The sequence below is a fragment of the Danio aesculapii genome, chromosome 22, assembly GCF_903798145.1.
Source record: "Danio aesculapii chromosome 22, fDanAes4.1, whole genome shotgun sequence".
Lineage (NCBI taxonomy): Eukaryota > Metazoa > Chordata > Actinopteri > Cypriniformes > Danionidae > Danio > Danio aesculapii.
The window spans coordinates 7049043-7109461 of record NC_079456.1 but is presented as its reverse complement, the minus strand read 5'-3'; the positions used below and the strand labels follow the sequence as shown (position 1 = coordinate 7109461).

Sequence of the window (60419 nt, the reverse complement as noted above, 5' to 3'; positions counted from 1 at the left end):
GTTGTCAAAATACTTTATTTTACGCTTCAATGTAGCTCCGTGCTAATCTCACGTCAACGCGCCTCGCTGTGGTGAGGATTTTTGATCTGGCCGAGTTCAGAAATCTGATTTCTGAGTTAAATTGGCTTGAAAATTGTAATTTCGAGCTTTCTGGAACGCGGCATAAGAGTTACGACTCATTTAATCCGCTTTACTTGCTTAAACTGTAAAGTTTCCGCTGAATGCAAACAAGGTACCGCCATGTTCTCGTGACGTCATACACAACAAAGGAATTGTAGACTTCCGTTTGCTTAAAAAAAACGGTTTTAGTTTTGAGAGGCCCAATGTGACAAGAGTGTTGAGGGTGAAATTTGTGACAGAAAAAATTACCCAAAGCATAAAAGAAACCCCACAGCAGGTACTCAAACCCACCAGAAAACACATTTTTAGTAGTAGTCATCACAGATAGACATTTTCTGCAGAGGTAGTTTCCTGAAGAGCAGGTGGAGATCTTCACTCAAGTTTGCATCTGGATTTATGAATGAGGTGAGATTTTCTGATTCATTTTGAACATTTTAGAGTTGAAATGTGTCTTTCTGCCTAAAGCTGTTTAGTTGCAGAACAAAACGAACCATGTGGATGATACAATGAACATAATTAGTTTAAATTTACTTTACTGAATGAAACTTGTAAGTTTAGAGATGATTTTGTATTGTAGATTTAGGGATTGTAAAGTTTTGTGTGAAAATATTGAGACACTCTGTAAAAAAATATTTTATGAATGAAAAAACGTATTTCTTTGCCTGTTTCATGTAATATCATGATGTCTTAACCGGTTGCTGTAAAGCACATTCATATCCTGTCAGCAGTTTAGTCAGGGATGTAGCAACTGGGAGGACAGAGGGGCTAATACATCCTCCTCACTTTTAGAGACAGACCGTTTAGAAACAGGTGATTAACCTTCCTGTCGTGTTCGGGTCAAATCTGACCAATTTACAACTTAAAACACCCATAAATATTGCGTTTTACATCTGATTGCCTCAATGCCTTATGCTTTCCTCCACATTATGAACTTGCACATTCATTCAATTTTGAGTGTTTTAGTCAACCTTGTTACACCTGTGGTGTTTCTGGTCAAAAGTGACCGGCATAGGAAATGAATGGGTATCCAGACTATAGTCACCCATCAGACAAAAAACATCCCAATACAAAAATGGAGATAGCGTTGGGTCCTCTAACTTGAACAAACTTCCTGATGAAACAATAACAAATTGTTTTGATTTCTGTCATCTATTGTTCTTTTTGTTTTAGATTTTCAGTCCCCATTCATATTTTCACTGCAGTTTTTATGTCTAATCCTGTAAATTCATGTGAAACATTACTTTTAAGACATTGTTCACAGCTAAAGAATGTTGAACAAAAATTTGGTGGAGAAAAATGTCTCTTTTTTTTTTTTTGTGCCAATTTAAGAGTAGTTTAAACAGACCGGTCAAATTTGACCAGGAACACTAAACGAAGGGGCAGGAAGTTAACATGACAGGAGGGTTATTAATTATATGAACGTAAACTTTTGGATCTCATTTAGCCCCCCCCCCCCCCCCCCCCCCCCCCCCCCATTTTAAAATGATTGGCTAGTTATAGTTATTAATTTAATAGTGACCCCCTTTAATTGTGTTTAGTTGAATATTTACAATCATGACCTGCAATGCACACTTCATGAATGAATCACTAGTTAGTCAAGATGACATTCAAATGTAGATCTACCAACCCTTCAAAGTTGAAAGGAATTATTTACTCACTCCCTCTCAGTATTTTAGTGTATACATTTCTCTTTTCTGCTCAACACAAAAGAAGATATTTGGCAGAATGTCCGCAAGCAAACAGATCTCACCACCATTCACTGTCAAATCCATTTGTAGGTCAAAGTTAGAATTGTTTTTGTCATTGAGAGAAGGTTCTGTTTTTGGACACTAGATGGCGTAGTAGTATGCATACTTTGATAGAGAAATCATTTGTAAATGATCAGGGGTTTAATTCTGCAGGTAGCTGTTGAATACACCATTATGTGGCCTGAAACCCTGTTTATACATTTACAGTCATTATGTTTTAGTAATGTTGAGGATGTTTTATAGACTTAAGTATTTTACAATAGACTTGGATTAGCTTGAGTCTGAATGAGTAAAATAAAGCTTTTGCTTTAGTTTTTCGCTACAACAGTAATAAATAAACAGTTAATTTTGAAATGGACTAAAAAGGTAAAAAAAAGAGGATATGATAGTTTTAAAAATACAAAGATATTGAAATATTTGTAAAAAATGTAATGTAATGTGTATTCAATACAAATACCTTCACCATTTCTTAAATAACCACTCAAGTCAGCGCTGTTATAACTACACGGGCAAATAATTAAATACAAACCCAACTGCTAAATAAACAAACCAGAATCTAGTTTTGCAGAGCTCATATTTAATTTATAGAAAAACATGGAAACTTGTTTAAACATAGGAAAAACTATTTAGGCTTTGGTTTTATTAAAAAAAAAACATTTTGCAACTGGTAGGTGAATTGGCAACAGGTAATGGGTATAAAAAGATTCATCTTAGTGGCGTTGACAAAACCGCAGAGACAAAAACAATATAGGCTACATCGTCCTGACATCCAGAAAATAAGTCAGTAATATAAAGACTTTTATTGCTTGTGTTGTAGCACTTGAATATGGTGTTCAAAAACATAACCGCTTCATAATCATGACATGAATGTGATAATGGTACTATAAGCTGCTTTGTTTACGCTTTACACACATTTGTCGGATGTTCTGGTTTTGCTTTTCTGAACAAGAAAACAGACTACTGCCTCTAAAAGACACGTCCTCTTGTGCAGACACAGAACACCGCTCTTGAATCAGTCAATTTACATGCATTTTGTGTGTTCACGCACTGCTTATTGGTCCAGATGGAACCAGACATGAGCCGATGTAAGGTAACAACACCGTTGGGTTTCGTCTGTACTAGTTGTTTGGCATTGGCTTGTGTGTACTGGCCCTAAGATGTCTTTGTAAAATCTCAGACAGTGTGTGTTCTGCATCTGCATGGGAGCATGCGTTTTTCCGCACTGTGGAGGGAGGAAGTAGTCTGTTTTCTCATTCACAGTGGACTTCTGGCATGTTCTTTCACTCTGATTCGCTGCTGAATAACCAGTCAGAGTGCTTTAGCATGCTGTGTCCCAGTCCCAAGACTCCCAGGCTCATCTAAATGAAATATTACAGTAAACAATATATTTCACAACACCACAAAAGAGCATAATATGAAATAGAAGACTTTTTATTTCATCTACATGAGATATATATATATATATATATATATATACAGTTATGCTGTGCACCCTGAACATTTAAACACTGTGATTTCTGTAAACATGCAGCAAACCTTATTTGCAAAGGCAGCTGAGGAGATCATAATGCATGTTTGTTCAAAGTATATCTTCTCAATTCTCAGTAATACCACTCTTTGTGAGGTTTTATTTTAAACAAACATTAGCATGTGTTTATAGTAAAGGGATTTGGTGTAAAGTTTATGCCAAACTGTGCACACCGTGGGCAGAAATGGAAAATAAACACCCTTCAACCACCCAACATTTACATATAAAGACAGACATGCGTACAAACCTCAGACAAATTTGTGCAGAAGCAGTTTGCCCATCTAACGCACCAAACCACACACAAGATCAGACCTCAGCAGGTTTCACTATGGCTCATAAACGTGAGGTGATAATTTATCATCTCTCTTTTTAACAGATAGCAGTGGTGTGAGTAAAGAACTGTGAAGTGTTTCTTCATCTGTTTTAGGTAATTAAATTACCTAAAATTAAAAGTAATCCATTAACTTTTTCAGTGAAAGAGTAATTTATTTATATTCATTCATTCATTTTCTTTTGGATTAGTCCCTGATTTACCAGGGGTCGCCACAGCGGAATGAACCGCCAACTACTCTGGCAGAAATTATAAATAGCCCATCCGGGACTCAAACCGACTGAGCCACCCTAATTTATTTACTGTAACTAATTAATTTGTAGCCAATTACACCCAACGCTGTTTGCAGTTATGCAGAAATGAATGGATTTTGAACATGGGGCTGCCAGAGTTTCCTGCTGAAAGCTGGATCTGCCCTTTTTCAATGAAAGACGAAGGATCATCTTCTAGTGGCGACAGATGCATACACCACACCATCATCGTTCTTATTAGCATTTTGTAAAAACAACACACAAAATATGTTAAAGAGCCCCAATTATGCAATTAAAAATGTCCTATTTTGGTTTTGGAGGTCTCCAACAACAGGCTGATTTGCACGCAAGGTCAAAAAACACTTTCATTGTCTTATAATCTGCATTTATTTTTACCTAATTATCCTATTGACTCCCATATGAATCGTTCAGCGATTCATTTGTTCCCAAAATCCTCTCCTTAACGTGATGCTAATCTGCACTAATTGATCTGCACTGAATGAAATTCAGTGATATCTTGATGCATAATTTTTACAACAGTGATCAGAGCCATTTCATCTAGCAGCTTAGGAGAACAGAATATTAAAGATCCTGAATTATGCATGCTAATTTAGACATAATATTTTAACAAATTGCATTACTGTTAACAGTACTTTTTGCACAGACGTAACGCATGACATGAACTTTTCCTACTGCAGTCACATTCGGATTCAACACCCCCATTGCCCTCACATTTCCTGGATTTAGGATTGAGGTAGATGTAGACGTTAATAACTGTGATGGTTGAGTTTAGGTTTGGGGAAGGTGTAGACCGTAATAACTGTGGTTGGGTTAAGGGTTGGGAAAGGTGTAGACATTAATAACTGTGATGGTTGGGTTTAGGTTTGGGGTAGATGTAGATGTTAATAACTGTGATGGTTGGGTTTAGGTTTGGGGTAGATGTAGACGTTAATAACTGTGATGGTTGAGTTTAGGTTTGGGGAAGGCGTAGACCGTAATAACTGTGATTGGGTTGAGGGTTGGAAAAGGTGTAGACGTTAATAACTGTGATAGTTTGGTTTAGGATTGGGGAAGGTGTAGATGTTTATAACTGTGATGGTTGGGTTTAGGATAGGGGTAGATGTAGATGTTAATAACTGTCATGGTTGGGTTTTGGATTCGGGGAGGTGTAGACATTAATAACTGTGATGGTTGGGTTTAGGATTGGGGAAGGTGTAGATGTTAATAACTGATGGTTGGGTTTAGGTTTGGGGAAGGTCTAGATGTTAATAACTGTGATAGGTTGGGTTTTGGATTGGGGTAGATGTAGACGTTAATAACTGTGATGGTTGGGTTTTATATTCGGGGAGGTGTAGACGTTAATAACTGTGATGGTTGGGTTTAGGGTTGGGGAAGGTGTAGATGTTAATAACTGTGATGGTTGGGTTTAGGGTTGGGGAAGGTGTAGATGTTAATAACTGTGATGGTTGGGTTTAGGGTTGGGGAAGGTGTAGGTGTTAATAACTGATGGTTGGGTTTTATATTCGGGGAGGTGTTGACGTTAATAACTGTAATGGTTGGGTTTAGGATTGGGGAAGGTGTAGACGTTAATAACTGTAATGGTTGGGTTTAGGATTGGGGTAGGTGTAGACGTTAATAACTGATGGTTGGGTTTAGGATTGGGGTAGATGTAGACGTTAATAACTGATGGTGGGGTTTAGGATTGGGGCAGATGTAGATGTTAATAACTGTGATGGTGGGGTTTTGGATTGGGGGAGGTGTAGACGTTAATAATTGTGATGGTTGGGTTTAGCGTTAGGGAAGGTGTAGATGTTAATAACTGTGATGGTTGAGTTTAGGTTTGGGGAAGGTGTAGACCGTAATAATTGTGGTTGTGTTGAGGGTTGGAAAAACTGTAGGCGTTAATAACTGTGATGGTTGGGTTTAGGATTGGGGAAGGTGTAGACGTTAATAACTGATGGTTGGGTTTAGGATTGGGGAAGGTGTAGATGTTAATAACTGTGATGGTTGGGTTTAGAGTTGGGGAAGGTGTAGACGTTAATAACTGATGTACAGCGCCATCTTGCCGACAGCATAGTTTTGATATGTGGGTCTCCAACTTTAAGTTACACCTCTAGGGTTCTACAAGTTACACCCCTGTCTTGCAGTCTGCAGACAGACTATACTCAACCAGTCAGTGGAAATCCTGTGCTTTATGACGCTTGAGGGATAGTTCGGCAAAAAAAGAATATTCTGTCATCATTTACTTCTGTTGAACACAAGAGATGATATTAAGAAAACTAGAAACCTGTAAACATCAACTTCCCTAATTGTTTTTCTTACTATTGAAGTAAATGGTTGTAGGTTTACAGCTTTCTTCATAATGTAATCTCTCGTAAAATTTTGGGCAAACTGTTTCTCTAAATTTTCCGGACTGTACTATTCATTAAAATAAATTAATAAGTATTTACCACCTCGAAGAAAAATGACAACAGCGGGTCTATGGGTTTCAGATTGTGGATAAGCCTAATCAGTAAGTGTGATTGGTGTCAGTGAGTGGCAGTTTGAAGTATGCAGTTTGAACATTAAAGCACTGCTATAATTATAAAAATACAATTTCTATTAACCACAATGTCTGTTAAAATGAGCATAACACTTGAGCTGTTCTGTTTGTGGGTCATTGAGCTGGTTAAAAAACAGCTTCCGCATACGTGTCTGTTAAAACTTGTGGTTTGTGTAAGTGTGATCTGCTGAATGTGATCGCACAAGAACATGCTGCTACAAACCCTGACTATGATGATCATTTCTCATATTTACCATCAGAATAATGGTTATAGTCTACAGGAAACAATTATAATTGTTGGAATAAAAAATCACTATTATAAAATAATATTTGCCACAATAAACAAGCAGCCATGCAGAAGACTCTTACCACAGCAGTGAGATGTGGGTGGTGGTCAAACCTTGTGGGGAGGAAATTTAACTCTAGTTTAAAAGTTGCAGTTTTGCACTGTTCTATAACCCGTCTGGCTGCTGAGGAAGTGTTTCAGTATCCATCCATATTTAATACACATTTGGGCCGGTATTATATGAAAATGGTTCGCGTTTTTGTTTTGGTCTACTTGGGTCATCTGACTGGTAAGTTATTTTATTTTCTTCCTTCTTGTTTAGTTTTAGTTTATGCATTTATGAGATTTCTTAAAGAGTCATTCATTATCTAATATAAGTCAGTGCACTACCCATATGGAGAACAACTGATGCATTTTCAGCACCACAGTGGAAAATGAATGTTTATCTACACTGGCTGGTTAAGGAAACAGAACTGTTCAGCCAGATAGTGGAAAAAATATAATCGTAATCCCTAATGCTTATGAATGTTCTATGTGTGACGTAGTACAAGTTAAATCAGCTGAAGCTGTAGAGACGCTATGACTTGTTTCATGATGCTGGAAACACTTTGGCCAATTAATTTTGAGTGAAGTTGCTAAAGGCTAAACAGTTTGTTGCTAAATAAAGCTGTAGCTTCTTTGCATGATGCCATCATTATGTAATTACAACTCAAAACGGTATCTTTATGTAATATACAAAATAAAAAAGAAATGTCTGCTGCTAGGCGTCTCTTAAGATGGTGGTTGTTCTTGGCTGGTTAACTGTTCAGTGTTTCCTATGGCACTTTTTTTTTTCATTCACAATGAATCTTTTTAAATCACTTTTTAAAAGTTGCTAAAAAAGCCAAATTAATGTTAAAATAGACACATTTGTTGCTAGATGCCTGTTGCTCGGGTAGTATGAAAAGTTGATAAATCTAGCAACAAAACTGCTAAGTTGGCAACACTCGTTGGGAATGCTAACCTAACATAAGTGCATAAGAATCTTTTACCTCTGGTGGATTCATGATCCAGAGAATACACCAAAAATGCTTTACGGAAATCAGCTAGACCTACTCCTCTTGGATGACCTCTGACCTAATGAAGGTGTGGGTTTTCTGATTTTTTTATAAAATTTGTATGTGGATCATTATTACAGGTCCGGGGTCAGCTCTGAATAGCCTAGTGGCTGTCTGACCTGCTACTTCTGCCTCTATGCTATCTGGGAAAAAGTAATGACCCACATTTCTTTTAACTAATCAGGTTTAAACACCTATATGTATGACGCAGTTAGTGACGCATATTACAGTATAATTGCTGTTAATTTGAGGTTGCAAGCAGAGCAGCCTACAAACTCTGGCTTCTGCTTTACATTTACATTTACATTTAGTCATTTAGCAGACGCTTTTATCCAAAGCGACTTACAAATGAGGACAAGGAAGCAATTTACACAACTATAAGAGCAGCAGTGAACAAGTGCTATAGACAAGTTTCAGGTGTGTAAAGTCTTAAGAAGCAAAGCACTAGTAAATTTTTATTTATTTTTTTATTTATTTATTTATATTTTTTTTTTTTGAGAGAGAGTACAGTTAGTGGTATAGCCAGAGAGGCAGTTAAGATTAGGAAGGAAAGTGGAGACTAAATAGTTGAGTTTTTAGTCGTTTCTTGAAGACAGCAAGTGACTCTGCTGTTCTGATGCAGTTAGGGAGTTCATTCCACCAACTGGGCAGATTGAATGTGAGAGTTCGGGAAAGTGATTTCTTCCCTCTTAGGGATGGAACAACGAGGCCACGTTCATTCACAGAACGCAAGTTTCTGGAGGGCACATAAATCTGCAGAAGTGAGAGCAGATAAGAAGGAGCAAAGCCAGAGGTCGCTTTGTAAGCAAACATCAGAGCTTTGAATTTGATGCGAGCAGCAACTGGCAGCCAGTGCAAACGGGTGAGTAGCGGAGTGACATGTGCTCTTTTGGGGGGTTATCAAAGACCACTCGTGCTGCTGCGTTCTGAAGCAGCTGAAGAGGTTTGATAGAATTAGCTGGAAGCCCGGCTAGTAGAGAGTTGCAATAGTCCAGTTTGGAGAGAACAAGAGCTTGAACAATGAGTTGAGCTGCATGTTCAGATAGGAAGGGTCGGACCTTTCTGATGTTGTAGAGTGCGAATCTGCAAGATCGAGCAGTTCTAGAAATGTGGTCAGAGAAGTTCAGTTGGTCATCAATCGTTACTCCAAGGCTTTTTACCATTTTGGATGCAGTGATGGTTGCCCCATCCATCTGGATTGAAAAGTTATGGTGAAGAGTCGGGTTGGCAGAAACTTCAAGCATTTCCGTTTTAGCGAGGTTAAGCTGAAGATGATGATCTTTCATCCAGAGTGAAATGTCTGACAGGCAGGCTGAGATGCGAGCTGGAACCGAGGGATCATCAGGGTGAAAAGAGGTATAGCTGGGTATCATCAGCATAGCAGTGGTAGGAAAATCCATGTTTCTGGATGACTGTTCCTAAAGATGCCGTGTAGATAGACTAGAGAAGTGGCCCAAGAACAGAGCCCTGAGGTACCCCAGTGTTTAGATGCTGTAGGTTGAACACCTCTCCCCTCCAAGACACCCTGAATGACCTGTCCGAGAGGTAAGAACTGAACCATTGAATAACAGAGTCTGCGACGCCCAGTGACTCAAGCGTAGATAGCAGGATCTGGTGGTTTACAGTGTCAAAAGCAGCTGATAAATCCAGCAAGATGCTAATGAGACTTCAAAACTATCTAGAGTTTTAAGCGTTCTTTCAATTGAATCTCTGACTCCAGCTCTTCTTCTGACAGACCGGTCATTTTTGGGTTAAACTGTCAGTTACGCAACACTATTTTTTGTGCAATCTAAACTTCTCCATTTCAATATTCAATTTGGTCTTCCAGTTTTTTTTATTTTTCTTGAAACTATAATTTCACAAACTGCATTTCTGCAGTCTAAGAATTCAGAAGAAACAAATGCTGGAGTTATAAAAAATATATATCTATAAAAATCTGCCTTAAAACAATCCGTTGTCTTCAGTTTCAATATTCAATAAAAAATAATGTAATTCAATTTAAAAATATATATTTTAGTTCTATTTTAAATAACAAAATATTCAGTTTTATTAAATAAAAATAGTTTTATTCCCTATTCACAAGTCAAATAGATTTGTTTCATTGTTTCATAATAAAAGATCAATTCAAGCGTAAATCACACAGTTGATTTACTCAAACTAGCTGGCATGGTGGCTCAGTAGTAAGCACTGTCACCTCACAGCAAGAAGGTCACCGGTTCGAGTCCCAGCTGGGTCAGTTGGCATTTCTGTGTGGAGTTTGCATGTTCTCCCTGTGTTGGCGTGGGTTTCCTCCAGGTGCTCTGGTTTCCCCCCCAAGTCCAAAGACATGCGCTATAGGGGAATTGAATAAATTGTACGAGTGTGTGTGAACACTAGTGTATGGGTGTTTCCCAGTACTGGGTTGCAGCTGGAAGAGCATCCAATGCGTTAAACATATGCCAGAATAATTGCCGGTTCATTCTACTGTGGCAACCCCCTGATAAAAAGGGACTAAGCTGAAGGAAAATTAATTAATTAATTAATTTACTCATCCTCAGGCCAACCCTATTTCTTTCTTACAAAGAACATGTAAGATCTTAAGCTGAAAACAATAACATTGTTGATTCGAAATGTCATATCCGTTCATTTTAAGAGTGATTACCGTAAATGAATGAATAATTTATGCATACAAGCCAGTGAAATGTTTTAAAACTATGGCAAAATCTGATTCAATTCAGACAAATGGGCAGCAGAGCAGAAACTATGGAGCCTTGTGTAAAATTGTTTATTTAGGAAATCAAATTTACAAAGAAAGTAACAGCTAACCGGACAATAAAACGTAATCTCCAGGTATTTAATTTAGAAAAACTGGATAAAGTATACCAACAAATGTTCCACTGTTTGTTTTTCAGGTGTGTTTGGTGAATCAGTGTCAGTGACGAAGGGAGATTCAGTCACTTTACACACTGGCTTTACCGAACTGATGGATGATGATCTGATTCTGTGGAGGTTTGGAAATAAAGACACTTTAATAGCTGAAATCAACACAATATCCAGCAGTCTCACTGTATATGATGATGTTCTTGATGGGAGATTCAGAGACAGACTGAAGGTGGATCATCAAACTGCATCTCTGACCATCACAAACATCAGATCTGAACATGCTGGGGTTTATCAACTACAGTCCAACAGCCTGAGCAAGAGTTTCAACATCACTGTTTATGGTGAGTTCAATATTGATTTAAGTGCAGCTACAAGCAAAATCTATTAGATATTCAAATTTAGATCATTTTGATTACTGATTGTTCAAATGACAAAACAATTTCAAATAAGCAGCTTTCAAGCAGCATTTGCCAAGAATTTTGAAGTATTAAAAATCACTGCCATATAACACTCACAAACTTCTTTTTTATTTCTGATGTTTCCAGCTCGTCTGCCTGTTCCTGTTCTCATCAGAGACTGTTCTTCCTCCTCATCTTCATCAGTGCAGAATTGTTTAGTGTTGTGTTCAGTGGTGAATGTGAGTGCTGTGAGTCTCTCCTGGTACAAAGGAAACAGTTTATTGTCCAGCATCAGTGTGTCTGATCTCAGCATCAGTCTCTCTCTACGTCTGGAGGTGGAATATCAGGATAAAAACACCTACAGCTGTGTGATCAACAACACCATCAGCAACCAGACCACACATCTGCACATCAACACACTCTGGCAGACATGTCCAGGTACAGCAGCACTGATGTGATTATACATTGAATTAATAAACTGTAAAACATTCTTGTGGAGTGCCCCATTTTTAATGTTATCAGACAACAATTTTTATCTGGACAGACTTTAAATGAAATATTTTTAAATGTGAATCCGTCTAAAATTGTACAATTTTTATCAAAAGGAAACCTTAAAAAACTGTTTTAGATTTTTATCTTATATATTATCATTATTAATATTATTATTTATGTATTTTACCTTGTGTATTATTTACTGCTGATGATTACTTTTAATTGTTATAATATTTTTATAATTATAGAAAATTGGTATTTATAAACGTGGTAAATTTGATCTATTTTATTTTATTTTTTTTTTTTGCCATGACATAGCCAAAGAAGCTGAAATGGCAATAAAATTAAAAGTCTCTCTCTCTCTCTCTCTCTCTCTCTCTCTCTCACACACACACACACACACACACACACACATTGAATGAATTGATTTTCACTGAACTGATAATATTAGGAGTCAGAAATGAAAAATGAGTTTGTCATCATTTGCTTTATCTTTTTAAATATTTCGCTTTTTTTTTTTTTTTTTTTTTTTTTTTTTTTTTTTTTTTTTTTGATGAGCAAAAAAGATTTATTTAGCAGATATATATATTTTGGTACAATTTTGACCGACTCAACGTCTGCATGCTGAAAATCTGTTACTTTTCACTTTCTCTTTCCTTCAGAAGGCCACGCCCATGGCTGTGACACTGTGGAACCTGTACTCCGATTGGTCGTCACTGCTCTGATTGGCGTGGCTGCTGCAGCTGCTGTTGTTCTTCTGGTCAATGACATCAGATCTACAGTGTGTTGAGAGGAATTGGGAGGTAAAGGTTATCATAAAAGGTTATATATTTTATTCTATTACATGCAAATATGTAAATAAGTGGTCTAATTGTTCGGAAATGTTGAAACGCAGTTTTGCCTTCCTCTAAACTAGGTCATAAAAAGAGACGTGGGAGCAAATATTTAAATATGAAATACTTTAAGGCCATCTTGTGGCCAAAATGAGGAACATTCTCAGATTTGATCATATTCTGATCTGCTTATTGTGAACTGATCCAAAACGCTGCAGCCATCAAAATCTATATTCATTTGCTTACTGCAAACACTGGAAATCTTTTCTTTGTGCTTTTGTCAATAAAATCCGAGTGAAATAAAATCCAAAAAAATGGCATTCTTGATTTTTATTTCATTTTAAAAGTAACACCTCAACTTTTCTCGAATTCAGGTTGTAAATCTGTTTGTCTTTTCTTTTTTTCTTTGCTCGTTTTCGTTCTGATGCCATTTTGAGGATTTATGCAGATGAAAAAACATGATCAGGATCTTTTTAATTTAATTAATCGAATTAATCATGTTGGTCTACATATGAACATGCTTCTCATATCATAAAAATCTAAATCAAAAATGTTATTTAAAGCATTCACATTAAATGCTCGCATTGTAAGTAATATACATCTCGTAACATGAGATGAGACATCTTGACCTGCAAGTATTTTCCCAATTCAATTTATACATTTTCACAAAATCCTAAATTAAATTTTTACACCTTCCAGATAAATTAAATTACTGCAGACTTTAGTTTGGGTTTAACAATAAAAAGGCAAACAAAATCCTTAGATCTACCAAATACAGAATATGGAGTATCATTTTCTGAATGTTTAAAAGAACTGTTGTGCTTTATTACGTTGAAAGTGCTGCAGAAACATGTTTCACATTCACACTTGTAGAAACAGGTCAACCACATAATATTATTTGTACTAAAACAATAACTATTAGTAATTTCTGCATGAGAAAAATATCATTTAACCTTTTGAAGTAATAATAAAAGGAAGAGTTTAAAGTATTCTTTAAAGAGCCATTAACATGAATTGAGGGTTTACCTCTGGTCTAAGTGGTCTACATCAGTGGTGTAGTCGGGGCTATACGCACGTATACTCAGTATTCCTACTTTTTTCCACTAGCTGTTTGGGTATTACCACTTCTGAGGATCAATAATTGCGTTTACCCTCAGTATACTCACTTGTGTTGCTGATTAGACTTCCCCTTTAACTGTATACCTCTCATCTTAATTTGTTGAAATTGGTGCATTTTTTGTTTATATTTTGCGCCATTCCCCGCCCCCTAACGACCACAGCAGCTGTGAGAAAATTTCGTGAGTTTTTCGAAGTCAACTGAATGATAACTTGCTAAAAAGTTCAGGTGAAATTATAAAACAGCATGGGCGGGTTGGGTGGGTAATAGTACACCACCTTTTTTTTTAGGACTACTGGTCCACCACTGGTCTACATGGTTTTCATTCCTCAAAAAAAAACATATGGTTTTCAAGCTTTCCAAGGTGGATCAACGCTACAACTAGGATGCAGCGATAGAAAATCATAATGTTTCCTTTTAAAGGCAACATCTTATAAACAGCCTTGTCTTGTTTGTTCTTTTGATTTAATCTAGTCTAACAGATTGAATATTCTAACTATCCTGCAAGAATTACACAATTAAATCAGTCAGATATTTTTATTCCAGTTTGTGGTTCAAGCAAATACCTGCATTAATATTAACTACAATAAATATGACCTTCACAGTAGTGTGTTTACTCTTAAATGATCATTATTGTTATGGTTAAAGCAACAGATAAACACCATGTGTTATGACTGTGTAGACTACTCATGCATATTCAACTCACCCAAATAAAGAGCCATGTTCATTCATCTTCACTTAACTTCTGGTACGTGACTTCATTGAGTAATCAATATTTGCAGGGAAATTGTATGTTTTACAATCAATTCAGCCACAAAAGCTAGGAGGAGACAACTACACAACTCATTTTGAGTCAACAATTTCTTTATTCCATTTATACTTGAATATTTGATGACATTTTGGCAAATACTGCTGGTCATACAACTAATGGATGACTATAAGACATATTCAAGATGAGGCAAGCCTGGTGTTTCAGCTATAGATGAGTTTATTATTAACAAACATTACAGCATTATCAACATTCAAAACAGTATAACCCACATGAAAAGAAATTACAGTCATTTATAGTAAATACTGTACAGTTGTAGTGTATGAACAACATTATAGTAATGCATACATTATAGTATTTACAAAACATTGTTAGTGAATGCTGAAGCATACTGTCGTATTAAGTACAGTGAACTGATAAACTAACACTGTGGTATATTATATAAGCAGACATTTGAAATCAAACAGTATTTCATTTGTCCCACACTAAAGTGAAAAGAAAAACTGAGTAAAATATACAAATACAAAATCTTTACTGTTTAAATAGAGTATGGCTGGGACAAAACAAAGGATTACCACAACAGAGGGGTATTGCACAAAAGCAAGATAAGGGATTAAGCTGGGATTTGCACAAATAAGTGTGTTTAATTGCATAAGCAATCCTTTTATAGATCTTCATCTTTGTTTCATAGTTTCAGATTTAAATATAGGGGAGATATAAATAGGATGAATGATTAGAGTTTAGTATATATTAGATATGCACACACATATTGTAAAGCATCCTGTAGAAAAGTATAATTAAGAGGAGAGATCTGTGAGGGGTGTATTAATGCTGTGTACTGTGTATATATACATTACATACAGACACATTAGAAAATTGTGCTTCGGCTCGGAACAAGGCAACTGTACATTGTGTGAGTTCGCCCTAAATAGGCTAGATAAAATAAATGTGCATCAGTAGGTAAATGTTTGCAATAGTTTTCCCGAGATACATTATAACATGTCCACCACATTTAAGGCAAAGTGAACGGCTGTTAATGTGTTTCTCCTATTCATTCATTCATTTTCTTTTCGGATTAGTCCATCTATTAATCTGGGGTCGCCACAGCGGAATGAACCGCCAACTTATCCAGCATATGTTTTACACAACGGATGCGCTTCCAGCTGCAACCCAACTCAGGGAAACATCAGCTGCATTTCGACTATCATGTCTAAAGCGAGCGAGCCAGGGCCAGTCGAGTTTCCACTGTCACTTCCGGGGCCTGATTGGGCCAAAGCGGGGCCTCCTCTGGGCCAGCTGGTCTTTATCGGCCCGCCAAATACCTTGGGCCAAAGAGGGCCAGCTGGGGCTTCGTGGCAGAGTGAAAGTAGAGGCGGACTTGGCCCGAGTCTGGTAAAGATGTCATGCCATCATTACACTAGTTTTCTAGTGTAAAATAAACAAATAAATAAGGGAAAGAAAAACATATAGCTGGTCAGTTTAAGATAGGTTATTCCATAAAACACCTTATAGAGGGACTTTTTCCTTATGATCCCCCATTATGTTTTAGTAACGCATACTAATCTTTAAACCAAATTAAAGACACAGCAGCCACTAAAGGTTGTGGAGAGTTTTTGTCAAGTTTAAAAGTTGTGTTTGTGCATGGTACGTGTGCGTTTAGGTTCCTGTATGTGTGAGTGAGGGAGGCCAGGCAAAAGAGTGTTCGCTTGACAGCTCTTTTAATGCCGCGAGTGGCTGTGTTTCTTTCTTTCTTTCTTCATTTAGGAGATAATACAAAATACGAGTACAATATAAAACTTTACAAAATGACGTGTCCACTTTGGTAGGCTCAACACAATAGTGTCATATTAGATAAAATAGCCTAAGCTATATTGAAATAATTTAAAGAATTACAAATATCGAATATAATAAAATCACATTAAACAAACAAAAGCTATAACAATTTAAATATATACAATATAAATAAATTAAACAGTTTCATGCCATTTTAAACTTTAATTTTACAAAGGCCTATCTGAAAAAAGATTTTAGATACTTTCTAAAAACAATAAATAACTGAGGAGTTTTGAAATATTTTTTTAAGTATTTGGATCCGATGATATTAATCAAATCGTGCAAACAGAGCATTTTGGGATGAGTGAAACCAGAAACTACCTTTTCTGTCATCCAGTCCTGCACAGCGCTGCTTTACAAACGCATTGGGAGAAACTGCACGTAAAAAATGTGTTATGTCCCCAAACAAATGTTTGTTTTTATATGACGTGGTCATATTAGTTATTATAATAATAATTAATCATTATTAGTGAATAGCTGCTGAGCACAACAAAATATAGACTATAATTTATTACTTACTCTTATGTACTGAAACACTTAACTTAAGATAACCGAATAATATATGCAACATCCTTTAATTAATTTTCCTAAATAAAAAGAATTTACAGTACCTATTAAGTGTCATATAGCCTAGCCTGACGAAAAGCTAATAGGTCTCTCTGGAGCATTTGGGCCGACGGCGTCTATCAAAACGAGGATGTTATAAAAGACATTTTATACCGATTTATTACCAGAAAATTCCTGTGGTTTTATATTATGGATGGTGCGCTCACTGCGCTGGGACCCTCCGTTAGTGGCGAGACTCGATGCACAATGCCAACAGTCGGTCGGTGAGTAAACAAATATAATGAATGGAAATACAAAGGCCTGTGCGTATAGACATGATGTAATACTGTACAGTAACGTGTCATTTGTTTGTTTCGGTTGTCTTCATTTTAATCGTGTCGTGATGATGTGATGGCGTGCTTTATCTTCCTACCTGATTCCCCCTGAACTGGGCGGGTTGTGTGACATTTGATTTGGGGGACGTTCTGGGGGGCAGGGTTTGCGTGAGGCGCTGCAAGCTACAAGCCCAACAGTGGAAATGTGACATGATTTCAGCCACACTGCTCAACCTCCCGGGTGACTGGCCCGGCCCAATAAAAGCCCTGGCTCGCACTGGCCCGACACTAGAAATGTGGCTAACCATACACACTCAATCACACACATACACTTCGATTCAGCTTACCCAATTGACCCTTTGCTAATCCACACCCAAAAACCATCACCCACCAATCGTGGCTTGGCAACCGTAGCTACGCGCAGGGGTTCTGTCAAGCTTCCGAGCGAGTAAAACAGACCAAAGCGTTGTGCGTATGGATTGTGCAAATCCAACACAATCTCGCGGCAATTCGTAACTTTTTGATTTAGTGGCTAATTCGTAAGATCTAATTCGTACAATTCTGTACGATTTGCTCATCCGCCAATGACGGTTGGGTTTAGGGGTGGGGTTAGGTGCCACGCCTCCTTTTTAAAATCGTACAATTTCGTACGACTGAACTCATACGAATTTGTACGAATTAGCCACTAAACTGACAAAACGTAAAATACTGTGGTTTTCTCGTGAGATCAGGCTGGCAAATCTGATACCGGTATCCTTAAAGTTTGGACGGGAGGGTGAAATTTTTTCCCTTTTCAAAACCAAAAACCCAAGAGGAGAAATGCCAGTGTGGATCAAGCTGTGTGAGGTGCGCTAAAGGAGCGGAGTTAAGTTGGTTTTGTTTTGATATTCCTGACACATTCAGAGATAGACCGACTACAATAACTCACACCTCCCTAAACAGATCTAAACTGTGTTTCCTACACCATACAAAGCAGGTTCTGTTTCACAGCTGTCTTTTTCTTTTTCTTTTTTCCCGCTCGATATTATGAGCACTGCTCCGTTTAAGCCTTCGCCATAGTAACTTAGTCATACTAATAGCGAATAGGTCATAATGACATGAGTTCTTGATCCGGAAAATACGAATCTGCGAATCTGTTGCTAACTTTACTGAACTTCATATTTTCACCCGGTTTAAGCTACGAATATTTGAAATGACAAATCAACAGAACAAAACCGAGATGTGATCACAAACTGAGCACTTCAATATATACTTTTATACTTTCAATATACTTTACCAGCAGCTGTTTTTATTCATTTATAAAGAGCACACAAACACACTGACAGTTATAGCTACTGTACATTGTTATGGGTCAATGATGCTAATATTCAGCCCAAATCCATCAGTTTCCTCTTTCTGGCTGCTCTTTCTATGAATTAACTATGTAGAAGCTCTGTCCATGCGTGTTTCCTCGTCGGTTAGTAACGCTATTTTTCATTGCACAACAATAGTTTATCAGGCTTTTTAGCTTAAAATAGAGAAATCATGGTTTAATTAGTTATTATTAGATTATTTAAAATTTCACCTCTCCTGCTGTGCATGAACTAAGCTGTTGAATGGTCAGCGTATGAGGCCGCTAGGCTAAGCTAAGTTCAATTTTGATTGAATTATTCTCTAATCGGTTGCCTATTATGTCGTTAATACACTCATGTAATGCATACTGCAGTCCTTTTTTATCTGGCTTTCTCGGATATGTCAGCTGTTCCCAAAAAATGACTAATTATATACTAATTGAAAGCTTGACAGGCGTACCAACAGTAAATAAGGAGGGCGGGGCTTAGCGAAGGGTCAATTCACCTATAGCGCATGTGTTTGGATTTGTGGGGAAACCGGAGCACCCGGAGAAAACCCACGCCAACACGGGGAGAACATGCAAACTCCACACAGAAATGCCAACTGACTCAGCCGGGGTTCAAACCAGCAACCTTCTTGCTGTAAGGCGAACGTGCTACCCACTGTGCCACTGTGCTGCCCCGTTTCTCCAAATATGTTTCTGTTAATTCTCTGAATGAATGGGAGTTCCCAGATCAGTGTATGTGATAGGGGAGTTATTCAGCTCCTTATCTGATTGGCTCACATTGGGTTTTATCCATATTTGCATTGTTTATTTTTGGATCTATTCTGTTGATGTGCACTTATCCCAGCTATCTACAGCTTGAGTTGGACACATTATCATCCTGGATCAGCAAACGAGAAACAGACTAAGCCAGGAGGAGCTCATTGAATTAGGTCAAGCCACACTTTTCCCCAAACACTTTGCGATGGGACTCCTGCTGAACGCCATGCACTCCTTATGCACATAAATACAAAAAGAAGAAGAAGAAAAAACAGGATTATTTAAATGACAAGATTTGGAATTGTATATTGATACGCAGTAATGACGCACTAAAGCAAAACATAAAAAAGCTCTTATAAAATAATAATTTAAAATTTGCACAATGCTGTACATTAATCTGATGTAAAATCACCAGAAAGCTTTATATAATGCCCAACAGGAGCAGAGCAGTCTTACCTTTTTCTCTGACTTTCTACACAACCCCATTTTCACATTCTGCATTACCTGCTTTGAAAAAACAAACAAACAAATAAATGGAAATCACCACACACACACACACACACACAATAAGATACCAACTGACCACAATACAAATCACATTTTTTTTTACCTGACTCTTTGATTCACACGTCGGCGATAAATCACACAACCCACTGCAACCAGCAGAACAACAGCTGCACCACCACATATTCCTGATATAACAACTGCAGATAGACCTGAACGTGGAATCACTAAAACAGACAGACATTAGTGTGAGAGAATCTGACAGTGTGTTTGACATATTTATACCTTAAAGGTCTAAAATGAAGATCTAAAACAATCATTCCTTTACCATTTGGAGAAAATCTCCACACTGACATACACTAATGGGTATAGTAGCAAACAGTACTCCAATTAAACAAATGTTGCAAACAAACTCAATTGTAAAAGGTTTATAAACTCTATACACTGGAATGTTCTAGTTATGTCTGTCTTCCTTCACCACCTCCTTATCTGCTGATGATTTGACCTTATTTTTTTTTACACAAAAAGCCACTCAAATCAGTAATCCCAATCAAACAACACCCTCTGCTGAGAATTCACTCTCCTCCTCCTCCTCATTGCTTATGGAGGAAGAAGTATCCAAACTTATCCTTTCTGCCCTTTGGACTCAATGCCCTCACTCATCCTGCAGGACATTTCTCCGGCCAGCCCTAACACACATCATTAACACTTCACTCTATGCTGGCACATTCCCATTCACTTATAAGCAGCCCAAGGTAATCTCACTGCTCAAAGAATCATCATTCAACACCTCATTGGTTGGAAATTACAGACCGGTCTCTCTCTTTACTTTCATTGGTTAAACAACTCTTTCCAGTGTTTTGCCAAAGTTCCACATTTTTATCTCACAATTACCTGCTGGATGCAAACCAATCAGGCTTCAGAAGTGTTCATTCCAATGAGACTGCACTACTTTCAGTCACTGAAGCCTTGTGGATTGCCAAAGCAGGTTCTAAATAATCCATTTTGCTTTTATTGTACCTGTCTGCGGTTTTTGACACAGTGGGCCCTATCATACACCCGGCGCAATAAGTCACAAGACTTGTTTCCACAACATGTTGCTATTTTTAGGCCAGCGCAACGCTAATTTTCCAGTTTTCCGCCACTTTGTTTAAATAGCAAACCCATTTGCGCCACTTTGTGGACTCATGGGTGTTTCGATCTAGAAAAGAGGTGTGTTAAGGCGCATTGTTGGCGCGCTACTATTTTGAGGAACTAAAATAGACTGTTCAATAGACCAGCTGAGAGGAGGTCTAAAGTCCTGCGCAGAGGCTGTTAATTGTGCACTTCGCTTAAACATTGTTTAAAACACGCAGGATGTACAGCAATACACAAATATCTTTCAAATGAAAAAGAAGTAAAGGATTAATATATTACAAAAATTATTATTTTCTTCATAAATATAAAAAACATACTTTCATACCTTCTTCACCTCGGGGGGCTTTTTTCAGTTTATTCATGACAACTTGCTAGTTGGTAGTATGATTTTTTTTATATGCATAGTATTATTTATTATATGCATATTTATATTTGTTTTAATAAAAACAGGCTTAGATTTGTCCACCTGTCAGGTTTTGGACCATATGAGGCAAAGCATGTGTGTTTGGATATAACTCATGTGTTTTTTTACCACACTGCGTTATTGTTGTTAATTTATTTGTTTGCTGAAAATTAGAACTGAATTTAGAAATAGTTCTGAAACTAATCTTTGTGCTTAACAAACGAAAAAATTGCGTAGGCTTATGAATGTTTTCAGTGAAAGTGTCCAACACGTTTCCTAATCCACGAAAGAAAGTGAAAGTAAAGGCCAAATGGATTAGGCTAATTTTTTATCCTCGCGCTGCAGATGCTCTGTTTAACTGTTTTCTCTCTAGTGAAGCGTTCCGTTTTTCCACTTACAATGTCCGCCATTTAAATAGCAAATGCGCCATGGTGTGACGCAACTGACACTTAAAGAGCATTTGAAATAAGACTCTGATTGGTTTGTTCTCAAAACACACCCATAACTGATTAAGAGAATAAGCTCAACCCTGTTAGACCATGCGCTGGCGCAAAGTGGATTCAGACACGCCCTTAATACTTTTGCGCCCTGTGCTTTTGACTTTGCTCCTAGACTGTTAAAATAGAGCCCAGTGAGTCACCAGATTCTACTGTCCACCCTCTCCTCAATGGCCATCACTGGAAACACTGCAGTTCAGTTTTCAGGTTTTAGTTCTTAGTTTTTTGGTATTTGTAGTTTTCCACTGAGCCTGTTCTTATCCGAGTACTTATTTTGTTTTAGTTTAATAAATCTGCATGTGGATTCGCCTTTTATCTTTCCCTTGCCTGCACCCCATCATAACAGCAATCAAATAAAAACAATAACTAAAACACATGAAGGAAACATTGCTTACTCTTTAGAAGATCTTCCCAGTCCTCATGTCTTATAAAACCTGATGAAAACAAACATGACAAAATCCTGAATCCTCATTGCAGCAATTATGCTTATTTGTAGCTGCATCACACATCTTATATAATATTAGGAATGTTGTGATTATTATTATCAATATTATATGTTTGTTACACTTATATATTACAGTAATATATATCCTAACAGCATTTTTGTAGAATGTTTTGTATAAAATTTCTCCTGCAAATGAGCTTTAGTAGTTTCATGACATCAGAAATGCAAATTCAACATTACATGTCAAAGGATTTATAAACTGTCTGTGGATGTATACTTGGATTTAGAAACTGTAACAAAATTAAGTTTGTGCAGTAAATATATTGTTGACATGTCGTGTTTTTATGAACATTAAAAGAGATAGTTCACACAAAAATGAAAACGGTGTCATTTACATTAAATTGTTTATTTTTGGATCTATTCTGTTGATGTGCACTTATCCCAGCTATCTACAGCTTGAGTTGGACACATTATCATCCTGGATCAGCAAACGAGGAACAGACTAAGCCAGGAGGAGCTCATTGAATTAGGTCAAGCCACACTTTTCCCCAAACACTTTGCGATGGGACTCCTGCTGAACGCCATGCACTCCTTATGCACATAAATACAAGAAGAAGAAGAAAAAACAGGATGACACACTAAAGCAAAACATTAACAAAACTCTTATAAAATAATAAAAAAAGTCACTTGTGCACAATGCTGTACATTTAATCTGATGTAAAATCATCAGAAAAGCTTTATATAATGCCCAACAGGAGCAGAGCAGTCTTACCTTTTTCTCTGACTTTCTACACAACCCCATTTTCACATTCTGCATTACCTTCTTTGAAAAAACAAACAAACAAACAAATAAATGGAAATCACCACTAAAATGAAGATCTAAAACAATCATTCCTTTACCTTTTGGAGAAAATCTCCACACTGACATACACTAATGGGTATAGTAGCAAACAGTACTCCAATTAAACAAATGTTGCAAACAAACTCAATTGTAAAAGGTTTATAAACTCTATACACTGGAATGTTCTAGTTATGTCTGTCTTCCTTCACCACCTCCTTATCTGCTGATGATTTGACCTTATTTTTTTTTACACAAAAAGCCACTCAAATCAGTAATCCCAATCAAACAACACCCTCTGCTGAGAATTCACTCTCCTCCTCCTCCTCATTGCTTATGGAGGAAGAAGTATCCAAACTTATCCTTTCTGCCCTTTGGACTCAATGCCCTCACTCATCCTGCAGGACATTTCTCCGGCCAGCCCTAACACACATCATTAACACTTCACTCTATGCTGGCACATTCCCATTCACTTATAAGCAGCCCAAGGTAATCTCACTGCTCAAAGAATCATCATTCAACACCTCATTGGTTGGAAATTACAGACCGGTCTCTCTCTTTACTTTTATTGGTTAAACAACTCTTTCCAGTGTTTTGCCAAAGTTCCACATTTTTATCTCACAATTACCTGCTGGATGCAAACCAATCAGGCTTCAGAAGTGTTCATTCCAATGAGACTGCACTACTTTCAGCCACTGAAGCCTTGTGGATTGCCAAAGCAGGTTCTAAATAATCTAAATAATAACCTGATGAAAACAAACATGACAAAATCCTGAATCCTCATTGCAGCAATTATGCTTATTTGTAGCTGCGTCACACATCTTATATAATTTTAGGAATGTTGTTATTATTATCATCAATATTATATGTTTGTTACACTTATATATTACAGTAATATATATCCTAACAGCATTTTTGTAGAATGTTTTGTATAAAATTTCTCCTGCAAATCAGAGCGATGCGAATGTCATTGAAATACCACAAGATCATGTCATTTTGTTGTTTGGTCATACCAGTGTCCAGAAAGACAGATCCTCCATGCTGCTCTGGGAATTTCTTGAATATACCACTACAGACACCTGAAAACACAAATAAACAGCTGCTTTATTTTTGTGAGGTCATGATATCAAATAAAGTAGAAATCTTATCAATACTGACAAAAAGGTAGACACAAAAGACAAGACAGAGATAAAATATCTACAACACCTTTAACTGATTTCACAGATATCTTGTTTCAGTCTGAATAGAGTGGATGAACTATGACGTCAATTTGCATGCAAAAACAAAAAAACTAAATTTTTTGTAGCATTTTAACAGTTCCAGTCCCCTCATCCCAAAGTCAACAGGTATTTTGAACGGGATTTTGGTTAAATCGTTTAAGGTTCATGGCCACCACAAAAGCAAGATTTTTTCACGATTTATTCTACGACATAAAACACATCAGTTACATATCACTTTTGATGTTTTAAGTCGGCTATGCTTCTTTAAAAAGACGATTGCTATCAAGTTGCTAAACGGGACTACAGGTGGTGTCAGAGACATTATACGTCATCGAGCTGATCTGGTCTGGAATGAAGCTCGCTTGTGTTGGGCATTTGGATTGTTTACATTTTACATTTAGTCATTTAGCAGACGCTTTTAACTAAAGCGACTTACAAATGAGGACAAGGAAGCAATTTACACAACTATAAGAGCAGCAGTGAATAAGTGCTTGTTGGATTTGGATTGTTATTTAAGTATTTTCATAAATAGTATTTTAAATTCTACTGACTTGCTTCACCCCTGTATAAAATTTCACATTTTTTTCCTACACCAGTTAATGGTACAATTCCAACTCGACTACCTCATTCTCTGGAATATGTTTCAATCCCTCAACATTGACAACAGTTTTGATGTAACAAAAACAATCACTGGTTTAAAGAAACAGCATCCCTCTCCAATAATATCGAGCTGCAGAACCGCAGACCCTCACACGTTTCAGGACACTCATTCCCACCACACAATCTAGGCAGGGGTGAACCATATATGATTAATGACGGATCAGTCTTCTACTTTTTCTTGTTTAACAGGGACTAACACCTTAGGAGCATTATCTTGATATTAGGAGTCATATCTATATATGACTTTCACACAATCGCAAAGAAACATAAATTGATTGTGTTGTAGATCTTGTAACATAAGTCGGGTGACAACATAGGTGAGGGTCCAAATGCAATTTATTAATTCTGAGTCAGGCAGGTAATGGTTAAAGCAGAAGCATGAGGGTAATCCAAAAGCATAGTCGAGTTAATAGGCAAGGTGGTCGATAGAGGCGGCAAAACAACATAAACAATAAACAAAGCACGAGTCAAACTAGATAAGGAAACGCTTAGAAATGTTACAGCAAACAAGACTCAGCCCTGTGTGTGTGTGCGCAAGTGTGGTGTATAAAAAGTCCAGAATATCAGTCTATGATGAGCTTCCAGCTGTGTGTACATAATTAGTGGTGATCCGGAACTGGTGTGCGAGTGAGGTGCCTGATGGGAAATGTAGTGCATTTATCATTTAGCTGTAACCTGCTTATTTTTGTATTCTTATAGTTCACAGCTTAGGGCCTTGAATTTTATTATGAATAGGTACAGTATCGACAGTATACATTTCTCTCTCACACAGTACTGTGCAAAACTCTTAGCCCAGAAGTATAGTGTTTCAGCGGGAAATATATGTTTTAAGTCCAAACATTTTTGTGTTAATTGTAATCCAGTAAGGCGACGCAGTGGCGCAGTAGGTAGTGCTGTCACCTCACAGCAAGAAGGTCGCTGGTTTGAGCCTCGGCTGGGTCAGTTGGCGTTTCTGTGAGGAGTTTGCATGTTCTCCCTGCGTTTGCGTGGGTTTCCTCCGGGTGCTCCGGTTTCCCCCACAGTCCAAAGACATGTGGTGTGTTGGGTGAATTGGGTAGGTTAAATTGTCCGTTGTGTATGACTGTGAATGAGTGTATGTGGATATTTCCCAGAGATGGGTTGCAGCTGGAAGGGCATCCGCTGCTTAAAACCTGCTGGATAAGTTGGTGGTTCATTCCGCTGTGGCGATCCCGGATTAATAAAGTGACTAAGCCCATAAGAAAATGAATGAATGAATGTAATCCAGTAAGATTTGTTTTGGAGCAGCCAGTGCTTCACACAGAGATCTGATCTTGCTTCATCAGCGTTTGAGAATAAACAGAACAAACTGAGACAGAACTGAAGAACCTCTCCATGACATGTTAAGATATCTAACTGCAAAGCTGCAGTACTGCAGAACGTTTTAGATGCTGTAAAGTGAGGATGCTGTCAAAACAATGTCATGAGTGTATTTTCTTTATTCATTACCTTGTATTGATTAAATCAACATTTGGGGTGACCACCCTTTGCTTTTAAAAAGGTTATGCCCTTGATGCACATCCACATACTTTTCCGTATACTGTAGCTTTGCAGGAAGGTTTCTTAAAGTGTTTTAGATATGTTCTACAGGTCTTTTGGATTTAGTCTGTCTCAGTTTCTTCATGATGATGCTGAGATCATAGAGCACTGGCTGCAGTCAGACTAAAATCTTTATTACATGATTATAGTTAATAACAAAAATAAAGTTTGGAAATTAAAACTGAAAACTAAATACAAAATAACAAATAATAAGAAAAGAAAACAATATGGCTGAAGGCTTTTGCACAATACCTTGGTTTTGTATACATACATATGTAATGGCTGTAAACTTTGTAGTATTTAAGCTATTGGTGCAAAATAGGGGAAATATGGTAAATTCCAGTCATACGCTGTCTTTATGAACGGAGTGGCAGTTGTGGGGAGGGTGTATGGCAGACAAATTAGGGAAGGTTAGGCAGCGTCAATGTTCTTTAAGGTACAGTAAAGTTTAAATATTCATGTTATATGATGTTTTAAGTGGGGTAATGCATGTAATCATGTGTATTAAAATAGGATGTGCAGTCGGAAATACCTGCAGCAGGTGTTGCTGGGTAAGTTATCGTAGCTGTGTCCAGGTATGTGATCAATGATTGAGATAGATGTTTGATACATGTCGTTTATTTGTTATAGTATTGTGTATGTATATTGTGAGGGGTTGTCTTTGATGTTTAAAAGGTTTGTGATGGATGTTGTATTTTAAATGTTCAGATATTGATGGTAGTGTAATAAGGGTGTCTTTTCTGGCTCTGTTTTAGGAGTTGGCTTATGTCACTGTTTTGAGTCACTATAAGGAATGTTGAGGATTAATGTATTGCATATTTGCACGTTATCTAAGAGTGGGGTATGACCCAATTTGCCTTGAGAGTATTGCATGTTTGCACCTGATATGAAACCCTATTATTCTGCTCACCTGCTAGCAAAGTGTTTTTCTAAGTTAATTGTTTGATGTCCCTTCTTGCGTAATTAATAAAGGTTATTTATACAAAAGCCCATTTTCTTTATTTTCTTTTTAATGAACTAGGGGTTACACATACATACTTTGTGTTTGTTTGTATTCCCAATATGACATGTCTCTGAACCATAACTCTGAATTGCTTTCTTTATATAATAGCATTCATTAGTAATAAGTATAGATTGAATGTTAAAAATGGTGGATTAGATTATCGTTGTTAGATGAACGTGGTCAAAATGTATAAGTATTATTAAATTTGTGCTATTATCATTATTATCATTATTATTATTATTATTATTATTATTATTATTATTATTTATTTTTTTTGGAACGTTTAACAAGAATATAAAAACCTTCAGAAATGGTACAAATTCTTTATCAACAAAAGTTGACAACGGAACAAAACAAAAAGAGAAACAAAAGATTATGCCAGGGGGGATATGAATTACAAAAATCACTTTAAATCTATCTTAAAGCAAGGTTACAGTGATGTTTAAAAGGTCACGTACCATACAGTCCGCTGCGTATTATAGAAAAGAGACAATACTATAAGATTCACATAGTGTTACTGATTTTAAAGCGTAAACACTGCTGGAGATAAAGATTGTATTAAAATAATATTTCAAATCTTTACAAAAAAGGGGCTTTACAGACAAAAATTTGCATTTGTGTATAAAAAACATTTGCTAGTAAAATAAATAGATTTATTAGAAAATATTTATCTTTAACTTTATCAACATGATAAAAAACAAATAAAACATCATTGTATGACAAAGAAAAATTCTCTAAAAGAGATACACATATAAATAAACTGAATTCTTTCCAAAAAAATCTTAACATGGGCACATTTCCAAATAAGATGTCATCTTTTTTCAGGAAGCATTTTTAATATAAACATTCACCGGATAAACTCGATGTAGCAATTTGAAGGAAACCTCTTGAACCTTATTTGGTATTAAAAATTTGTTGGGTAAAGACCACACAATCCTCCAAGGAATGTCATGAAATGAATTATTCCAGTAAAATATGACTTGAGGAATAGAGGTTTCATTCTGAAAAAGATGCAGAATTTTTCTATTTCTGAGAGAAGGGTTAAGCGTTAAAACAACGTTGTCCAATCACTTCACAAGCATTAAGTAATGAAGTAAAAGGGAGAGCAGAATCAAGAGTTTTTAAAAAGGGTATCCACTGGGAATTGTGTCCATGACTATGGCAAACTCTCGTGGGGTTATAGGAATACAGTATTTACTTAAGAAATAAATCAAATACACCATCACAATCCCGATCCGATAAGCTGTTTTAAAGCACCATGTCACAAGTCAATCGAATTTAAAGTGGAGGTGGAGACATATCGCTCCGCCGTCCAGGGAGGGTTTTTTTCCCACACATTCGGACTTCTCCTTAATAATATAATTTCAGAAAAGTATTCTTTGCGAATTCTCTACGTCTATCAAAGTACAACATTGCTCATGGTCAAATAATTAGTGCTAATGTTGTTTTCAATCATATTTACATGTGATTTCAGTCTGAATATTCATAGTGCCCAGGGGCGTAGCAACCGGGGGGTGGGACAAGGGGGATACGTCCCCCTCACTTTTAGAGACCGATCATTTAGAAACAGGTGATTAATAATTATATGACGTATGATCTCATACAGCCCCCCCCCCCCCCCCCCCTTTTAAAATGTCCGCTACGCCCCTGAGTGCCATGGTAAACAATACAGAAAGCATGTCACTGAACGAATGTGCAAATATAAAACCTGCTTTACCTCAATCGTGTGGAGGGGATTGGATTGTGTGTGTCCTGAAAGAAGGGTGTGGGGGTCTGTAACTGGATATATCAGTCCTTTTATGAAGCGGCGCTAGTTGGCAAACTCTGAACTTCATCAGACATTCGCTCCGCGTTACCAATCAGGGGCTTTCTCTTGAAGGGGTGTGCTTTTTACGTAGCACCTGTTGTTGGTTTCCCGGGGGGAAATCCTTCAGCCGACACCGTACAACATTGATCAAACTGGGCTCTGCTCAGTCAGAAGCCACGCTGAAAGCCTCCATCATCAAGGTTAAGTTTCTGGAAAAGTTTATTTATAAACTCACAGAGCTGGTGCCCCTGAAAGAATCTAGCGGACTCAGACACGACTCCAAAAACGAATCGACGCTGTTTTTCAGCCTCCATAAAGCACATAAACAGTTTTTTTTTTTTTTTAATAAAATCGATGTTAGCCATTTAGCAACGAAACTAGAGTCACCAGGCAGTCAAAAGCCCTGCCCATGACGCGAGCTATTGTGAAGCAGATTTGACACGAATGAAGCGAGACAACTCAAGATGTTTACGCGTCTATTTACACACGAATAGTGCGATTCATCCGCGCGTACCATGGTGTGAACACAGCATAGAATAATGGCATATTGCATTAGGTTATTTCCAAAATGTACAATCCATATGGGATTGAAGGGATACAGAAATAAATACGTCTTACCATGAATGAGGAAAAGAATTACTATGAACGCCCTGTTTATTGTCATCATAATTTACAAAACAGGAGTGATCCCTCTGAAAAGTCAGCAACAGGGTGTTGTATCGAAATCTGACTCCCGGACTAATCTGACTCCCCTTCGCGTGCACGCGCGTCCGCCAGCGCCAGCTGTCTATATGGGGCGTCTGCAGACTTGGATCCAGGCAGTTTTACGAACCAAAGTTTTACGCCCCTGTTGTTGGGGATGAAAGATACATGGCCAAATAATACATTTGAAGTCAATGCTCCCAGATTATTAAATGTCCTGTTTATAAATACATATTTTTAATTATATTACGCTAAATATAAACGCAGATGTATCCGAAAGTGACATATATACTCACTATAGAATATGAACAACTGATACACTCACCAAATAATTTCAGATATACAAAAGTCCAATTGCAAATTAATTTAGATTCATTTAATTAGAAAAATCAAAACACAAATAATTGGATAGTGTAATGGTTAATTGTAGCCTAGTTATATGTTTTCATATAGATATGCATTTTGTTGTATTGTGTGTGTATATATAAATGTACATTCTGACAATAACAAAATTATAACCAAACAATACAGTGTAGTATGGATTGATATGCTTTGATGAGAATGCAGTGGTATTGACTACCAGAGAGCTGCAGAACATTTAGACAAACAATTCATTACTTTTTAAAATTTCAAGGACCATTTAGCTACCTGACAAACAAAAACCCAGACAACATTAGATTTTTTTTTCTTACATTTATTTATTGACAACAATATCACTAGAGATGGCCAGTTTTCTTTAAATGAAGCTGAATCCTTGCATTAAATTCTTCACGCTTACTGAAAAATAAATAAAGTTATGTATAAATAAGCAAAAATCCTTCCCTCACTTAAGAGTTTCTGACTTGCTTCTAATCTAAATATCCAAAAATTCTTAATCCTCAGAAACAGTAAGGAATGGAAAATGATTAGCAAAAAAAAAACATTTCATGCCATTTTATATATTATCTGGACCTACGCAAAACATATCAAAATATATTTTTAAATATTTGATTTATGATTTTAAAATATTATGAGTTGTATCTCCCAGAATACATTGATAGTTTAGGGTATGACAAAAGGACCAAGTCATTATTATTAATTATTTTTTGTTATTTGCAGCTACAAATTGTGATCCTGACCTCCCCATATTTAACATATTTAGTTACTTTGTAACAAACTATTACAATAACAATTTTCTTTTCGGCTTAGTCCCTTTATTAATCTGGGGTCGCCACAGCGGAATGAACCGCCAACTTATTCAGCAAATGTTTTCACACAGCGGATGCCCTTCTAGTTGCATTCCATACACACTCATTCGCACACATACACTACGGTCAATTTAGCCTACCCAATTCACCTATAACGCATGTCTTTGGACTGTGGGGGAAATCGGAACCACGGTAATGCAGGGAGAACATGCAAACTCCACACAGAAACGCCAACTGACACAGCCGAGGCTCGAACCAGCGACCTTCTTGCTGTGAGGCGACAGCACTACCTACTACGCCACTGCGTCGCCCCAAATCTGAAACAATAAGTGATAAACAATATGAATGCATGTGCAATGAAACCTTTCATGCTAATTTATAAAATGCACTGTATAGCTATATGAACAAAATTAGTAGACCATTTACAATAGTGAGTTTCTCTATGCGTTTATAGATATATAATAGTTTACCCGATTTCATGACAATACTGCAAAGCTTGCAACACATAACCAGGAATCTCTACTACTGATGGAGAATCAAATAAGGCCTGCCCATGTTGGTTTAACCCCGCCGGTCCTACATCACCCAACCCGCTCTGCGCTGGTATCGAACCAGCGACCTTCCGCATGGGAGTCGGTTGCTCTACTAAGGAGGCTAAAGACCATGGCCTCTAGCATCTGTCGCTAGAGCACCTTTAGGGTCAAAGGAGTGAGGTTTACCTGCACAACACTTACTAGCTGGCCTCCATTACACTCATCCCCCTAAACCTCACTCCCATCCGGGTCACGGCACCAATGTAACCCCGCCGGTCCTATGCCACCCAACCCGCTCCGAGCTTGTATCGAACCAGCGACCTTCCGCATGGGAGTCGGGTGCTCTACCAAGGAGGCTAAAGACCATGGCCTCTAGCGTCTGTCACTACAGCACCTCTAGAGGTCAGAGGAGTGAAGTTTACCTGCACAGCACTTACTAGCTAGCCTCCGTTACATTGGCCAAAGAGCTCCTGGTAGCACTGGCATGGCACATTCATCCCCAGCAGCACAGGGAGTTGAGCACACATGCCCTCTGAGCCCCTAATCACCCCATCCGAGCTGTGGCTCAACAGCCTAGTGGGTATTAGTTTCCAGATTGCTGACTTGACAGATGCAGCTAGTCCAATGAAGGAGAATCACAACACTTGTGAGACCTGAGAAAAACAGGGCGAGAGAAAAGGAGATGGAAAATGAGTAGAGGCAGAAGAGACAAAAAGAGGGGAGAGAAGGAAACGAAAAAAAATTGGGGTTCAGTTCACCAAACACGTCTCCACTCGGTCCACAACCGGCTGAGAGATCTGACGATGATGTGCTGGGAGCCCTATGAAGGAATCTATCCACCCTTCTGTCTTCTGTTGTTCGGCGATGGCTCCTCCAGATGGTGGAATGCCATGGTCTCCTGCTCTGCTCCCACTTCAGTGGATGGTAGAAGGCTTGGGCTTCATGGCAGATGGCAGCGACTCCCCCAGCCTTTGCTGGAATGGCTCCTGGTTCTTTCCCTACTGGTTATGAGCCCGGTGTCCTCTGTTCCTTCTCATGCAGGGAGACGGCAGCAGGCAGACCGCTCCTTTGCCAGGCTTTAGCCACCCTAGCACCCTACAGTAGAGGAACGGGCTTCTCTTCCACTCGAGTTAACTCCTAAACACTCGCTCTCCCCCTCAGCAGCAAGGGCATCTGGACAACTTGTCCCTCCTTCTCCTAGGATGCGACAAAACCACTGTAATGAAGTTGCTGACCATCGGGAAGGAGGCAGAGATCCAACAAAGTTTTAAATAATTTATTATTGAAAAAATTAAATAAACAGATGGCACCTCCTAACGAAGACTGCCGCCAGACTGAAAGCAAAAGTAAAGCATAAACTGTACAGGCCTGGTCCTCCCTCTCTGTCTCTCCTCCATTTTTCCATCTGCTTTTGTCTTGCCCCATCTATTGTCCACACGTCTTCCCTCTGGAGTATTCCGCTTGGAGTATACTCCCTCGGGATGTGGGGTGAGGGGGGTATGTAATTAGTGGAGACAAGAGTCTTCATTCAGAAGTGCAGAATTACAGTGGTGCTGAATCCTAGGAGAAGGAGGGCCATGTTGTCCAGATGCCCTTACTGCTGAGATGAAATAATATTTGTTTTGTGCATGTATGGTCATGTTGTCACGGTTTATAGATCTGTATGTTCCTCCTGTATGTTATGTGTTATGCCATGTGTGTTGTCGTGTGCAAGGGTGTGTGTTTGTTTACCTTCTTGTGTGGACAGCGTGCTATAGAATCAGCTGATGTCATCAGCTGACTTAATCATCCTCCAGCTGAACCTTATTTGGCTGATTATTTATTCTGCCTGTGGTATGTTCTGGTTATCAGTCCGTTGTTTGTCCTTGTTCCAGCCCGTTGTTCCCCAGTCTCTTTCGCTGTCCGTTTGATGTCTTGGTTGTGGCCTGTGGCTCTCTTTTATACTTGATCTTTCATGTATCCAGAACATCCAGTGGTATTCTTTGTTACATTCTTTCATCAGTTCATTAAATACTTGCATTTGGATCCTCTCTGTCTAAGTGGCGTGACACATGTAGCCTGTTTACTTGTACCAAAGCATGTAACAACTTGAGGACATATTTATCTTTGTTTTTGTACTATATTCTAAACCAGTTTAAAACTTATTAACTAATGTTTATTTCACAGTATCCTGATTTTTACAGAAAAAAAGTATGACTGAAATAAAGCACAGATGTTTCTAATTGGGTTAGAATGGAGCCTTTTTTATGCTCTCTGGTTTTACAATGCCTTTCTCCTTTTCTGCTTTTACCCATACTGGAACTGGTAATAGACAACAATGTGGATGTTTTGACAAGCCACAATAAATTTGCTAAATATTTTGAGTTTTCATAAAAGCAAGAATTTAATTTGCAAAGGCTTTGTTTTAATGTCAGACTGCAATGAACAAGCATGTTCCTGTGCAATTAAAATGTACTTTTAAATTTCCAGACCATTACAGAGCATCCCAAGCTTGAGTGCTCAGATTTTCTTTCGTAAACGTTTATTAAAATGTCAATTTTTTAATTTTTTTGTTCATTCACTGTACACATACTGGGCTCTATTTTGACGATCTAGGCACAAAGTCCAGACCGCAAAAGCATTAGTGCGTGTCTGAATCCACTTTTGCTATTTTAAGGATGGAAAAATCCACTTTGCACTGCGGCAACAGGGTTGAGCTTATTCTCTTAAGGAGTTATGGCTGTATTTTGAGAATAAACCAATCAGAGTCTCATCTCCCATTCCCTTTAAGAGTCAGTTGCGTCACGCCATGGCGCATTTGCTATTTACATGGCAGACATTGTAAGTGGAAAAACTGAACGCTTCACTAGAGAGAAAACAGTTAAACAGAGCATCTGCAGCAAGAGAATGAGCCTCCTCATTCTTTACTTTCACTTTCACTATCGTGGATAGGGAAAGGTGTTGTATGCACAGACATCCATTAGCCTATATAATTAATTTCATTTATTAAGCGCAAAGATTTATTTCAAAACTATTTCTGAATTCAGTTCTAATTTCCAGCAAACTAATAAATGAACAATAATAACAAAGTGTGTTAAAAAAAACTGAGTTATATCCAAATACACATGCAGTGCCCCAAATGGTCCAAAACCTGACAGATGGACAAATCTAAGCTTGTTTTTATCAAAACAAATATAAATATGCATATAATAAATAATACTTATATATATAATAAATAGCAGCGCGCCAACAATGTGCCTTAACACATCTCCTTTCCAGACCAGAACGTCTATGGGCACACATATGAGCGCAAATGCATTTGCTATTTAAACAGCGTGGTGCAAAACATCAAAACGACTCCTGCGTCGAGCTGAAACCAGCAAACAATAATTACATTGTGCATTGCGCCACATTGCGCCGGATGTATGATAGGGCCCACTATCTCTATGCATGCTTTCAGAATTAGTTGCACACACAAGATAATACAAAAGAGAGTAAAAAACATTTAAAAATAAGGTTTATACAAAATTAAGTGGGGTCTTGCGATTCATGACAAATGAAAAATTCATATTGGGTCATCATTTATACCAGTGTTTCCCAAGCCTGTTCCTGAAGGCACACCAACAGTACACATTTTTAACCTCTCCCTAATCAAACACACCTGAATCACCTCATCAGAACATCAGAAGTGACTCCAAAACCTGAAGGTAATGGGTCAGATAAGGGAGACATCCAAAATATGTACTGTTGGTGTGCCTCCAGGAACTGGGTCGGGAAACAGTGATTTATACACTTTGAGAGATCATGAGGCAGGAGTCCCACAAATTGCCACATATACAATCACCTGCATTGACTTTTGATTTAGATTTCTGTCTTTGGTTGAGCATAAAAAAATACTTTGAATAATGTTGGAAACCAATAACCACTGACTTGCATAATTGGAATAACAAATACTATGTAAGATGATGGTTACAGGTTTCCAGCATTATTCAAAATATCTTTTTTGTGTTCAACCATAGTAACATGGGGTTATCCACCCAAAGGGGTTCTATGTAGGACTATGTAGGACTATGCGGGCAGCACGATGGCGCAGTGGATAGCGCTGTCGCCTCACAGCAAGAAGGTGTAAAAATTCCTTGATTGACACACAGGGTTAAGATCTTTGCAACAAATCAGCATTTAAACTTTTCAAGTTTCAGAAAAACCTTTATCCCTGTCTTTTGTGTCGACATTTTTGTCAGTATTAGCAACATTTCAACTTCAGTTGATTTCATGACCTCCCAAAAATAATGCAGCTGTTTATTTGTGTCTTCAGGGGTCTGTAGTGATGCACCGGAGTCAGTCTCAAGGAAGGTTGGCGATTCTGTCACTCTGCACACTGGTGTGACCAAAGAACAACATGACTGGATCCTGTGGTATTTTAATGACATCCAAATTGCTTGGATTGATAGAGATGCCAGTAGGTGCTGTCTGTATGATGGTGAAGGCGGGAGATTCAGAGACTGGCTGGAGGTGAACTATGAGACTGGATCTCTGACCATCACACACATCACAGCTTGAACACACTGGACGAAATGAAGCAGAGATCATCAAAAGAGATAGCAATGGAACCACCCATGTCCTGAAAGGCCGAAAGTCCTCATGTGACATAGTCTTAATAAAAATGAGCAACATGGGAGACACTAACACATTGTTTGTGTCTGTCAGCGGTGAGTTATTCAGTATCAATTAATTAAATTCCCTTCACACTTTTTTATGCCACTTTTATTTGTTTGTTTGCTGTTTTAACAGTGGCATTCAGAGACTCGTTTAGTTATTTTCTATCTATTAAAGTTCACCCAGAAATGAAAATTCCCTCATCATTTCCTCTTGTCATTTTAAACTTTTATGTGAAATGCCATTGTGTAAATAAGATGTCACATATGCCATTTAGCTTGTTTATTAAAAGAAGTTGTAATCTGGCACTACTGTATATAGAAAATACAGTTAACTTGACCAAGGGGGCGGGGAAAGCTGTTTCTTGCTATTTCTGCTGAGAATTTAGTAAAAAAGCTGCGGATTTATGTGGAATTATTTTGGGAGTATCATAACTAAAAACTTAATATATGAAATAAAAAGTAATAGTTTTTGAACTTGCAAATCCATCTAAATCCACTTATTTGGTAAACAAAGCAAGTCTCTCATATAATATGTCTACTAAAAGACAGAAAATATTACTGTACAAACTGTATTGTAAATAAATCATATTAACACTTATATATTAGTCAATAATATTTAATATACTTTAATATAATATAAAAGTCCTATTAGCATACTTCGGCATATACCCTATTATACCCCTCAAAGTAGCTTATGTCAGTATGGAGATATTCTGAAAATGGTAAAGCAATGATTGTTTAGGATCTTCATTTTGGACCTTTAATGTATAAATATGTCAAACACACTGTCAGATTCACTCACAGTAATGTCTGTCTGTTTTATCTGTTACAGATTCGGGTTTGTCTGCAGGTGTTATATAAGGAATATGTGCTGGTGCTGGTGTTCTGCTGCTGATTGCAGTGGGTTTTGGGATTTACTATTGCCAGCATAGGAAAAACGGAGGCAAGTATAAAACATGTGATTTGTATTGTGATCAAATATTGTCTTATTTTGTGTGTGTGCGTGTGCGTGTGCGTGTGTGTGTGTGTGTGTGTGATCTCTATTTATTTGTTTGTTTATTTGTTTTTGTTTTTTAAAGCAGGCAACAAGTAACCTGAAAATATGGTTGTGTAGAAAGTCAAAAAGGTAAGAAAAAGAGAAATAGGTAAGACTGCTCTGCTCCTGTTGGACGTTATATAATATATATATATAATTTATATATATATATATATATATATAATTTATATATATATATATATATATATATATATATATATATATATATATATATATATATATATATATATATATATATTTCTGATGATTTTACATCAGATTAATGTACAGCATTGTGTAAAAGGCACTTTGGATTTTTTACAACAAACAGTTTCGCTTTAGTGTGTCATTACTGCACATCAACTTACAATTCAATTCCAAATATTGTCATTTAAATAATCCTGTTTATTTTGGTTGTTGTTTTTATTAGGACTGCAGAGCCTTCAGCAGGAGTCCCAACGTGTGTTTTACTGTTAAGTGACTATAATCTTTTAATGACTATTAAACAGTTCAGTGAAATAATATGGCATCAGATTCCCGGATGGAGAATGTTAACGTTACTCTGAGTAAGCATGAACTAAGACTAAGCCTGACAGTTAGCCTGCTCCAGACCAGGCTAGTTTCCCAGAATAAGCTGCCAGAGTTACTGAGTTTGAACTCTCATAAGTTTGATTTATGAATCAGAATCTGTCATTAATTAGCCTGACTTACCAAAATAAGCTTGGCTTGTTCTCTAAGCTTAGTATATGGAACAGGCCCCTGGTTGGTTTTGTTTGGATTTGTCAACCCGAGATTTACATGGTACATGGATTACATGGATTTACATAGTGTTTTTGAACCTTACTATAGTAAAGTTATTGAATAGATCTGAGGGGTATTGCCAGGATAACAGAAAAAGCGTGGCTTGACCTAGTTTAATCAGCTCCTCCTGGCTTTGTCCTCCTTTGGCTTTTGTCTGGCGCGTATGCTGATTCAGGATGAGGATGGGCTGCTAAGTTTAGCCTGGTGTAGATAGCTGGGAGAAGTGCACATTCGTTAACAGACCACAGTATTGATCACAGAATCAATAATGCAAATATAGATAAAACCTGTGAGCCAATTAGGTAACAAGTTGAAAATCTCCCCTCTTGCATCCACGATCTGGGAACTCCCATTACTTTCATTCAGAGAATTAACAGAAACGTATGAGGAGAACACATTAACAGATAACTTGATTAATTTGCGTCATTCACTTTGCCTTAAATGTGGTGGGCATTCATGTTACTCAGGAAATTTATCATGATTATAACACTTACTCAATGTTGCATGTTTATTTTATCTAGCCTATTTAATCTTCATCAATATGACCATTTATATTTCAGTTTTTCTTTCTAATTGTCTAATTTTCTTTTATGTGTGTGTATGTGATGTGCATATATACAGTACACAGCATATATATAGCCTACAGTAACACTTTACTATATTATAGTATTCTATAGTATTGTTTTCATGTGGAATATATTTCTTTGAATGTTGATAATGCTGTAATGTTTGTTAATAACTAACTGATCTATTGCTGAAACGCCAGGTTTGCCTCATCTTTTTTTTTTAAAGGGTTTTCACCTTTATTTTGACAGGACAGTAGAGAGAATTGACAGTAAAGTTTGGGGAGCAGAGAGAGGGGAAGCAGGACCTAGGCATAGGACCTCGAGGCGGGAATCAAACCCGGGTCGCCACGAACACTAGAGTGCATGTGTGCACTTTCCACCACGCCATAGGCACCGACAGGTTTGCCTCATCTTGAATATGTCATATAGTCATCCATTAGCTGTAGGACCAGCAGTATTAGCAAAGCAGTCATCAGATATTTATGCATAAATTAAAAAAGAAATAGTTTACTCGACTTGAGTTGTGCAGTTTTCTCTTCCTAGCTTTCGGAGCTGAATTGATTGTTAAAGCTGTGTCTTGTCTGGCAAATATTAACTCCATGTGGATCCTTCCTTACTCAACGAAGTCAAGAAGCAGAGGTTAAATAAACATGACCCATTTTTGGGTGAATTAAATATGCAAGAATATTTTACATATCATATTATCACACGTTATGTTCATCTTTTGCTTTAACCAAAATAATAAGGATAATATGAGAGCATAGCATAGGTATGTTGCCTCTGTGAAGGTATTTTACGTTTTGTCAGTTTAGTGGCTAATTCGTACCAATTCGTACGAGTTCAGTCGTACAAAAATGTCTGATTTTAAAAAGGAGACGTGGCACGCAACCCCATCCCTAACCCCAACCATCATTGGGTGATGAGCAAATCGTACTAAATTGTACGAATTAGATCGTACGAATTCATACGAATTACTCACTAAATAAAAAAGTTACGAATTGCCGTGAGATTACGTTGCATACACCCGGCCCAAGGCGCGATGCGAATGGTATTTGCTAGTTTCAGCATGACGCAAATGTAATTTTTGACGTTTTCCACCACACTATTTAAATAGCAAATGCATTTGCGCTCATATGTGTGTGAAGGCGCATTGTTGGCGCGTTGCTATTTTGAGGAACTAAAACAGACTGCACAATAGACCAGCTGAGAGGAGGTCTAAAGTCCAGTGCAGAGCGCGTCAGTTGTGCGCCTTGCTTAAACATTGCTTAATACAGCAGGATGAGCAGTACAGAAATATCTTTACAAGTGAAAAAGAATTAAAGGAATAAAATATTACAAAAATTATTAATTTCTACATAAATATAAAAACCACTGCCTCCATGCCTTCTTCATCTCAGGGGGCTTTTCAGTTTATTCATGACAATTTGCTTTTGTATAATGTTATTATTATCATTAGTATTATTTATTATATGCATATTCATATTTGTTTTGTGAAAAACAAGCTTAGATTTGTCCATCTGTCAGGTTTTAGACCATATGGGGCATAGCATGTGCTTAAATGAAATTAAATATGTATAGGCTAATGGATGTCTTTAGTGGAGAGCATACAACACCTTACACGAAAGAGTGAAAGTGAAAGTAATGGCTGAATGGATTAAGCTCATTATCTTCCTGCTGCAGATGGGCCGTTTAACTGTTTTCTTAACTGTTTTGAAGTGTCCAGTTTTTCCACTTACAAAGTCCACCTACCATGTAAATAGCAAATCCGCCATGGACCATTTGCAAGCAACTGACTCTTAAAGGGAACGAGAGATGAGACTCTGATTGGTTTATTCTGAAAACACACCCATAACATTAAGAGAATAAGCTTAACCCTGTTAGACAATGCTGCGGCGCAGAGCGTGTTTTTCCATCTTTAAAATAGCAAAAGTGGATTCGGATACACCCTTAATGCTTTTAAAAATAGAGCCCCTAATGTTATAAAGCGCAATATTTTATATACAATCTCAAATTCATATTTTCATGACCATATTTATTCATCTGCTTAAATGCTCAAAATTACAAAAAAAAGAGCAAAAAATGACAAACAGATTTGCTGTTTACTAAAAAAAAAAAAATGTACTACTGGATTTCCAGAAAACGTGGCGCGTTATTTTTAAAATGCAATAAAATCAAGAATTGTTTAATTGACAATTCCAAAAGAAATTCCAGTGTTTTTAGTAAGCAAATGAATTGTATTCTGATAACTCACTGAAACACATTCAAAAAACGGTGGGTCAGAGGCAAATTAAAAGTGTTGAAAACATCACAAATATCCAAATAAAACCATTGGATCAGTGTACATTAAGCAGGTGAGATGAGATACAACTTTGTGAAACAATGTGATCAAATCTGAGAATATTCCTCGTTTCGGCCACAAGATAGTATTTTATATTTACAATTTTTGCTGCATTGTCCCTTTTTACCATCCAGTTTAGAGGAAGGCTCTTTTCATCTCTTTTCATCTTTGATTGTAATAGTACAAAATATATAACATTTTATGATAGCCTCTCAGTTGCATTTCCTCTCAATAAACTGTAGATCTGATGTCATTGACCAGAAGAACAACAGCAGCTGCAGCAGCCACACCCATCAGAGCAGTGATGACCAATCGGAGCACATGTTCCACAGTGTCACAGCCATGGGCGTGGCCTTCTGAAGAAGAAAAAAGTGAAAAATAACAGATTTGTGATTTTCAGTATGCAGACGTTGAGTCCCTGTCAAAATTGTACAAGTAAAATATATACACCGTCATGTCCGTAAATATTTAGACATTGACACAATACTAACATATTTGGCTTCATACACCAACACAGTGGATTTAAAATGAAATAAAGATGTGGTTTAATGCAGGCTGTCAGCTTTAATTGAAGGGTATTTACATCCAAATCAGGTGAACGGTGTAGGAATTACAACAGTTTGCATATGTGCCTCCCACTTGTTAAGGGTCCAAAAGTAATTGGACAGAATAATGATCATAAATCAGACTTTCACTTTTGAATACTTGGTTGCAAATCCTTTGCAGTCAATTACAGCCTGAAGTCTGGAATGCAGAGACATCACCAGACACTGGGTTTCAATCCTGGTGGTGCTCTGCTAGGACTTTACAGCAACTGTCTTCAATTCCTGCTTGTTCTTGGTTCTCAGTTGTGGCTTCAGCAAGTGAAATGCATGCTTAATCAGATTTGTATCTGGTGATTGACTTGGCCATTGCATAACATTCCACTTTTTTCCCTTCAAAAACTCTTTGATTGCTTTTGCGGTATGCTTTCTCCATCTGCACTGTGAATCCCCGTCAATGAGTTCTGAAGCATTTGGCTGAGTATAAGCAGAAAATATTGCCTAAAACACTTCAGAATTCATCCTGCTGCTGTTGTCAGCAGCCACATCATCAATAAATACAAGAGAACCAGTTCCATTGACAGTCATACATGCCCACGCCATGACACTACTACCACTGTGCTTTACTGCTTAGGATCATGAGCAGTTCCATTTCCTTCTCCATACTCTTCTCTTCCTATCACGAAAACTTGGTCTCATCTACCCATAGGATGTTGTTCCAGCACTATGAAGGCTTTTTAGAACTCTGATCTGGTCTTACGGTTTTTGAGGCTCACCAATGGTTTACATCTTGTGGTGAACCCTCTGTATTCACTCTGGTGAAATCTTATCTTGATTGTTGACTGTGACACACATACACCTACCTCCTGAAAAGTGTTGTCGATCTGGCCAACTGTTGTAAAGGGTGTTTTCTTTACCAGTGTAAGAATTCTTCGGTCGTCCACCACAGTTTTTTCCCTAGTCTTCCGAGTGTTTTGGTGTTGCTAAGCTCACTGGTGTGTTCCTTCTTTTTAAGAATGTTCTAAACTGTTGTTTTTGCCACACCTAATGTTTTTGCTCTCTCTCTGATGGGTTTGTTTTGTTTTTTCAGCCTAATGATGGATTGCTTGACTGATAGTGACAGCTCTTTGGATCTCATCTTGAGAGTGGACAGTAACAGATTGCAAATGCAAATAGCAAACTTGAAATGAACTCCGGACCTTTTATCTACTCAATGTGATTGAGATAATGAGGGAATAACACATACCTGGCCATGGAACAGCTTACAATTGTCCAATTACTTTTGGAACATTTACAAGTGGGAGGCACATATGAAAACTGTTGTTATTCCTACAGCATTCACCTGATTTGGATGTAAATGTTGTGTTGACTTATAGAGCTATACACCAAAAATATTATCAGTTCTGTGAAAATCAAGTACCTGAACATGGCTGACAGAGTGTGTCCAGATGTGTGGTCTGGTTGCTGATGGTGTTGTTGATCACACAGCTGTAGATGTTTTTATCCTCATATTCCACCTCCAGAGGTAGAGAGAGACTGATGCTGAGATCAGACACACTGATGCTGGACAATAAACTGTTTCCTTTGTACCAGGAGAGACTCACAGCGCTCACATTCACCACTGAACACAACACTGAACAATACTGCACTGATGAAGATGAGGAGGAAGAACACTGAGGAGAGTTGAAAATGACAGGAACAGGCAGATGAGCTGAAAACGTCAGATATAGAAAGTTTCGAGTTAAGTTTGAGATATGGCAGTGATTTTTATTATTTATGAATAAAAATATTGGAAAAGCAAATGCAACTTAGTTGAAATTATTTTGTCATTTGAACAGTCAGTAATCAAATTAACCACATTTTTAGTATCTACTTGATTTTACAATATTGAACTCACTATAGACAGTGATGTTGAAACTCTTGCTCCTGCTGTTGGTCTTGTTTATTAACTCCAGCATGTTCAGTTGTGGTGTTTGTGATGGTCAGAGATGCAGTTTGATGATCCACCTTCAGTCTGTCTCTGAATCTCCCATCAAGAACATCTTCATATATGGTGAGTCTGTTGTCCATTACATCGATTTCCACTATTAAATTGTTTTAGCTCCAAAACGCCACATAATCATACTATCCATCAGTTCAGTAAAGCCAGTGTGTAAAGTGACTGAATCTCCCTCCATCACTGATTCACCAAACACACCTGACAAACAAACAGGGGAACATTTGTTGGTAAACTTTATCCAGTTTTTTTTAATTAAATAGCTAGAAAACATGTTTGATTTGTCCAGTTAGCTATTACTTTCTTAGTCTATTTGATTTCCTAAAAAATAGAACGTAAATAAGGTAAGACCCCAGAAATAAATTAGGTAAGACCCCAGTTTTCTGCTCTGCAGCCCATTTGTCTGAATTGAATCAGATTTTGCCATAGTTTGAAAACATTACACTGGCTTGAAAGCATAACTTATTCATTCATTTACAGTAATCACTCTTAAAGTGAACCGTTGTGATTGTTGTGTCTGCATCAATATGCTTTAATAACATGCACGAAGAATCGGAGGCCTGGATACCCTGTATTTATCAGTGTTGACTCACTGTAAGAGTACACAGTACGGGGCTGCTGCCCTCTAGGGGCCATCAGGCAAAGTAACATCCAACTCAAATTCATTACACGAATCAACAAGGTTATAGTTTTTACCTTACATGTTTTAGGGTTGGGCTGAGGATGAGTAAATCAATCGCGGATTTTCATTGTTTGACAAAGTTTTCCCTTTTAAGTGTGATGTGCTTATTCATTGTGGTGCAATAAAAGCTATTTGAACTATTGACAACTGTTATTTAATAAAACCGACTATTATATGCCATTTAACATAGTTTTAAGATTTTTTTAACATCAGTACTGAAATTGAAAAAAACAAATCGGTTTAAGGCAGATAATAAAAAAATCGGAACACCAAATTCAACATTGAAATGTAGACATTTGGATTGGGCAGAAAACAGGTCAGAGGTCATCCATGGGCACGAGCACGTCTAGCTGATTTCCGTAAAGCATTTTTGGCGTATTCTCTAGATCACGAATCGACCTGAGGTAAGATTCGTATACATTTATCTTAGGTTAGCGTTCCCAGCGTGTGTTGCTAACTTAGCAGTTTTGTTGCTAGATTTATTAACTTTTCATACTACCCGAGCAACACCCCCCCCCCTCCCCCCAAAAAAGTATCTAGCAACAATTTTAACAGTTTTAACATTAGTTTGGCTACTTTTAGCAACTTTAAGTAACCTTTAAAAAGATTCATTATGAATGAAAAAAGTGGCAGAGGAAACTAGCCATGTGACGATAACCGTTTTCAAGGTATACAGCTGTTTGGAAAACTACAGAAAATTTTCTGTAATACAGACAGTTCCTACTATTTTTTAATTTGAGTTTTTTAGGACGACAGTATCTCCAAGAGAAAAGCTCTCCAAAGATGGTAAAGAAATCTGTGTTTTTGAAACAAATGAAGACAGCAGAAGTCAATTAATTTAATTGTTTAGCCTGACATGTTTAGTGCTCCAAAATATTATAAATGTTTCTCAAAATAAAATATATTGTGTTCAATATATTGTTTTTTGCCCAGACATTTAAAAAGAATATATTTTAGAGCAGAAATCACAATACAGCGAAACTGTGATATTTATATCCAAGGTTATCATACCATCAGAATCTTATATCAGCCCATGCCTAGAGGAAACGCTGAACGGCTAACCAGCCAAGAAGATCTTAAAAGATGACTAGCAACAAACATCTCACTTTTATTTTGTATATTATATAAAGATTCAGGTTTGAGTTTACATAATGCCAACATCAAGCAAAGATGTCACAGCTTTATTTAGCAACTTTTAGCAACAAGTTGTTATGCCTTTAGCAACTTCTGCTGAAAATGGGGTATATGTACAATTGCACATGGACTTTTAATTTCAGTGAGCCAGCCCTAGGGCTTCCAATTAATTGTCATCCCTTACAAAATCGGCGCATTTAAGATCTGATTTCTTTTTAAAAACGGCGATCTTCACTGCCTGGCTGAGATTCGATATAAAGTGGGACCAAACAAGAAGCACTGCGTTAAATAGTATTTTCCGCGCCATGTCTTTAAAATATGGAAATTAATTCTACTCCAGTATTTTCAATGGAGTTTCTGCGCTAGCCTGCCAGTAAAAATGACCATAAAAATAAGCAATTTTACCTAATAAATGCACAGATTTTATGCAGCACAGTGGCTCAGTGGGTAGTGCTGTCACCTCACTGCTAGAGGGTCGCTGGTTCGAGTCTTGAGTCTTTGGGCCAATTTGCATTTCTATGTGGAGTTTGCATGTTCCCCCATGTTAGCGTGGGTTTCCTCTGGGTGCTCCGGTTTCCCCCACAGTTCAAAGACATGCGCTATAGGTGAATTGAATAAACTAAATTGGCTGTAGTGTTTGAGTGTGTACATATTGGTGTTTCCCCAGTACCGGGTTGCGGTTGGATGCATACAACATATGCTGGAATAGTTGAACTACTCTCATAGTTTGAGAAGCAAACAGTTCTTCAGTAAATTGTTACATCATTTGTAAAATAAAGACTAGCAGGTGAAGTACACAGCATGGGAGGAAGTTGCACTTGGTGCAGATGAAAAGTTTAAATAAAAAGTGTTTATATATGTATAAATGCCTGTGCGCTGATTCTGCTCTGCATGTGGTGTGAAAGTCGTTCCCCATATGGGTAGTGCACTGACATATATTAGTTAATGAATGGCTCCTTAAATCTCTGTGGATGCAGAGTAGCTTAAACTAAAACTAAACAAGAAAGCAGAAAATAAAATAACTTACCAGTCTGATGCCACAAGTAGACCAAAACAAAAACGTGAACCATTTTCATATAATACCGGCTTAAATGTATGTTTATGTAAAGGTGGATGGACAATGAAACACTTCTCAGCCAGCCAGACAGGTCCGTGTGAAACTGCGATTGTAAACTAGAGTTAAAATTTCTCCCCACAAGGTTTGACCACCGCCCACATCTCACTGCTGTGGTGAGAGTCTTTTGCATGGCTACTTGTTCATAGTGGCAAATATTATTTTATAATAGTGATTTTCTATCTTGCAACAAAGATTTTCCTGTAAGTTATAACAATTATTCTGGTGATAATTATGAAAAATGATCATCATAGTCAGGGTTTGTATCTGCATGTTCTTGTGCAATCACATTCAGCAGATTACACTTACACAAACCACAAGTTTTAATTTAGACTTGTGTGCAAAGCTGTTTTTAAACCAGCTCAAACCAGACTTCTGCCAAAGTTTTACTTTGACCCACAAACAGAACAGAATTAGTGTAGGTCAGTAAAGTTGGTTTTAGGTTTGATATTCGCAGGATATTCGAGCACGCAGTTTTAGGGAACATCTGTGAATTACATTGACAGAACCAAAACGCACAGTACTGCAAAGCAGAAAAAATATTCCTAGAAGGTTCCAGTAGATGTTTAGAGGCCAGACGGATTTACTACTACACCCAGCCACACACTTTGGCCAGGTTGCAGTATTGGCAAGGGATGAACTCTGTGACATATGTCCAGGGCTTAATTTGTGCCGGAACACACCTCATTTTACCGATCCCCCTCCTCAACCGCCCTCCTCCCCTATCCGCTGTTCCCTTTCACTTTCTTCTGTGACCTCCAAACCCTCTTCACAACCACGACAACCCCCCGCTCTTCACGTTCATCCTTCGTCTGAGACACTCTTCCACCATCCATCCTTGGGTAACATGCCGGATCTGTTATCCCGAGCTGTTCCGGGACCTCTCAGTTCACAAATTAAGCACTGCGCATATCATACCAGCATCGCTGTTGGTCTTTTGCTCGCCTCTCAAACTTCCTCAACCCCTTGATTTTTGGCCATCAATTCTTTAAAACCTTTGGAAACTGTGGTAATGTGGTGCACAGTACCCCTCCCATGAGATGTTCTGGAGAGTAATCATTCTCTAGAGGTATATCACGATTTGTCAGCAAAGCTTTTGTTTTCTCTCCATCTCCATAGTCCTTTTACTGTTGCCACTGCTCGCTCTGGAGTGTTTTAAAGTTGCGATTCATCAGCGGATCCCTCTTATGTCAGCTTATAGACAAACCAGCTGATCGACGTGACTTTGAAACACCCCAGTGTCCCTGTATCTGTGGTCACACTTAGTAAACAGCGGTGAGTTCTGTGAACTAATGACCTTCGCAGCCAATCACAGTCATTTCTGTTGAGCACGTGAACATAACGTCAAATCAGTGCTCTTAAAAAACATGCTCAACAGCGCTCAAATGTTAGTGGAAAATGGACATTTGTAAAAAAAAGTATTCTTGACAATCCTAGCCTACAATCAGAAGATATGTAATCTTTTCCGAGAACAGAGCTACCAAGGTCTCTCAGGCACTGGGGTCATCAGCAAGGGTTCTGCCCTATGCAGTGAACATATAGTGCAATTCTTCACCAACTGACTAATGGGAACAGACAGTCCTGGCCACCAGACAGCCTGGCAAGCCCTGGCTCGACACTTGACTATAGCCTGGTGACCAAAGTGTATCTCATGGAGGACCTCTTGCCTCATGCATTGAGGAATCACTAACCTTTGGCCCCTGAGGAGTAGCTCTCCAGCAACAGATACAGCAACAGATTTTCTTTTTCAGGCCAGAATGCCCCAACTCAGGGGCAAGGGTGTGCTTCACCAGCCACTCAGTCTCACAGTATTTAAGTTTTTCACAAATAGATTCTGATTATTGTAGTTAACCTTGCCTCAGTAGCTGGAATCACTGCATCCACAAACACTTTCACATCCTCCTCATCCTCTTCCTCTTTTTGTGTTGGTCTGTTTCTTGATAACAGGTCTGCAGTTATGAGCTGCTGTCAAATGTGACAATGTCAAATATGCGCAATGTCAAATGTGAACCTCATCAGTTTTAGCCGAAAACGCAGGATTCCTGGAGGGAGCTCATCCCGTGCTTTAGTGCTCAGCAGTGAAAGAAGTGGCTTTTGATTTGTCTCTAGTCTGTATTTTAGACCCAAGGCCCTCTTATTCTTTCTGTGCAGAATGTTTTTCTGCCTCTGAAGTAGAACATCACTCATTTCCATATACCATCTGACTGCTTTTGACTACTCAAAACATCACCCAAGCCATAGGAGCAGAAACACACGTTTCTGCTGTCAGTGAGTATGGGAACAACACACGATGAGAGCTCAATTCCGCTTTTAATTTCTGAACTGCCTCTTTTTGCGGTATCTCCCTACACCATTTGTTTTTCTCATTTGGAAGGTCTTTCAGCGGGTGAGTGTTTTTTTCTGAATGCTATCTTAATGTTCAAGTAGCTAAAACTTGTTTTTTCATAGTCAGGAATTGGTGGACATTCAACAACATTAATCATAAGGTAAACCCAAAACAACAGTTTCCATCTAGAGCTACTTCAAGGGACGCGACACTTGAAAACACTCGCTCCAACGGGTTTGCGCAGCTCTCGGTCCCACCCACACTGGTCACAGCTACCAAGCCAACCAATCACAGAGCGTGTGATACGTGTTGTGTAGTTACATTTTTCGAGTGCTATGCAACCATGCTAAGGCTGAGCTGAAGCATACGCGTGCGCTTGACGCATAAGTGTAAATCAGTTTACTCCACCTGTCATTTTACACCCAAAAAAGCAATATCACTCTCCTCTTCAGTGTCCATTTATCTCTCTATGGTGTTGTTAATGGCCCCTGTTGACTTGTTTCTGTGCAAAATGTCCCCTTCTGTGGCACTTCCTACAGTCAGACTCTCGAGTTGGGTCTTTCCAGTCATGTTTCTTTAAATTCTCACATCAGCCACATCCTGACAATTTTTTTTTTTTTTGCTCTTCAGTTAAAGGCAGCACATAAAAATCCCATCAGCACCTTCTCTGCAGCATACAGAAATGTATTCACCTGGTATTCTTGTGATTGTTTATCCAATCCTGATGCTATTCATCTCGGCCATTCAGTTGTATTGGTGGAATCGAACTTGCCTTGGGGAGCTAAATGATATGAGTGGGGCTGGCTCATCTCTCTCCATTTTGCCTGTAAACTCCGTATGAGCTCTTTAGTTCATGTTACTTTAACTACTACTTCACTTCTAACACCATGTTACGTACAGTACTTTATAATAATGAGATGGGCACGTGTATTTGAGTGTTCAGGAAAACTGATTGGAAACAGTAAGTTGAATAACGAGACGGGCACATGTGATCTGGTTCTAGATTGTTCACTCCGGAACTGATGTCCTGACAAATGTGTCCCTGAATCTTTGGTCTGTACATCATCATACATCCCACTCTCAATGTTCCCTTTACAGAACATCACCCCAAAATACTCACTATTTACTCCCCCTTTTTTCTCCTGTTGAACACAAGACATTATATCTTGTAGAAAGCTGTAAACCTGCATCCATTTGCTTCATTAGTAGAGGAAAAACAAACATGGAAGACAATGTACACAGGTTTCTAGTTGTCTTCTCTTAAGTTCAACAGAAGGAAGAAACTCAGAGGTTTGAAACAAGGGTGAGTACATTATGACAGAGTATTTATTTTTGGCTAAACTATCCCCTTAAGCATCATAAAGCACAGGATTTACACCAACTTGTTTGGCAAGGATTAAACCATGGCGCCATCTTGTGGCTATAAAAATAAATTACTAGGCTACCACACTCATGTCATGCACTGAGCTAAAAGCAACAAGATGAAGGTGATTTCCCAGAAATAAAAAGTAGAAAACAAAGATGGAAGAATATGGAGTATATAGAGGCAGAAATGATCTCTTAATAAAAAAAATAATCTCTTCACAGTCACAATAGGAGGCATGTATGTATCTATGAAGAACCAACCCAAAAAACTGGAGGCAGGACTGTAGGAGATCCCTTATTTCTTATTTTCGTGTATGATGATCAGTTTATTGAAGATTCTAACCTATTAAGCAATATGAAATCAATCTGAAAGAGAATGTGAAAACAGTCTAAAGGATATGACTACTTATAAACCCTGCTGAAAAATCCAGCTTAAACCAGCCTAGGCTGGTTGGCTGGTTTTAGCTGGTTGACCAGCCTGGTTTTAGAGGGGCTTTGGCCATTTCCAGGCTGGTTACCAGCCTTTTCCAGCCTGGTCTTAGCTGGTCAGGCTGGAAAATGACCAGCTGAATCCAGCTAAAACCAGCTTCACCAGCCTGGTTTAAGATGGACATAGCTGGTTTTGGCTGAGCTCCCAGCCTGGCTAGGTGGTCAAGCTGGTTTTAGCTGGTCATTTTCCAGCCTGACCAGCTAAGACCAGGCTGGAAATGGCTGGAAACCAGCCTGGAAATGGCCAAAACCCCTCTAAAACCAGGCTGGCCAACCAGCCAACCAGCCTAGGCTGGTTTAAGCTGGATTTTTCAGTAGGGAAGATTCTCCCCGTGTTCACATGGGTTTCCTCCTGGGGCTCCGGTTTCCCCCTCAAGTCCAAAAACATGTGGTATAGGTTAATTGGGTAAGCTAAATTGTCCATAGTGTATGAGAGTGTATGGATGTTTCCAGTGATGTGTTGCAGCTGGAAGAGCATTTGCTGTGTAAAACATATGCTGGATAAGTTGGTGGTTCATTCCGCTGTGGCAACCCCAAAGGGACTAAGCCGAAAAGAAAAGGAATAAATGAACATTATGCATCTTGATATTTATGATAATGTCCTGTTTTTGTCTTTTAAGCTCTTGTAGATCTGATGTCATTGACCAGGAGAACAACAGCAGCCGCAGCAGCCACACCCATCAGAGCAGTGACGACCAATCGGAGCACAGCTTCAGCAGAATCACAACCGCTGGCAAGTACTTCAAAACACAACAAAAAATGCATTGCATAAAGATTAAATATTCATATTTGTTGTAAAAACAGGAAATCATTATTATCAGTTATCATTCTGACAACCTTTTAAAACTAATAAGCCGCCTTTCCTCTGCACACGACAAGCAACAGACTGGAATTCATTTATTTTCTATGGAAAGCAGTCTGGGAGCCATCGCCGTATGTGGAAAATTTGGATTGTTCGATTCGTTAAAATATTTGAACTTCTGCGAGTAGACCGTATGCGACCGGTCGACCGGATGTGATGTATTCTAGTGTTGTCCATGCAAGTCCGTGTGCATGAGATGAGAATTAATAGCTTTTTTTGTATTTGTTTTTTTTTTCAGAAAATAGTCTATATTAAAAGAAGAAACATTTCTATTCATAAATGAAGGATAAAATGTTTTTTTTAATACAGTCTCTATGTTCCCTACAAAATTTTTAGCGGTCTATGAATTTCTATTATTCATTCATTCAGCCATGGTGAAAGCACACAGGATAAACGCTCTTGCTTTTGGACTTCTTTATTTCGGACACCGCAAGCAAGCCACCTTCCACTGCACACGACATTCGGACACGACTGTCGGAATACGCCCTCTTGTGGCAGTCACACAGAAAATTCAGTTTTGTCGTGCACCATGGGAAGCTGATTCTCCTGGTGTATAAAATAAAGCAGTGCAAAAGAAAGAGCTGTGTGTTTACCATGGTTGAATGAAAGAGTACTAGAAACTCATCATAGACTGCAAAAAATGTTGGAGGGAACGTGGCGACAACATTAACAATAATATTTTTTTATTACTCATTTATGAATATGAACTTTTCTGATTCAGAAAATAAAAAAACGACTATTTCTCATCTCATGCACGGACCTTTTTGGACAACACTGGAATACATCACATCCGGTCAGCTGGTCGCATACTAGACGCACTCTGGTCGTATCCCCAGCTCAAATCGGATCCGAATTTTCTGTATACGGAAATGATCGGAACTTCACGCAGCTCCCAGACTACTCTCCATAAGAATTGAATGACTTTGTTTGTCGTGTGCAGTTGAAAGGCCGCCGATCTTGCACGACAAAACTGAAATTCTTGTGTTCGACTGCCACAAGGGGGCGTATTACGATAGTCTAGAGCCCTGTACGCCATTAAATCTAAAGGCTGATTTATACTTCTGCATCAAACGCACGCGTATGATCCGGCGCAGCCTATGTGTGGTCGCATGGCCCTCTCCACGGCCGTCGGCGACGCTGACGCGCACCTCTCAAAAAATGTAACTACACGTCGCAACGACACATAGTGCAAGCTCTGTGATTGATCGGCTTGGTAGCACTGACGAGTGTGGGTGGATGTGAAAGCCGCACAAGCCCGATGGAGCAAGTGTTTACAAGTGTCGAGTCCCATGAAGCAGCTCCAGATGGAAAGTTCTGTTTTGTGTTTCGCTTATGATTAATTTTGGTGCACGTACGCCAGTTCTTGCCTTAAAATAAGTGAGTTTGAGCCACTTGTACATTAAGGAAGCATTCAGAAAAAACAAAACACCAGCGAAGAAACTCGACACAGAGGAACATAAACACCTCACTGCCAACTAGCGTTTTGGAAGTGTTATTGCAGAGCAGTACAAACAGCACGCAGAAGTATGAATGCACAGCAACGCGCAAGACATGCGCCGTGGGTCACACCGATCACTCAATGCAGAAGGATAAACCAGGCTTAAGCCCTAGCCCGGCTCTGGCCCAAGACACACAGGCTGTAGCCCTGCTCTTGTCCAACAGCTCATCAAAATTTTTGTCCAGAGTCCGACCCGAAGCCCGTCTTTTTTCCACCAAATAGCTTATACAGTTATAGCCATTAAAATAGACCAGATTTGTATTTAATAGAAAGTTGATGTGTTTTTTTTTTTTTATTAGAATAATTAGAGAAATGTTTGGAGTTTTTATTGTTTGTTTTTTTAAATGTACGTTTTATTAAGTAAGTCCAAGTGATATGCTGTCTACCAGTGAGTTTACTCACCTTACATATAACCAGTATAACTGTATAACCAGTTGGCTCATCATTTAAAGTTGTCACTATTTGAAAAGTTGAGCTGAGGTTTGCTTTTCCTCTAGCATTTTTCACAGTTTTAAGTTTGCCGTTGACAATTTTTCTCTTTATGTTTTCTAATGCACGTGGCTGGAAATCTCTGTGCACAAGGCACCACTGGCGCTTCCGGATCGGAAGTGTTTTCTAAAGTAGGCCCAAAGCTCGTTATGTGTGCTAGCTATGACATGAAAATTGACCTGAAGCCCTGTCCTAGGTCCATAAAAAAAGGCCCCGACAGGCCCGGGCTCAAATGCAGGGCTCTACGACTGTCATGTCCGAATGTCGTGTGCAATGGAAAGGTGGCTATAAACTAACTAAAAACTAAAAAACATTGAATTAAACTAATGTAATTACTAACCTGCATGATTCTGGCAGAGTTCAGTGATATTAAGATGCTCACGTGATCCTGTAGGTGTAGGTGTAGGTGTAGAAGGTGATGGTGAAGGATTGATACTGGTGTCAGGTGCAGGTGGTGGAGCTGTAAAACAGATGTTTATAGTCAATGTCTCAACACACACATACTGCCAGTCTTAGACAACTGAGCGACACTTCATTAATCCAACATGAACGTACTTTTTAAAGCACACAGAATGTGCGCAATATACTGACACTGAGGAGAAGAAACTGTTGAATAAAGTAGTCGTCATTTTTGTTTTATGTGCACACAAACTTATTCTTATAGCTTGATAATATTCAGATTGAAGCACTGAAGGCATGTGCTCAATTTTGAGGATGTTTTTGGTGTTTTCGGGACTTGAGTCTGGATCATTTTGTCAATGGAGGATGAGGGAGCTCTCCAATTTCACCTAAATTATCGTTATTTGTGTTTCGATGTCTCGGGATTGGATGAGTGATTAACAAAATTACATTTTTTGGGTAAACTAACCTTTTTAGTGGTAAAATTAAATAATTACTTGTTCAAAATAAGTATTCAGTAGAGCCAGCCTGATTTATTGAGGAAACATACTGTAACTATATTACATTCTGGCTGTTTGGTTCATTAATGTGTCGTGTGATTGGCTGTTTGGTTCATTAATGTGCTGTGTGATTAGCTGTTTGCTGCTTTAAGGTGTCGTGTGATTGGCTGTTTGCTGCATTCATGTGTCATGTGATTGGCTGTTTGGTTCATTAATGTGTCGTGTGATTGGCTGTTTGCTGCATTCATGTGTCATGTGATTGGCTGTTTGGTTCATTAATGTGTCGTGTGATTGGCTGTTTGCTGCATTCATGTGTCATGTGATTGGCTGTTTGGTTCATTAATGTGTCGTGTGATTGGCTGTTTGCTGCATTCATGTGTCATGTGATTGGCTGTTTGGTTCATTAATGTGCCGTGCAATTGGCTGTTTGCTGCATTAATGTACTGTGTGATTGGTTGTTTCCTGCTTTAATGTGTCATGTGATTGGCTGTTTTCTGCACTCACGCGTCGTGTGATTGGCTGTTTGCTGCACTCATGTCATGTGATTGGCTGTTTGCTGCATTAAGTTGCGGTCACACTGGACTTTTCTTTTCATAGACTTCCATTCATACGCAACCGAATGCGTCAGACTGGAAACGCAAGGTCATACGTCAAGTTTCGCAGGTCGCTGCGGTGCAAAGTTCAAGCTTGGTGAACTCTGACCTGCTAAATTGCATCACTTGACTGCGTGAGACCAATCGAGGATCAAAACATGACCTCTCTGGACAGAAATTTAAAGCATAGAGCAATCGCTCGCTTTTTTTAATGGCTAATCATCTTGTTTAATCCCGCCCCTTTTCGCAGCACTGCGTGACAGAATTTCGCACAAACAAACTCTAGTGTGACCAGGGCTTTAATGTGTTCTGTGATTGGCTGTTTGCTGCACTCGTGTGTCATGTGATTGGTTGTATACGGTGCAAGTCTGGGTAAACCCCAAGTTGATAGAAAAAGTTTATATCGATCATTGTGAAACCACTGAAACTGATCTTAACCAGGTTGGATTTGTTTGGTTTTGTTAACCAAAACTTACTCTACAACCCAGTGCACTCACCTCTGTTTTAACCTGGTCACTGTTCTCACTATGTTTGCTTATGATTACATATTCATTTTAATAATCATTTTAAAAATCCAATAAGTGTAAACATGTAAGTGATAGCTTACTGTAAACAGAGATGCTGAAACTCTTGCTCGCACTGTTGGTCTGTAGTTGATAAACTCCAGCATGTTCAGGTCTGATGTTTGTGATGGTCAGAGATGCAGTTTGATAATCCACCTTCAGTCTGTCTCTAAATCTTCCATCAGGAACATCTTCATATACAATGACGCTGTCAGCCATGACGTTGATTTGAGCTATTAAAGAGTTTTCATTCCCAAACTTCCACAGAATCAGATCATCATCCATCAGTTCAGCAAAACCAGAGTTTAGAGTGACTGAATCTCCCTCCGTCACTGATTTCAGTCCACCTGAATCACCATAAACACCTACAAACATAGAGTTGGTCACATTAATGTTGTTATTTTACTTATAATAGTGTGTTTGTAATCATTTGTATGTGAAACCAAAACCAAACAGCAGCAAAATGGTGGAAACTGCTGAACACAGGAAGGTGTGTGTATTTTTAAAGATTGCCGATTCCTACATCTCTTTTAGTTGTAATTATGTAAGCTATTTTTGACTATCAACCTAGTCAAAAAGTTATATCTGAAATACCTCTGCCAAACACTATTGCCTAATACTAAGTAGGGTTGTCACAATACCATCGATTCAAGCCGCGATACTATACCAGCTGAAGTATCCTGATACTAAATAGTATCGCAATACAGTATTAATTCTTAACTCAAATCTATGAAATAAAGCAAATTGTCAGAAACACTATATATTTTTATGTCATAATACTTAAATTAACTTCCCTTATTAATGAAAATGTATTATTTGTACTGGCTTTCTATGCTTTTTTTTTTTGTATACAGTGCGTCCGGAAAGTATTCATAGCGCTTCACTTTTTCCACATTTTTTATGTTACAGTCTTATTCCAAAATGGATTAAATTCATTTATTTCCTCAATTCTACACACAATCCCCCATAATGACATTGTGAAAAAAGAGTTTTTAAATTGTTGCAAATTTATTACAAATAAAAAACCTGAAAAATCACATGTACATCAGTATTCACAGCCTTTGCAGTGAAGCTCTAAATTGAGCTCAGGTACATTCTGTTTCCACTGATTATTCTTGAGATGATTCAGCGGCTTCATTGGAGTTCACTTGTGGTAAATTCAGTTGATTGGACATAATTTGAAATGGCATACACCTTTCTATATAAGATCCCAGGGTTGACAGTGCATGTCAAAGCACAAACCAAGCATGAAGACAAAGGAATTGTTTGTAGACCTCTGAGGTTACAGAAATATTTCTGATGCTCTGAAAGTTCCAATGAGCACAGTGGCCTCCATCATCCATAAGTGGAAGATGTGGAACCACCAGGACTCTTCCAAGAGCTGGCCGGCCATCTAAGCTGAGTGATTGGGGGAGAAGAGGCTTAGTCAGGGAGGTGATCAATAACCCGATGGTCATTCTGTCTGAGCTCCAGCGTTTTTCTGTGGAGAGAGTAGAACCTTACAGAAGGACAACCGGTGCAGCAATCCACCAATCAGGCCTGTGTGGTAGAATGGCCAGACGGAAGCCACTGACCACCTGCAATTTGCCAAAAGGCATCTGAAGGACTCTCAGACCATAAGAAACTAAATTCTCTGGGCTGATGAGACTAAAACTGAACTCTTTGGAGTGAATGCCAGGCGTTACATTTGGAAAAAACCAGGCACCGCTCATCACCAGGCTTATCCCTACAGTGAAGCATGGTGGTGGCAGCAATGGACAATGACCCAAAGCACACCGCCAAAACATCAATGGAGTGGCTTCACATCAACTTGGTGAATGTCCTTGAGTGGCCCAGCCAGAGCCCAGACCTAAATTCTATTAAACAAATCTGGAGAGATTGGAAAATAGCTGCACACCGTCGCTTTCCATCCAACCTGATCGAGCTTGAGAGGTACTGCAAAGAGGAATGGGCAAAAATTCCTAAAGACAGGTGTGCCAAGCTTGTGGCATCATGTTAAAAAAGACTTGAGGCTGTAATCGCTGCCAAAGGTGCATCAACAAAGTGTTGAGCAAAGGCTGTGAATACTGATGTACATGTGATTTTACAGGGTTTTTATTTGTAATAAATTTGCAACAATTTAAAAACTCTTTTTTTCACATTGTCATTATGGGGGATTGTGTGTAGAATGTTGAGGAAATAAATGAATTTCATTCATTTTGGAATAAGGCTGTAACAAAGAAAAATGTGGAAAAAGTGAAGCGCTATGAATACTTTCCGAATGCACTGTATACTGTGACTCTTTAGTTGTTATTGCAATAAAAATAATAATAAATAAATAAATCATTGTGTCATGATTGCCAGCGATTTCTAACCACCAGAGGTCGCTGGTAAGCACTCACTTTCACAATAACGTATGGACTACAAATCCGCCATTCATGGACTACATTTTCATACATGCACTCCGTTCACAAACATTTTGACTGATTATGCTTGCACCACCTGAGGATTGTCAAAGACTGATTACACACACTATTTAAACAGCACACACACTCACTTCCTTTGCCGAGTCTTGTTATCTGTAAAGTGACATTACAACCCGTTTCACTTAGTCTTGTTCCTCCGTGTTTTGATCTTTGCCTGGTTTCCCTTTCTCCTTGTCTGCCGCCTGTCTACCGACCTCTCGCCTGTGTTTGACTACGATTCTGGACTGCCTTTATACATCTGTTTGCACCTGTTTTGACCATTGCTTCCCTGACTTTGAATAAACCTGCACGTGGACCCGCACCGCAGTTGTCTCTGTCACTCCCCGTGTTACACATTGAACATGCCATATGATCTGTCATGACTGCAGCAAAATATGACCTGTATGCAGACAGTTAAAATGAAAGTGAAATAAAGTGGTCTATTGAATATTTGCTGGCATGAATGTTGGAGCATTTTGGTGACTTTTACACACACAACATATTGTAGAACCATCAATACTACTGTTTACAAACTATCCAGCATTTTGGAGCCATAGTGCCGCGGTGCTACCAAAGTACTTGTAAACCGTGTAACCCTAATACTAAGTATTTTCAATGTAGAAATTTAAAATGCATTATAATCCATATCATAACCTCTTCTGAAACGTAGTTATAAACATAGTGGCTACTATACTAAAACTTGGTATGTATGTATTAATGCTATGCTGTGTATTATTATGGTTCTGTTAAATATATACAGCAATAATTAACATATTTAAAATAATAGAATGTTAAAGTGACTCACCAATCACATGCCATAAGCCTAACACTACAAACCAAAGATCCATTTACAAATGAGGGTGGTAAATATGCCAACTTTTCTTTGACCGATGAACTGACTGAAACCGATTCTAATATAGCAGCATTACATGTGAATCCTCCCCCACCGGATGTAAACACCCACCTGTCCATTTGACCATACACACTCTGGTTAAACTCTTGCTGTGTTCTCTTCTCATCAACGTGGTTGGTTTACATTGTGCTCTATAAAGTTTTGTTTTGTTTAACTATTTACTGCTGCGTCTTAATCATTTTTCCACTGGCCTCCACCAACATGTGATGGTTGTTACAGACTTCATAGATGTCAATTGAAAGATCTGAGACTACCTGTTCCACTCTTCTCAGCAGATCAAACCACAGCTGGTTTCACTTTGACTGATGAATACTGAACATGAAGACTGGTTTCACGTAAAACAGTGGGTCACACTTTATGATAAGGTTTTGTCAGTGTATTTACTAACATTAACTAACAATGAACAGCATTTGTGTAATCATATTTCATTGACTTATGCATTATTCAAATCCAAATTTACGCTTGTTAACAGTTAATAAACTTTGAGTAAACATTACGAAAGATTAACCGTAAACCTTTACGAAAGATTAATACATGCATAAACTAATACAACCGTATTGTAAAGAGCTAACCATATTTTAAAGTGAAACTGCATTTATTAATACAGTGTACATTCATAGTCGGTGTATAATTTAACAAAACTGATACATGATATTTGTTTTATTTACTCATTTATTCAGTGATGTTTAGATTTATTCAAATTAAAACCTGTGAACGCCTGGGTGGCTGTCGTTTAATTTTTTGTTTCATCTATGATGGATCATAACACTTTCCTCAAATAAGCGTCTCGGTGTGTTTTGGTCTTGTGACATTTGCTCAACCACAAAGTGAACAGAGTGTGTGCAGGCTGAAAGACAGGAAGATGATACCTGGTCTATGAATAGATGGCTGTACAACTGAGTTTCTATATGATTATCTACATTAATTGTAATACATTATATTTTCCTTGCTGAATGCACTTGTGTTAGTGTACAATACAGGTCAGTCATGTTTACTTTTTCCATGCTTGGCCTCTTTGTTACTTTGTATGTTCACATGCTTGTTCCTGTTTATGATTTCATTTTCACTACTCATCTGCTTTCTAGTTCAGTTTTCGTTACGTCACAGTATGTATGCCTTATGTCCTCTGTGTTCTTGTTTTAACTGTTCAGTGCCGTGCTGCCATCTAGTGGTGCATTTACATTCAGAGCTTTGTTTAGGAACTTTTCAATAGTATCTGGATGCAGCCTTTATGATGCAGGCTGAGATTGCATCACTCAGCGATGCAATGTCAGACAGTGACGTCACTTTATAATATTCCATTTAGTAAAACGCACTCACTGGACATTCATAGCCGGTGTATGATAAAACCAAATTATTATTAACTATTTAGCAATGTGTTTAATTGTGTTTAGAGTTTTATTAAAACAATATCAGAATCCATAAATGTGTGTAACTGCATGTACTTTGTTGTACA

General features: G+C 38.2%; 2 protein-coding genes, 1 long non-coding RNA gene and 1 pseudogene across 3 annotated transcripts in view; 2 read left to right on the top strand and 2 right to left on the bottom strand.

Annotated features, from left to right (window-relative positions):
- The first annotated feature begins 7052 nt into the window (after positions 1-7052).
- LOC130216589 (uncharacterized) lies at positions 7053-12445 on the top strand. Its single transcript, XM_056448483.1, has 4 exons — positions 7053-7095; positions 10795-11106; positions 11311-11601; positions 12318-12445. Exons 1-4 carry the CDS (start codon positions 7053-7055, stop codon positions 12443-12445), a joined length of 774 nt encoding a protein of 257 aa, XP_056304458.1.
- A 6314-nt stretch (positions 12446-18759) lies between these two features.
- On the bottom strand, positions 18760-30037 carry LOC130215546 (uncharacterized). Its single transcript, XR_008835724.1, has 4 exons — positions 29873-30037; positions 24021-24086; positions 19640-19690; positions 18760-19417 (listed from the first exon to the last, which is right to left on the bottom strand). It is a non-coding gene; the product is annotated as an uncharacterized LOC130215546 (long non-coding RNA).
- Positions 30038-32540: 2503 nt separating this feature from the next.
- Positions 32541-60419, top strand: part of LOC130216588 (uncharacterized) — a 59113-nt pseudogene continuing 31234 nt past the window's right edge.
- Positions 51038-60419, bottom strand: part of LOC130215543 (uncharacterized) — a 13739-nt gene continuing 4357 nt past the window's right edge. The window contains exons 4-5 of the mRNA XM_056447368.1: positions 53494-53500; positions 51038-51412 (exon numbers count right to left, since the gene is read on the bottom strand). Of these exons, the coding sequence (XP_056303343.1) occupies positions 51318-51412; positions 53494-53500 (102 nt within the window). The 3' untranslated portion in view covers positions 51038-51317. The remainder of the gene's footprint in view (positions 51413-53493; positions 53501-60419) is intronic.

What these genes read in the sequence shown, in the direction of transcription:
- LOC130216589 (XM_056448483.1), top strand. Translation starts at nt 7,053, where the DNA reads ATGGTTCGCGTTTTTGTTTTGGTCTACTTGGGTCATCTGACTG. An exon ending in CTACTTGGGTCATCTGACTG is followed by an intron (nt 7,096 to 10,794) that starts GTAAGTTATTTT and finishes TTTGTTTTTCAG; the next exon opens with GTGTGTTTGGTGAATCAGTG. An exon ending in TTTCAACATCACTGTTTATG is followed by an intron (nt 11,107 to 11,310) that starts GTGAGTTCAATA and finishes TGATGTTTCCAG; the next exon opens with CTCGTCTGCCTGTTCCTGTT.